We start from the raw sequence: 60,948 nt of genomic DNA on the forward strand, positions 1-60,948 counted from the left end.
ACTTCTTTTAATCAAACAATTATTTGTATTGGTCATGTAAGGGTCATATATTAACTGACCTTCTACTGTTGTTTGTGGGATGCTGTGCAAACTAATTAGCATTTTTGCAGAAGTAGACAAATGCTGGTCCAAAATTAAATTCAGCTCCGCATAAACTTCCTGTCTGAGGAAAGGTGTTAACACAGAAAGTCTAATGCTTTTATTGTAGATTGTATTATAGAAAAAATGGACTTATGTCAGGGGTGCAGCCAATGGAGGACTGGACAATTATTGTTAAATGACGATTTGTACTAAACTCCACCTGTTAATATCAGCTGCCTATATAAGTTGAAGTCAGGAAAGAAAGTTGTTGCGCACCTCCTCAATGTAAGTGTTGTTCAGCCACTAAAATCTACCGGTAAATGATAGATGTGACTATTTTCAATTTCATAAGGTACCTTTCACAGCATCCATAATGCAGATTTTTTTAGTTTAACAACAAAACATAAGTAAATAACAGTATTCTGTCTATTTTTTACCATGCTACTTTGAATATTTGGTCTGAAATAGCATGTAAGTATAGCTAGGTAATAAGTGTAATTTCTGCACCTCGTCAACCAACCACTAAGCATACAGTAGTTGATTTAGGACAAATCGCATGAGAGAGTGAGACAAAAGAAAAACTGTCAAGTATTGGAACTGGTAAGAGACTTCATACATTTTTCCTGGCAGATTTCCAATTGAGAAAATTTCATTGTGTATGCAGAGGAATCGATAAGAGGAATCAAAACTTAAATTGTATAACAACTATTTGGTTCCAGACTTGAAATAGATTTTCAATTCTCTACACTAAATTTTAATGTAATAGTTTTTATACTGGAAGGTACTGTTGAAAAGCTAGTTTTATACACTGTTGTTAGATATTACATTTTGCAATCTTGATTTTAAACATTCTATTTTTTTTAAACATTCTTTATTCAGATCTTTTATTCTAAGTTTTAAAGCAGTTCGGGAATTATTGTTTGCGCCATAAAGTGTATTTATTTGTAAGTTACAAACATACAAATAATCACAAGTGCTAAAATAAAAATTATTTCTGATATCTGTGGAAGCAATCAATATGAGTAAATAAACAAACTGTAATTTTTGGGACATCTATTGTCATTTATTCTCAGACAATAAATCATGAAAAACTTGTGGACAAATGTGGACTTTTAAATTGCATATTTTAAAGGAAAGTGTAAATATGGCTATCCACAATGTTACTGTTTTTGTTTACCCTTATTTACACTTTATTTTAAAAATAAAAAAAGCCATTCAGGTTTTCACATTTTTTTTTTACTTTAAAATACTATTTTTATATGTATTATTGTTAATGGGCAATTACATTTTGTCTTAACCTCTAGTAAATTGCATATTATGCTGTTAAGCTGCCTAATTGTTTTCTGTGCTGTTATAATGTGTTTAATGATATTATTGCTTTTATAGAAGTTAACAGCAGCAGTATATGGATGCCTTCTAATGCAGCCACAGTTTTGCTGGAACCTCTTAAAGTAGTTTGGGCTAAATGTAGTGGATACCCTTCATACCCTGCCCTGGTGAGTAGTGTAGAAACTAGCTATTTTATGTCTCTAGCTTTTTCCTCTCATGCTTTGCTATGTAAAAGGAGTAGATTAATGTTTTCTTGTATTATCCAAAACATTCATTTATGAGCCTTTATTTTGATGGTCCATTTGAGTATTAGTAGACTGTCTGCTTAATATCTGTTAATACTGCTGCTAAACAGACATTTAACTGACTATAAGAAACTTTTCAAGTACATGTCAACTTGCACTAATACCAACCCTAACCCCAACCTAACAGTCTACTTATAATCTAACGAGTATTAGTTGGCATGTAGATGCAATGTAACTTAAATTCAACAAACGGACCATCAGAATAAAGTGTGACCACATAGAATATTTGGATGAGTATGCATTAGATTGTGTGCCATTTAAAATTAAGACAAATGAGGTTTGCAAATATTGCACCATTCATTTAAGCATGTCAGTCTGTTTAGTCAGTAAGAATAGTTGCGTTCTCAGATCACTATGATTTGAGAATTTTTTTTTTTTTATTAGAAAAAAAAAGAAGCTACTCTTGTGTACTATGTGGAGATATCCAGATTAGCACATTGAAGTTATTTGTTACAAAAAAAATATTATTACTACAAAATAACTACTAAATGACTATTAAATATATATATATATATATATATATATATATATATATATATATATTTTTTTTTTTTTTTTTTTTTTTTTTTTTTTGCATGACTTCATTAATGATCACAAACAACAACAGACATTTTACAATTTTGAGGGTTGCCTTGGGAAAATAAAATTTTGATTTGTTTGAAGTAAAAAGAATTTGCATATTTTTTTTCAAATGTATTTCTACATAAATTAATTTTTTCATATCATATTATTATTTTAATAAAATGTTGTTATCTAACATATTATCTTACTTAAGATCATAGACCCTCAAATGCCACGGGTGGGGTGTCAGCACAATGGAGTCTCTATCCCAATGCCCCCATTGAATGTGCTACAGATTGGAGAACAGATGCAGTACAAGTCCGAAGAAAAACTTTACCTCGTTCTCTTCTTTGACAACAAACGCACCTGGTGAGATTTCAGTAAATTATTATTTTTAAACTGTTTCTATTTAAAAACAAGGAATGTGTTCTTTGTTTTCTAATCAGTCAGTTTTACAATGTTGATTAATAGTTGACAATTAAATCAGAAAAAGGTCTATCCTTGTATTTAAAGAGAGTTGTTGTACATCACATGTGCACTGTATACCTTTAGGTTAGTATGTCTGCACAAATAGAGATTTGTTCACACTTACCTATGCAAATTTCACCCGAATAATACAATTTGTCATCCACAGAATGTTTTAATATAGAACAAAAATGAACGTTTTCCTCTCAAAATACAGCATAACAAGTGGAGCATTTTAATTTCCAAGCTGAAGCATTCACCTGCAGATCCTTGTTACATTTTACATGCAACTGCAGATGAAGGAAACATTTTTTGTTAAATATGTACTAAACAGCTTGTGAAAGTGTTTTCAGTTACTTTTCAGTAAACGGTTTGATGTAATCCAAAATGATTGTGTGCTGTTTTTTTTTTTTTTTCAGGCAGTGGCTTCATAAATCTAAGATGGTTCCTCTTGGTGTTGACAAAACCATCGACAAAATTAAAATGATGGAGGGTCGTACCTCAGCCATTCGCAAGGCTGTTCGGACTGCCTTCAACCGTGCAATGAACCATCTTAATCATGTCCAAGATGAACCTGTTAACGATTTCAGTGATGTTGACTAAGATTGACAAATGTAGGCACATTCCATAGCTTTAGCAATGCCTAGTTCATACTGCAGGATTTTAAGCTGGATTTGCAAGTTAACAAGCTTGCTGACAGATCGGGGTCTGAAAAGCATTACCGATGTTCGGCAGTTTTACGCCACAGTCACACTAGAGTTTGAGAATACTAAACACCTTTCACATTTTGATTTTATATTAGTTTCATGCAATGCAAATTCGAATATCAGAGTTCGCCAAGCTTGAAACAAGCAAAACAAGCTTTCGTTTTCAGCCTGGTGCATTCAGCTACATATGAATGGGGTGAAAAGTGCAGTGTGACTGAGGCTTTTATGTGTGAACTACTGAATAACACATCAAAGAGGCTCGCTCGTGTCGCATACAAAAATCTAATATCTAGCAGGACAAATATTCTAAACCAGACAGCCGACTCGACACCATGTTATTTCAGATGTAATGACGATCTACAGCCAATAAGAGAGCAAGGCATGGATTGACGGGCCATTGTGTTCTCGCACTCAACAGAAATATCAGTGATTGGCTGGCATTGGTTCACTTATATCTCCCAGCAAGTACACGAACACAAAAGGATATGAAAGAAATTTAAAACAGCTTAGCCGTGCAGATATACCAGATTGATCTGATGACAGATCAGCTGAATAATGCATCTAATATGCGTGCCCTTCAATGCTTTCAGAGCTATAATTGGCTACTGTTATCTGACTGCGTGTCAGTTATGTTGGTCATCATCATAAACAGGCATCCAATAGTGTTCTGCTCTTTTTCACAGCTCTGCCTTGAACATTTTTTCACTGTGGTTTTGGATCAGACAGCGTTAATAGGTGACAGATTTGTAGTTCGATTGTGTAGTTTGTGACCCCATCTTGTGGATCATGTTGCATACTGTGAACACCACAACAACATAACAACAAAACAATGAACAGCACAGGGATATGCAGATTGTTAAGGTCATGTAGTGTGAACTGGATATAAGTGTCACTCCTGCTGTGTGAAGATATGGAGTAGCAAAAATACAATGTCTTTAGTCAGTACTGCAAATACTTTAAATTGCATAAATCTTCATTTTTACTATGCCTTCACACCATTGCCGGTGACAAAGTCAAAATTTACTCTGGCCACCCCACCAACAATACTGTGCTTTCACAGCACTGCTGGCGAGAGCGTCATTAGCTGTAGCCACATTGCAGTTGGCACTCTGATGACTAACCATTTTTACTTGATTTCTAATTGAATAAATCAATCAAAAGCTGTTTGTGTAGTGAGGATTCGTGTTCATGTTTAAGTGCTAGTCTATTTTCCAATATGTTGTCTATAGAAGACATTTATTAGCCTAATTTGTGAGCATGTTACATTACAAACTGTGAAACCCACAACAGCAATCATCAACCTCCACCTTTTTTTTTTTTGCTTCCACTGGAACTAATGTTGGATCCAAAGTTTATTTGACTGATTTCTCTAGAATCCTTTCAAGCAGTGGACTAGTACATTCCCAAAGGCTGCTGCTGAACTGCATCATAGCTCAGAACTATGATGTTGGCTTGATTTCAACTTTTGTCACTCACACCGTCCAATGTGCAACACACTGCTTTTGCTAGAACTTGCCATTAAAATAAATTACTTCTGGACACTTTGATGCTCTCACTTGCAATGTTGTGAATGCATGGTTAGATTTAATGCAATGGGTACTACTGTATATATAGTATTTATACATTTTTGTGCATTTTGGACAGCATAATTACTTTCTAGTAATGGAACAAATGGACGAACTAAATAAACTGTGTGAAACTTGAGCTTTAATGTTTGGACTGGAACAATGTGAGTGTTTTTTTGCTTTTTCAAATTATTGAAATTTATTTACAGTTGTTCTTTCTTTGTTGTTGTTTTGCGTTATTGTTATTTTTTCACAATGGTTTTAACCTATTTTGATGTATTTATAAAAGTTTGTATATAATTGTGTCTGTCTTTTCCATTATAAAAACTTTAAAACCACAAGTGCGTTATTCTAATATTGTAGTGAAACCAAAACAAAATGCTGCCAAGTCTTCTTTTGTTTATGCTGAGTAAATATCTGTTTTTTTTTTTTCTCTCTGTTTGTTCTTTGTTTTGGGGTGAAGGAATTCCACAATAGTAAGAAGTTGTACTGGTGTTAATTTTTGGTGGGGAGGGGTGTTGGGGTTTATTTTTTATTTTTTTACGGGACATCAAGGGTTGTTCTTGTTTTTTTTTTTTTTTTTTATGATTATTTTAATGAAGTAGCCCTTGTGGATATAACGGTTTATGTGACATTTATTTAGGTTGTTTTTTATTAATACAGTGAGTTTTTCATACAATGTGTCAAGTGTCTTAACTGGTAATCACCTGTTAACCGTTCTTTCTTATTTTGTTATTTATTTTTTTTCAAATAAATTCATAAACAATCAATTTAAGTCTCAAGTTTTAATGGCCATCCACCTGGCCCCTAAAAAAAAACAAAGCATAATCTGTGTACTGCTACTTTGTGGCTCAATGGTTAGCGCTGTCACCTCACAGCAAGAAGGTAGCTGGTTCGATTTCCTCCGGGACAATTTGGCATTTCTGTGTGGAGTTTGCAAGTTCTCCCTGTGTTTGCGTGAGTATCCCTCAGGTGCTCCAGTTTCCTTCTGTCTAAAGACATGGTATAGGTGGATTGAATAAATTAAGGCTGTACTCACACTGTACAGTTGCCTTGAACCGGGCCAAAGTACGCTTGTTCCTCCTCCCAACGGTCCGCACTCACACTAAAGGGCCTGGGCACGCTTACGTCATTGATGCTGCGCTGTTCAGTAGAGAAGCGTTCTCGCTCAGCACAGTGGAGATTTCTGTAGTTATATTGTTTCAGTCGTTTAATATGCAGTGACATGCAGTCAAATATTTCGCCAAACAGTCCTTAGGGATGCGGTGACTTGCAGTCAGATATTTCGCCGAATAGATCCGCCACTTTTAGCGCTTATAAACAATCATAACGCCCTTGTGCTGCAGAAATGAGGAGGTCTGCTGAAGGCGTGCAGCTGTAGTGCAGTGAGGGGTTTGTGTCTTTAATAATCTAGGGCAATTTGCGTTCGATGAAAAGTAATAATGATTAATAAATCCATATGAAAGTCCCTTAAAGTCACGTCTCGCTTTCAGTTTCGGGCTTCGGGCGCATTTTGCACTCACACTACAAACGTACCGCGCCAAAGCCCAAGTGAATCGTGCTCAGGCCCACCTTATCTAACCGGGCCAGGGCCGGCCAAGTGAACCGTGCCTGAGCCTGATTCAGCGCATTCACACTTCTCAAACGATCCGGGAAACGGGCCTGGGCACGGTTCGGATAGCATAGTGTGAGTAGGCCCTAAATTGGCAATAGTGCAGGGCTGTCCTGGAGGGCCTGCAAAGTTTAGTTCCAACCCCAATCAGGTGTGTTAAAGAAAGTTCCACCTAAAATCTGCAGTCCACTGGCCCTCCAGGACCGAGTTTGGACACCCCTGCTGTAGTGTATGTGAGAGAATATGGATGTTTCCCTGTTCTGGGTTGCAGATGGAAGTGTATCCACTGTATAAAACATGCTGGACAAGTTGGCGGTTCAATCCTCTGTGGCGACCCCTGATGAATAAAGGGACTAAGCCAAATGTAAAAGAATAAATCTGTGTATTTTCACACCTATATGTACGGAAGGATATTCTGCACATTTTTTAATGCAATTGCAAATAGGGTGCATTTTCAGTATGTGGACGCATCCAAACACAATTGCAAATCCTGCATTATCCGTTACATTTCTGCATTCGCACAGTGACTGCCACATTTCAAGTGTTCTAGTACCAATATTATTTGCTTTATTTGGTCATCGTGCATGCAACCTGCCAAAACTGAAACAGAATTGCAAATCCTTTTGCATTTAAATTTCCGATGTCTACACTGAAACCTGTCAATCAAACGACAAGGGTGGGACTAATTTATTGGGCGTGTTTGTATTCGGAGGTGACGTCATTCACAGTCGACGTAGTTAAAAGGTGAGTTCCACATGGGCTGTTTCTCAATTCCAAGAATGCTGAAAACGAACTTGTGTTCTTGTGGAGACCAATCTTGCCAAGTTATCTGAAAAGTACAAACTAAGGAGACAGCGAGAACAGAGAATGGCTGTTTCCTAATTTCAAGAACGCTGAGAAAGGACTCGTGCTCTTGTGGAGACCACTCTTGACAAGTTATCTTGAAAGAACAAACTGAGGAGTCTGTGAGAACAGAACGTCTCCTGTGAGAAGTCAGATGCGTTCTTCCTGACAGTCACATGACCACGCGTTTAACAGAAAATTATTTATACATTTCAGCATTCATACGACGATTTATAGTTTTTCCCCTTTTCACAATAAATAGTATGAAAAAATACCTTACAAATATATGTTGCACAATACAAATAAAACTAAATGCAATTTTTATGAATCCTTTATAAAGATTTTCATGGTAATTGTCACCGACTCGGTCCCAGTCATTCCCCTTGCTGGCCAGCAGAGGCCACCATCTCCGGACTTCTAAGCATTACATCATCCACTTACACTGATCCAGCACACCTGAACTGAATCTAGCTAACGACCCACGTACCCTTTATAAGCCAGCTCCAAACGCTCAGTCAGTGCGAAGTCTTGTTTAGCCCCGGCCAGCATTTCTGAGCGTTATTCCTGCCTGATTCCTCGTGTATTACTCCAGCCTGTTCCTGACTCTGCTTCGCCTTCAGCCTGCCCATGACCCACACCTTATATACGAACTCTGATATTTGCTGCCTGCCCACGACCCACGCCTTATATACACGGACTCTGATACTCGCTGCCTGCCCACGACCCACGCCTGATACACTGACTCTGATACTTGCAGCCTGCCCTCGATCTATGCCTGGTAAAACAATGTGTCTTTTCATCGCCAGTCTTTATCCATCATCGACTGTTGCTGTTGTGTGTTTGCACGTTAGTGCATATTGTGTGTGAAATGAGAGCTTGATTAATAAATACTGCATAATGGATCCCTCCGTGTCAGTCTCCTCGTTACAGTAATGTTTACTTTCACAGGTGACGCAGTGGCACAGTAGGTAGTGCTGTTGCCTCACAGCAAGAAGGTCGCTGGTTTGAGCCTCGGCTGGGTCAGTTGCCGTTTTTGTGTGGAGTATGCATGTTCTCCCTGCATTCGCGTGGGTTTACTCTGGGTGCTCCGGTTTCCCCCACAGTCCAAAGACATGCGCTACAGGTGAATTGGGTAGGCTAAATTGTCTGTAGTGTATAAGAGTGTATGTGGATGTTTCCCAGAGATGGGTTGCGGCTGGAAGGGCATCCACTGCATAAAAACGTGCTGGTTAAGTTGGCGGTTCATTACGTTGTGTCGACCATGGATTAATAAAAGGACTAAGCCGAAAAGAAAATGTCTCAGTCTCATTTAGGGAAACTCAAGACAAATAAGCTATATCTCTGAACTCTAATAAAAAACCTGTATAAAATGCTGCATGTTCCATCTCTTTCATTCAGCCGCAAAGGCTTCTGCTACTTCTCGTGCAAGTTTTGTGCTTAAGTCTGCATGGATGCATCCTCTATCAAGAACACATCCGAGAATTTTCTTGCATGCCCCGTTTTTGCAGCCTCGAGCTTTGGAACTGAACGTTGGCAATTGATGATGACATTACACAAGGATGCAAGAACGCATATTGAGAAACAGCCATGAACCATGGGATCCAGCAAATAATGAGATTAGCAAATCGCAGGCGGGGGCGTAGTTGAAAACAGGACCTTCAGGTAGCACACTTCTGGTCTTTTAGTTAGCTGCAGTCATGACAGATCACATGAAAGGGAAATAAATAAGTTTATTAAACACAAAACTTTCCAATAAATAAGGTCTATAGAAAAACTTACAGTAGAACTTTCACAGAAAGAGCCAGATATATTAATGTTACTTTTACAATACTGTGTAGACAGCTTGACAGGATACTTTTTTTTCTTATATATATAAAAACAGTATTTCACAAAAGTGAGTACACCCCTCCCAGTTCTGCAAATATTTACATATTTTCCTAGCACAACACTACAGAAATGAATCTGACACAATGAAAAGTGGTCAGTGTAACGTTTGTATAGTTAAATTTATAGTCCTCTCAAAAGAACTAAACATACAGCCAATAATAGCTGAACCCCTGACAACAAAAGTGAGTACAGCCTTAAGTGAAAATGTTCAAATTGAGCACAGTTAGTCATTTTTTGTCATGTGACTCATTTGTATTACACTGTTTCAGGTATCCACAGATAGCAGGTGAGTTAAATGTGGTTTAAAAGCTCTTCCACTCTCTCCACTGAAAGGTAAACATGGTACCTCTTGGCAAACAACTCTCAAAAGACCTGGGGCCTGTTTCAGTAAGGAGGTTCAAACAACTCGGAGTTTAAACTTGAACTCTGAGTTGATTTACCAAGAGATTAAAAACTCTGAGTTTTCGGTTTCAGAATAACTGATCTGAGCTGGGTCAATCAACTTTGAGTAGACCAACTCAGAGTTAAGCGCGCGCACCGTGACTATAAAAAGGCATTATCAATGGAGCGCAGATATTACGAGTTACTATGGCAACATCTTAAAAAAAGAGATCAGCATTTCTTTCTCCAGCTGAACTTGATCTGCTCATGCAAAGTTATAGCAAATATGAGTGTATATATTTAAAATGAAGCAACCATCAGAAGAAGAGACAGCGTGGGAAAACAGCTGCCCAAGTTAATGCGTAATTTTTAATTTTAAGTATTTAAACATTTTAAGTATAATAAAATAAGTAAAGTAATGTGTGATGTTTATACTTTTCTTCTAAACTTTTATACACTTTTATCAGTTTTAATAGATTTAACAGTGCATTTGTTATGTGTCTGCCTTTTTATTGATCAAGTGATAGAGGTTGATATAACATTAAGAAGGTAAGCAGTAATAAAATAATTTAGACAGAATAATAATCCCATTAATCTAGTAACAGTGCATGTCGAAGGTTAAGCTAATTATTTATGAAAAAAAGGACAAGCCTCGTACGTGACTTTGTTCTGTGTGTTACAAAAATGTAGGCAATAGCTGTGTTTCCATCAAAATATAGGCTATTACATAAATTTGTGCAAAACTGGAATAACGCCTAAAAATTAAAGCAGCGTTTATATCAGAAGAGTCGAAGAGAACACAATCGTCACTTCCTGATTAACTTGCGCCAAATATCAACAGTAAAAACAGAATTACTGCGGTAGAAGAAGCTGCATCAATGATTTTTATTTAATTAATGTACCTGAGCCTCAGAAGACAATTGACACACAATGAACACGTGGGGGCGTTTGAAGCCAGACACAGAGATCTTGACACGCTCCAGACGCTCGGAGGTAATTAATAATATACACTAATACTGAAAGAGTAAAGACATTTTAGAATGACTAAAACAGCATTAAAGATGTTCTGCAGTGTGCTCAGTCTGCTGGTTTGTCCTTTCACAAACATTTTCATCATCATATCTAACAAACCATTTTTTAATGTACATACTGTAACTTGTTAAGTGCACTTCGTAGTTTATGTGCATCTTATCAAATTAAAGTTTAACCTACTCAGTTATGCACATGTTACATTATGCGTATTTTCAAAAGTTATGTGAATCATGACGTTTCCATCAATCTTTTTTATGCACATCTCCAAAATGAGCTCTAAAATAGGTGTGTGAAAATGTAAGACTAATGCGAGAAATACCTCTTCATCTTTAAAAAGGGGAGGAGACCGACAGAAACTCAGAGTTTAGAGAATAAAACCTGCTCCGGACCAGGTTAGATTCACAGAGTAAGTTACCACAGTAACTGACTCTGAGTTAAAGTTACCTCTCTTTCAGAAACAGGCTTGACTTACCCTGCTTTCTCGAGTTTAACAAACCTGCCATTTTGAAACGGAAAACCCAGAGTTTCTCTCATTTCAGGGTTAAACTACTCTGAGTTTTAACTTAACCTGCTTTCTGAAACAGGCCCCTGATGAAAACTAATTGTTGCTTTGCATAAAGATGGCCTAGGCTATAAGAAGATAGCCAACACTCTGAAACTGTGCTGCCAAACAGTGACCAAGACCAATCAGCAATTTAAGAGGACAGGTTCTCAGAAAAGGCCTTGCCCTGCTCAAAAAGATGAGTGCACTTTCTCAGCATCACATCCAAGAATTGTCTTTGAAAAACAGATAGATGAGTGCATCCAGCATTGCTCCAGAATTTGAAGGGATGCAATGTCAGCCTGCCAGTGCTTAGAACGTACGAAACCTGTTCAAAAGATGATGCACAAAAAAGCTCGCAAACAACCAGGTAAATCATACATAGACAGGTGTAGCGGCAACCAGGTGAGTCGTACATGGACAAGTGTGTCTTGCCTACCATTAAACATGTTGGTGGGAGTGTCATGATCTAAGGCTGCATGACTGCTGCTGGCATTGGGGAGATACAGTTCATTGAGGGAAACATGAGTTCTAACATGTACTGTGACATACTGAAGCAGTTCTCTCAGGAAACTGGGCTGCAGAGCAGTGTTCTTGCATGGTAATAACTTCAAGCACACCTCCAGGATGACCACTGGCTTGCTAATGAGGCTGAGGGTAAAGGCGATGGACTGACCAAGCATGTCTCCAGACCTAAACCCTATAGAACACCTCTTGGGCATCCTGAAAAGGAAGGTGGAGGAGTAAAAGGTTTCAAATGTCCACCACCTCCATGATGTTGTGATGGAGAAGTGGAAGAGGATTCTAGTGGCAACATGTGAAGCTCTGGTCAACTCCATGCCCAAGAGACTTAAAAGTAGACTACTTTTCATTGTGTCCAAGAGTAATTTCTGCAGTATTGTCCTATGAAAAGACATAAATAAATAAATATTTGCAGAAATGGAAGGGGTGTACTCACTTTTGTGACATACTGTATATAAATTATTTTCTAAAACAATTATGTAACAATTTGTTAAGAAATATTAATGGGGTAGCGTGATCAACGATGACGATATTATATTGCAAGTCTGTAAGACCCAAGTCATAATGTCAAGTTATTAAATCATAATTTAGACTTAAAGCATTATTTACTTTTGTTATTACCAGGCAGAAACAGGCTTCTATAGTTGTGACATAGTTTGGTCAAAACTTTAATGACAATTGTTTGAACAGAATATTTTTTTTTCTTGGTGTTTGGAGTCTCCAGTACAGAAAGTATAAAAAGTACATACTGCAATATTCTGGAACAGCATATAGGTGTTAGAAACCTGGCCAGCAAATGACCAGATGAGTTAATCAACAAAATGGGTTTCTTTGGCCTGAAAGTATCACCTGAAGATAAAGGCAGAGTCGTTAACAGATTGATCATTTCAAATTCAATTATACACATTTATATTTCCACAAGGTAAAGTTAATTATATGAAAAAAAATAATTTAAAAAAATTTCAACTTCATAAAAATAAAATCAGCCAGGTAAAAACATAAACTCACATGACTGACTGTAGCCAAGCGGGTAACAAAAATAAAGTTAACCACAGGGCAAAAGGTATGCCTACTTTAGCGAAGGGGATTAAGAGAACTTAAAGCAAAGGCAAGAGCAAATCAAACTTAAAAACCAAGTGACAGAGGAAGGCAAGAGTGTAGAATAAATAGGCTAATCTAACAAGACACAGCTGAACAAGATTAACACAAATGAACCCCAAACAGAAACACTGTGGAAAATGGCGACATCATGTGGAGAAGAGAAAAACAAACAATAACCCAGAATAGGACGGAAGATGTTTATTTAATTTTTTATATTTTCCTTTTTTAATCTTTATTTTATTATCTTCAATCACCCTCAGGAGAGGATTGATTGTTGATTGTGGATTGTCTGTATACAATAAAATATATAAATTACTTTCAATTTCTTTAACATTTCACAATATTGCAGCTTTCTGTATTTTAAATAAAGTGAATTCAGCCTTGATGAGCAAAAAACCTAATGATGATGATCTTAAACATTTGAACAGCATTGAAAGATTTATAAATTATTACTATTTTTGTAATAAACTTGGCTTATACTGTTGTTTGTTTAAATTTTGGGACATCTCAGTTAAAATGCTTATCGATGGACACTCACATAGTGATAACACATTCATGAGATGAGAAGAAAATTAATCAGAGACTGAAGCTGTCCTTAATGAAAAAAGATGCCTTTGCAGGGCATGGTAAGGCAGGCCCTCCAGTGTTTTTTTTTTACAGATGATTCAAAGACAGTAAAGGGAGCTATAGCACAGGTCTTTCCTAAGCCACACAACCGTTTTTTTATCTTCTGCAAGCTGTGTGGCGGGGGTTGTGGAACAAAGAACACAAAGTTGAGATGAAGGACAAACAGACACTTTTAAGCATAGTAAAAGGCGTGCTTTATGCCAGGGAAAACCCCAAACTAGTTGGCAGGTATTGGTAGCTTGTTAGGCAGCTATGTTGCATTCTGATATTTTCATGTGATATTTTTATGCATGTTTCATGAATTTTCGGAAATTTTCATTTAGAGGATTTAATTTTATTTATTAATTAATTATTCTTGTAATTATATTACTCCGGTTTCCCCCAAAGTCCAAAGACATCTGTTACAGGATGAATTAGATAAGCTTAATTGTCCGGTGTGTATGAGTGTGTGTGAATGAGTGTGTGTGGATGTTTCCCAGAGATGGGTTGCAGCTGGAAGGGCATCCACTGCATTAAACATATGCTTTATAAGTTGGCGGTTCATTACGCTGTTGGGCTCTCAGCTGGAAGGGCCTGCCAACGTGGAAACCAAACAAATAACTATATGTAGAAGCTACAATGCATGTTTTGAAAAGCAATATACTTCAGAGTACGAAAGCATTTATCCAGTCTTAATTGTTCAATTTATTTATCACTCGACTAGAGATGCACTATCTATGATGCACACATGATAGATATTGCAATTGGCTATTGGCAGGCATTACATCAGACAAGGTTCTTTGCTAAAAAAAGCAATATCACATCATGTGATATTTCTCAAGTAAGATAGATATTTTTTTTTATATCCATTATTAAATTGTTAGTTCTATTCGAAGATGGCTCTTTCTCAATGTTCATATTTATCTTGCATCATGTATTTTAATACTGTCATCAGCAACTTCAAATGTATAGCAAGTAAAAAGGACACAAGAAAATTCTCTGATTGTAAAATGCAAAGACCTGTCTATTTTTAAAGTGATAGACTTGGAGAAAACCTTTATATTGGTATAATAAAATTTCAACATGAACTAATAGCATTATATATTTATTCATTTTCACTAAAACTTTCAATGAAATATAAATTTCTAAAATAATATGTAACCAAATTTTGTAATGGGTTATAACAAATGTGAAGTAATATATCATTTGTTTGGCTGTCCCTTTACTTAAAATTTATAAAGATGGTTAGTTATGATTGCTGATCCCTGTGCATCTTAATTATCACAAAGATGCATTTTTAGGGCTGAGCTGCTAACAATGTTAAATAAAAAAAAAGTGTTTTTATTACAACATTCCATAGATATTTTATTTCCTTAACATTTTTAATTATACAAATTGTATGTGATGTTCATCACCTTCAGAGCCTCAGTTTCTCTTGAGTTTTTTTTAAATTCTCTACAGGAAAATATTCCAATACTAGGTAAGACACCTGTACTATACTGATCATCAGTACTATTATGGATTGTATAAAGAGAGGCGAGGCGCTTTTTATGGGTTGTTTATTTCTAATGGTAACACATTGAACAGAAATAATCTTGTAACATTTAATTTTTTCTGTGTGCATAACATTAGAGTTGCATCAGCTGGACACGTCTTTCAACAATTTTGCAGTTATGTGAAACAACACATACTCAAGGACTCTAAACAACTGAGTGCAGGGTGACTCAGAGGGAGGTGAGTCCATGAAGCCTGAATGTTTATTTGAACCCAAGCAATCCAATTTTTCTAAGTTATTTTCTTCTTCCAAGGTTGATTTGTTTGATTTTTTGTCAGTTGCTGGTAGAGGTTTACTTGCATTACTTTTTGCATTTTTTGTGCGTCTTTTAGCTTTTACTTTTTAAATATTTAATTCTACTAGTATTTGGGCCCTGCTGAAAATGCTCAGAATTTTTTCATGAATAATTTCCTGTGTATTTAACTGTAGAAACTTAAAATTACAAGTTCACTATCTGAAGAACATTTACCCTTTACATAAGATCTACCAAGATCATAGATTAATTGTTTAAATTAAATAATAGTAAAAATATAATAATAATTATAATAACGATAATAAGAAAATATACCCAACAACCAAAAACTACTGGGTAGTTAAAGGCATGCAGTGGAGTTTTAGACATTTCTGTCACATAATTTTGTTTTAATTGACACAATTGAATTGTTTACAGTTTTTTTATAAGGGCTATGACAGTTTTTTAATACATTTAACAAGTCTGCTAAACTCTTAATGCACCAACCCACTCAAAATACACAATTTGCAAAACGTTTAATTTTATGCTCAAAATTGCACATTGTAAACTAAACCTCTAAACTACTTTTCAAAATACAATAATAAACTAACACACTACACCATGTCTAACAAATCACTGCAAACATGTTTTAAAATCAAATAATGATTCTAAACACTAACACATGTTCTCTTCCAACATAAACATTTAGTCAATCATAACACATTGACAAAAAAACATTATCATCAGCTGAAACTACATAAACTGCATTATTTTATGTGTCTGCTCTGCCCTTATATTTAAAGCATCTCTACAGTTTTGTTTTGTTGGGTTTAGTAAATGCATGCATTTTCTTTCTTTTACAGCAAAAATTCAATACAAAAAATGAAGAAAATGCTTTATAAAATTTACAGTTTATGTAAAAATACAGGCACAGAATTGCTACAGACTTTATTTGCAAAAGGATATCACTGCAAGATACACAGAAAAAGCACCGCAGTTATAATAAAAAAAAACAAAGTAATGTACTTTTCTGCCCGGTCTTCTGCATTTGGCCACATGATCTCATCCACATTATACTTGATATCTTCTATGGGCGGGCATTGTAACTGTGGCCATTTGGCCTATTATGTTTCTCCCACGGCAACATCCCCAGCCTTGTCAACATACATAATTTCATGTGGTACTTAATTGGCCTCCAACTTCATGACTCTCTGAAAGTAATTAGTCACAGTGTATGTAAATGCTGTACTGTACTGTATATCTACTGTATGTACTAATAAACTCCAGGTTTATAGAGTAGTTTACTGCAAAACACTGTAATGGCTATTACCAAAACCTCAACACATGAGTCTTTTCTAGATGGGAATCAGTTGTGATATATGTATATATACAGTTGAAGTTAGAATTATTAGCCCCCTTGAATTATTAGCGCTCCTGTTTATTTTTCATGGAGCAGATTTTTTCAACACATTTCTAAACATAATAGTTTAATAATTTATCTATAATAACTGATTTACCTTATCTTTGCCATGATGACAGTAAATAATATTTGACTAGATATTTTTCAAGACACTTTTAAACAGGTTCAAGGGACATTTAAAGGCCTAACTAGGTTAATTAGGTTAACTAGGCAGGTTAGGGTAATTTGGCAAGTCATTGTATAATGATGGTTTGTTCTGTAGATTATTGAAAAACAAATTAGCCTGAAGGGGCTAATAATTTTGTCCTTAAAATGGTGTTTAAAAAAATAAAAAACTGTTTTTATTCTAGTCAAAATAAAACAAATAAGACTTTTCCCAGAAGAAAAAATATTATAGAAAATCCTGTGAAAATTTCTTTGCTCTGTTAAACACAATTTGGGAAATATTTAAAAAATAGAAAAAAAAATTCAAAAGGGGGCTAATAATTCTGAATTCAACTATATATATATATATATATATATATATATATATATATATATATATATATATATATATATATATATTAGGGATGTAACGGTATTGTAAATACCGTCATACCGCAATATTAATTTTTTTCGATATTACCGAAGTCGCATGACTCGGTAAAACTATAGGTCTTCTGAGAAAATTTGCTCAGGCGATTGAAGCGAACGGGAGGTAGCGAAAACTACAATTGCCATCAGCCCATGCTTGACCATCATCCCTTGCGGTCTGTTGTCGCTACAGATCCAGTAATGCGGAAATGGAGTGTGCTGCTAGAAGCGGGGATGAAAAGAGCTGGAAAACTCTAAAGCAGGTTGCACACCAGAAGCGCCGCTCGGCGCCGCGACACGGCGCGTACATGACAGATTAAAGTATCGCACACCAGACGCGCACATTCGAATGATATTTAACATGAAACTAATCAGATGGCGCTCTGTGGCGCGGCTGAAAAATTAACTGCGTCCTGAGCCGTCGCCGGGCGCCGCCAACTTGCGGCGCCGGTGTGTGTATCCTGATAGAAACCTATGATTAGAATTCTAAATACATGGCGCTGCGCGGCGCGCCGCCGAGCGTCGCTTCTGGTGTGTGACCTGCTTTACACGCACAGTTCAGTCCTGCATTATCTCCGTGTAAGTTCAGACTTCGCAAGTTTGATCAAGGCTGCAGTCTCTTCTTCTCAGTTTGATATGGAAAAGCAGATTATACCGAGGACACGGGTAAATCTTCAAAGGGAACAGTGTACTTTATAACTTCATTCACATCACCCTGGCTTCGTTGTTTCACTCTCAACAATAAAATGTAAACATTATTTAAGGAACTGCCTATTTTCATTTTAATATTAGCAACTTAGACAGCAGAAATGTTGAGGCGCCGTGCTGCATAAGATGAGCGTCATCTTCACTGTGTGGATATTTATAACAAAACGGAGCCGATAACAACTGCCTCCTTTCAATTTCAGTGAAAATACGAAACACAGCCTCTCTTTTGCTGAGTATCAGTTTTAAGAATCGATAATGGCCATTTTAAAAGTATAACATACAATAAGTTTATACATTATAGGAAATAAAGGCAAGCGATCAGTCAATATACAGAATGTACATGGTTACATTAATCATTAACTTATCTTTGCGCTCAGCCAAAACACGTTACCTGAGAACAAGTAATAGATTCCAATGCCCAAAGTCAGGGAATATGTCATTAGATAAAGACAACAAGATAAATGAAATATCCCGTTTAATAAATATAGTGAGATTAGATCCAGCGGGAGATGCTTGATGAGAAGTCCGACTAGCAGAGCTCTCATCTGGGTAGATGGGCTGAGTGTGATTAAATGTTGAATGTGATGAGTTTTCAACAATACTAATTTGAAACTTTATTTTTTTACATGGTTTAATAATTTTTTGTTATTAAAATTGAAGTTCCTGTTTCAAAGCTTACAGATAGATGGCTAATTTGTATGTCATTGACACTTTTGGCACTTTTTTGGAGTATTTTCATAAGTTTTGTTTTTTCCTGTAAATGATTCAATAAATACCGTACCGTGACATTCATACCGAGGTATTACCGTACCGTGAAATTCTGATTGTCTTAGAACTTCCGTTTCAGTCGCCTATGGGAGAAATGACAAGGAATAATAAATGGCAAAAAACGGTCAAACTACTTGCTCTACAAACAAATATTTGCATGACTATACAGACCAAGTAGAATAACATAACAAGGAAATATCAGTTCGCAACATCAAACAGCGAAACGAGCAGTTTTTAATGTCTAAAAATGAATGGAAGTGAATGAGACCGGAAGTCTCGTGCCAAAAAGATTCAAATGGCAGTGCCCGCTCGTCTGCGGAGAATAAGGTCAATAGCCCACGAAGAGGGATGTTGTGCTAACTATGTTAAAAGTTTAGGATACTTGTTAAATGTATTGAAAAAACTGTCATAGCCATTGTAAAAAACTGTGAAGTATTTAATTCATTAATTTTCTTTTCGGCGTAGTCCCTATATTAACCTGGGGTCGCCACAGCGGAATGAACTGCCAACTTATACAGCATATGTTTAATGCAGTGGATGCCCTTCCAGCTGCAACCCATCTCTGGGAAACATCCATACACACTCATTCACACTCATACACTAAAGACAATGTAGCCTACCCAATTCACCTGTACTGCATGTCTTTGGAGTGTGGGGGAAACCGGAGCACCCGGAGGAAACCCACGCGAACACAGGGAGAACATGCAAACTCCACACAGAAACGCCAACTGACCCAGCCGAGGCTCGAACCAGTGACCTTCTTGCTGTGAGGCAAGTGACCCCATATTTCATATAGATTTGACACCATATTTCATACAAACCATTAAACATGTGCCATTGTTAGAAAATGTAACAAACTTTAGTTTAAAAATTGGGTTATTATGCAAAATATCTGAATTTTAAACACAAATTATACACATAACTATCCAGCTTCTCTGAATTAATACTAAATATTGTCATAATTAGTCATTTAATTTAACATTTTTTAAATGACATTTTTATACTAAACTAGGGCTGCAGATAAGGAAGTTATGTTTGCATGCAGGGGCAGTGCTAAATTAATAATAATAAATATCTTCATATATATAGTCTCTATAAAATGTAACATTAGTATCTCAGATGTCAAATTTTACCTTGAGTTTGTTTATTTCAATGATCAGATTTTTCCAAATACTGAATATCATAGGATAACATTATTTTTTTTATTACAGGATATGTAAAATTGAAACCAAAATGTCCATGGGTGGCTTAGACTCTGAATTGTTCATTTAGATTCAGATGAATTGACTTACTGTGAAAACTTGCTCCAAGATTTCTTCATTCATTCATTAATTTTCTTGTCAGCTTAGCCCCTTTATTAATCCGGGGTTGCCACAGCGGAATGAACGGCCAACTTATCCAGCAAGTTTTTACGCAGCGGATGCCCTTCCAGTCGCAACCCATCTCTGGGAAACATCCACACACACATCCACACACATACTCATACACTACGGACAATTTAGCCTACTTAATTCACCTGTACCGCATGTCTTTGGACTGTGGGGGAAACCGGAGCACCCGGAGAAAACCCACATGAATGCAGGGAGAACAATGCAGGCAAACTCCACACAGAAACACCAACTGAGCCGAGGCTCGAACCAGCGACCCAGCGACCTTCTTGCGTGGACAGCACTACCTACTGCGCCATTGCTTCGCCCCTCCAAGATTTCTTGTTAACCTCATTTGTTAGTAATGTGTTTAAATATCTGATTTAAACAGTAACATTTATAAGAGATGTGAAAAAAAAAATCTGGATTGTCAATAAAGTGCAGGGAAAGCCGCTTTATAAGTTTCAACAAATATTTGTTTTATGTAACCCGAAAGCACCGTCTCTACCCTACTATAAAGCTGAACTTCCTTTCTGCGCACTTACACAACAACACTCAGAGATTGGGAGGCTGGCTTAATAAATGCATTTATAGCTTTCATTTTCAAGCCACGATTATAAAGCAACAACATCCACGCATTTTCCCCCAACTACTTTAAAATAACCAGAATTAACAATAATAATAGGCTAATCACATGAACTTTTATTTTATATTTACAGAGTCGTGAGAAAGAATTGTGATCTTGATTTTAAGCAAAAAAAAATAATTGAGATTCACATTTTTGCCAGAATCGTGAAGCCATACTGTGTACTTGGACTACATTTAGACCACATCACCTTCAGAAAAGGAGACAAAATCATTGCTTTTTTGCTATGTAGTAATGAATGTGTTTTGTTTTAATTGGTTGTTAGTGGGTTACTGGTGTGTTCTGGAATACAAAAGACAACCTATTCAACCTATAGTGGAACGCAGCTTGAAAAGTCATTAGATTAGAAGCTAAGATGTATGGCATCTGGTTTGACAAAAGACAGATCTAGAAGCATGCACAGACTGCAGAAAAAGGTCACTTTTCAGCCAGGCATGATTAATAAGGCATCCAGCCAAGCATGACCACTATTATCAATATCCTGACAGATGTCCCCTTACCTGAGAAAGTTATAAATAAGAGTGGACTAACTAATCAGTTAATTGTGCTAGACCTCAGTAAAGGTTAGTTCACTCAGTCTATTTAAACGTTGTATTTTATGACTGTTAATATTATTGTCTCTTGAAGAGTAGGCAAAGTAACGTACATGGCAATGTATATGTGTTTTGTAACCCTTATCTATGTTATTGATGCGTTTTCTATTGTGTTATTTTTACAGTATTTGCTATTTTCTTATTAGGACTAGATATCAGAAGATTTTAATTAGCTCAAAAGAGTGTATAGAAATAACAACCAATTTTAGATAGTCAAATAAGTCAGACTCAAAGATAAACCTAAATAACTGAGGTAAATATATTGTTTGAGCAAGTTAGATGAGGAAAACAAAATAAAACAAATAAATAAATGTCAAAACAGTTCAGTTTGATGAATACTAGAATAAAACAATAAAATATATAATGAAATCACCACACTTCAGATGATAAACTCACTTCAGACAAATTCAGTTTCACAAATCATATACAATGAGGAAGAAAAATAAAATAAAAGTAGTAATTCAGAGTCCAAGTTCAATGTTCAACACTCAAAAGTTCCTTTTAGTTCCATTTTTAATGGATGTGAAAATTAATTCGATGTGAAAAATCCAAAAAAATCAGTTCAGATAGAGAAAAATTCAAAATTGAATAAAAGTGCAAGAATGTTTTGTCCTACCAGTTCAAAGTGCAATGAATTAATTTACTCCCAGGCATGATCTTTCAAAGAGGGTGGCTCGCCATGTGCAGACCACCGAGAAAGCATCCACGGCAGTGACAGATCGGGATTTTGTAGCAGAAACACGAAAGGGGAACACACGCACACACACACACGAAAAAAAAAAACCCAGCCAAGGAAAGATAAAGATGAACAGGGAGAATAAAGAAGAATGTGTCTTGATTAAATATAAGTTTTCTGTTGTCTCGGGCGATTTAATGTAACGTTACTCCGCTCGCACTTCTCTCGTTTCTATCACTTGTTGTCAGCTTCCTATCCTTAAAATCTGAAACTTTAGGGCTTTTCTCAGTCAATCACCGAAACAATATGATTTCAGATCATTTGAATTATCTAAACTGCTGTTTTAAAGTGTTTAATGTTGTTCAATCTGCTCGAGCTGATTAATCAAAGTGACTCTCCGTCACCGGCAGCTCTCACACACATGCAAGGGGGCGGAGCTAACCTCAGACCTCTACCAAGTCAAGCTTACTTTATTTTCTATTTATTATTAATATTTAAACACTATGTTTATGAAATAAATTAACTTTATTCAATATTTCTCCTCTCAATCATTAAATAAAATGTTATAATTTAAAATCAACTATTTATAATTTGTTTTAGTGACCTAGTAGTCCTGGTGGCAGTATGACCTGAAATACCATCTGATCTTCTGGATTTTGCACTCAGTCTGGCCACTAGTCTGGGGATGATAACACGAGGAGAGATTAACAGTGAAACCAAGCAAATTGAAGAATTCCTTCCATACATTAGATATGAATTAAGAACCCCAGTCCGACACAATCTCTTCAGGGATACCATAGTGAAGATAGACATGATGGAATAGTAACTCTGCGATTTCAAATGCACTGGGTAAACCCCTGAGGGAAACTAGTTTGCATGCTTTAGAGAAATGATCCACTGTTACTAAGATACAAAATATACCTTCAGAGCTTGGGAGGTCTGTCACAAAGTCAACACAGAAGTGGGACCAGAGTCTTCGAGGGATTGGTAGTGGAAGGTGTTTTCCTGAGGGCAAATGATGAGGAGTTTTAGACATAGCACAGACTGAGCATGATTGGCGAACCTAATGATATCCCGGGTCATACTGTGCCACCAGTATCGAGCTTGGATGAGTGAGAGGGTCCTTCTGCTGCCTGGGTGTCTAGAGCCCGGAAGTTGATGTCATGCCCAGAAGATTTTCTCTCATAGATGTTGGTACCAGTGCTTAATTTGTGAATTCGGTGGTCCCGGAATAGATCGGGGTAACGGATCCACCATGTTACCCGGGGATGTAGAGGTGTCACGGACGTATGTGAAAAGCTGTCGGGGTGTCGTGGAAGAAAGTGAAAGTGAACAGCGGATGGAGGAGTGCGTTTGAGAAAGGGGATTGGTAAAATAAGGTGCCGGATTAGATTTCAGAGGTTTAGGATCCGGATCTGGGGCCTAAAACATTTACAGCTTTGTGCGTACGCAGAAAAAAAATTCAGATGTATGAAACAGCACGTACGCTGAATCCCACGCATATTTTTTGTACATCAGATTGAACGTAAAATGCACGAGCATGCACGAGCACAAAATCCCTCCCTGCCTCCTCCCCCCTATGAATATGCTAATAACTCTACATTGGCAAAACCAAATGAAAAAGTAATGTCAAACGCAAGCAAGAAGAGAAACTTTGAACAGAATGTGAATTGGAGGTGCTCCTTTCGAAGGTAGACCAGAGAAAAAATGTATGATTTGCAAGTTAGCCTCCGGAATTAATAAAAAAAGGAAAAAAATAGAGGGGGAAGTTTAGCTGATGCAGTTAACACAGCTGGGTCCAAAACATCGCACCGAATGGATTAAAAAAAGAAATAGTGAGATCTATAGGTGTAAACTGTTGTAGTGCCATTAACAGCCTGAGTGGTGCAGCTCGTAAAATGCATGGTATCACGTTTTGAGATGTTCGAACTCATTCTTTTTTTTTCCCACTACATATCAGATTTTGCCCACTATTTATCACGAGTAAGACAAGTAGGAATCATTAATAAGCCTGTGCATCATAATTTATTTGCACATTTATTGAATGGAAATGTTTCTGATTCCTGTATGCAAATTCATCTTTACATGGTGCCTTTATAGCAATGTGTGTGCAGTAGATTGCTCCGATTACATTGGGAAAACAGGCGACCGCTGCAAATTGCGCTTTAATGTTTGGCTGGTCAACTGCATGGTATGGAAACCTTATATACCTGGTAAACATGCAGATGAACCCGTCATACAGCTGCCATTGCACCGCAGCTCAAAGACTTTGTAGAGTTCAATTTAACACAACTGCCTCTAGGATTCGCCAATGGAAATAAAACAGACACGCACAAAAATGTGCGTACGCCAGCCAAGAAGTTGGCGTGGAGCTGCGCACATTCTTACGTTCATTTCATCGTTAGTAAATCCAAACATGAGCGTGAAACCTAGCGTACGCAAAGTTTTTGTGCATACGCAGCGTTGATACATGAGGCCCCTGGTGTGTTCCAGCACAAATTGAAAGGGTGGTCCAGAATGTAATTTTAAGGCTTGGTTGTGTTTATAAGATGCAAAGCAATCTGTACTTATGTTTCACTTGAAGGAAATCGCGTTATTTTTCCATATATCTCACTTTGATTATACATAGCTACTCAGCTAACATGAAAATGACTGTCAAGCACAAGATGTGTGATGCTACCTGTGTGAGCCTTAATTTATTTTTCTGCTGTTACCACGAGTCAGGTGAGCTATCCTGTATTTTTTTTTAACTCTATGCATTACACGACGTCTTTCACATATATCCGGAATATGCAGGTGTAAGTAATATGAATCATCCACATATCTTTTGCGACTACATTATCTGAGATGTGAAACGCATGGAAAATCTACCTGAAGACAATCAATGCACTCGCGCACACACATAAGAGTAAGAGACAAGAACGTGCTGGTGGAGTGTGTATGTTTACAGCAGTTTGACTGATAAATATGAATTTGTAGCTAAATCGTTTGACCACAAAGCAGCATTTTCCATTGTTTACATCGTTGCTACAGCATACCGTTAACGCTAGACACTGTACATGTCATGATCAATTTTAACAAATAAAAACACTTACAGGTTGTAGTTCACAGCTTCTGCTTTAAGGAGATTTTAGCCAAATCCATCACTGAACTGGGAGAGATTCTGGAAGCTGTTTTGTCAAATCATGCTTGGTATGTATTTTATAATTCTCTGGAACATAATTAATTTTGAAATGTAAGCACTTCTGTCTTTGTGTCATGTCCTTTGGAAGCCCAAATACAGAAACAGAAGAAACTCTGTGGAAACAGCAGTGTTTGGACGCATTTTTAGCTTCATCTCTGCTATAACGTTACAGCGCCTCTTGCCACGGCCCCTAGCTGCGCAGTTTGTGTGCACATTAAACGAACCTTTGTAATCTCAAAGGGGGCAGAAGTATTTTTTGTAGTCCCCAAAATTTGTTCATTGTAGGCTTTGCTAAGCTAACTCTGTGAAAATCAAGATCTCCCTTTGCATTGAACTTAGAACTTTTTACATTCAGAGATGTTGTTTATGTTCACACAGCTACATTAAGCATCTAAAGTTTAAAGTATGATATCATAGTGGACCACCCCTTTAAGCCCTGGTTGGTACGTAGATTTTACCTTCTGGGCAGCCCGGTGGAGCAGGTTGCTGGAGAGTGGCCTTCTGTATCTCCCTGTCCAATGTTTGATGGCAAGTTGTTCTCTATTCCGATATCATAGTTCTGCTTCGCCAACGAAAACTTCTTAGAAAAGATTGCGCAAAGGTAAAGGCATGGAGGCTCACAGAACAGTGATAGATCTGTGATAGTACAGCCCCTACTCTCTTGGTGGAAGCGCCCACCTTCACCATAAATGAGCATTCGGGTTGGGGTGTTGCAGGAGAAGGGCTGTACTAAAAGCTTCCTTGAGCTTTTCGAAGGCTTTGTGGGCAAAAGGGTCCAATGCTAGGGCTTTGGGCTTGCCATGAAGGAGGGAGGTTAATGGTGAAGTGATGAAACTCTAATCCAGTATAAATTTCCTATAGAAATTTGCGAAGCTGAGGAATCATTGGAGCTTTTTGTGAGAGGTTCTTTCCACTCACAGATTGCTTGTAGTTTGCCATGGTCCATCTGGAAATCCTCCTGGATGATGATATAGCCCAGGAATGTCACTGAAGGGTGGAGGAATTTGCACTTTTTCTATCTTCAAATACAGGTGGTACTTTCTTAAGTATTGCAGGACCTGGGAGACGTGGAGACGATGATCGGTGAGGTTCATGGACTATATGAGGATGCCATCTATCTAAACAATGAACAATTGTTGAAGGAATTGTCTAAAACCTTATTTCTGAAGCTCTGGAACACTGCCTGTGAGATGGACAGGCCATACAGCATCACCCGATATCCATAGTGCTCAGTGGGAGTGATAAATGCAGTCTTCAACTCATCTCCATCACAAATTTTGTAGTTCTTCTAGTGCTGCTGGGCTGAGGGGAAGTTGATTTGGCTAGGGAGCAATGTGAGAGTCGAGCTCAATAGTCAATACATGGGTGTAACCCCCATCCTTCTTGTCCACAAAGAAGAAGCTGGAAGCTGCCGGTGAGGTGGATGATCGAATATATCCTTGCTGTAACATTTCGGAAACATATTTCTTTATCACTTTGATGTCCAGGATGGACGGGGTTAGATCCACTCCTTAGAGAGTTTACCTCCAGGCAGTAGGTTGATGGCACAGTCTCATGGCCAATGGGGTGGATGTTTGTTGGCTGCCTGCTTGCTAAATACATCCTGGAACCCCAAATAATCAGGTGGGATATCTACATGGGAAGTAGCAGTCAGGTTCTCAATACTGGATGCAGTGACAGAAAAAGACAGATACTGAGTGCTACAGTGTTTCACAGGTAATATACAGTTATCCATAAAATTCTGACTCCAGCGGAAAATTTCACTATCCTCCCACCTGATTTCTGGAGAGTGGACTGCCAGCCATGGACGTCCCAGGATAACGGCGGTGGATTCCTCCATTACAAGAAAGCTCAGTTCTTCCTGATGAAGACGACCAATTTAGAGTATTATAGTAGGAGAAAAATACCCGACCCTTCCTCATCCTAGTGGTTTTCCTTGGAAAGTTACAGTGTTTTGGTGTTTGTGGTGTTGACGCTGGAGCATGAGCTGATCAAGACATGACTGTGAAATGAAGTTTCCAGAGAATCCTGAATCTATTAATGTTAACAGAATATGGCATTTCTGGGGTAACCACTACAACAGTAATGAATTTTAAATGCAGAACTTCATTCGAAATGTTAATGGTACTCACCACTGGACAAGGAGGTTTAACCTGGCCGGCTTTGATAAAATTATCTTTTATTTGGCCAGTATAAACATTCCCCATGGGTCTTCTGACAAGCTCTTTCAGTCTTGGACAGATGTGTTGAATCTTTTTGCAAACATTTAAAATCCAGATCCTTAGGTTCATTTGCTCTGTTAGATGCAGGGAATGTTTCAATAATTTGATGGCTATTTGACGAAATCTTGTAAAGTCTGATGTTTAACTCAGACAAGATGTTTTTGGTGTTTTTCAGAAGACTGATGGCTTCAGCTGCACTGGAGACAGAGACCAAACATTTGTCCTCATAAATATTTCTATAGACAAACTGTTTGGTTTCTACACCTTACTCCTCCCCAATCTGCTGCCTATCTCAATCCAAAAATTGCCACAACTGGCTATAGGCTGTTTGAAAAACATGCACTGCCAATCAGTACTCTAATTTGAGAGATCATTGTCTTTAAACCACAAGAACCTCAGAAAATTTTGGTGATCTTACCTAACCTTAAAGCATTAAAACATTTGCTCTACATCAGCTGTGACTGCGACTTGTTCCTTTAAGAAATGCATCAAGACTCCAAGTAACTTGTTGTTTAGGTATGTTCCACAAAGAAGTGTGTCATTCAAAGAAATGTCTTCACACTGAGCATTGGAATCGAACACCACCCTCTCGGTAAATACCAGCATTCTTCATCAGGCCGAAGTGGGGGAGTGAGTTCTGCATGCTAATTGATGAACATGTTTTGCATGAACTACACAAAATGTTTAGCCATTTCAGGCTTTTATTCTAGTGTGTATTGCAGAATATTAATGCGCTTTAATGCTTGGTCTCAGTTATTTTGTTATGGCTCGTGCGGTTAATTGAATGGCAAGGGAGCTACCTAGTGGTTTGATTCATCTAAGTACATTTCCCTGATGCTGTGCATACGGCATGTTGCCGGGTCCATTGTACTGTTTTGTGGCCTTTTGCACACTTAAAATGTTTCTTTCCAAGAAGGAGGAGAATCGAAGCATTTACATCAAAGGGAGATCACATCTTGAGATGAGAGAAGTACCGCACTACTTCAGGTGTTGAAATTTCATCTCAATCCTCAGGCAACATATTACATTCCAAGAGCCTTAGAAGTGACACCTCTGTATTTCCATCAAGTGACCTGACAATGAAGTTGTCTGCTTTTCTACCCATTGTCTTCAATGTATTTGCACATGTGCGTAGAGTATAAGGGCAAGGAACTGCTTTGGTTCCAAACAACATGAAAAAAGGAGACTTCGCTAAAGACCAGATACTGTGGTCATCGAGAACCACTTACATTTTCTCTGGTTTATCAGGACAATCAAATAGATAAACATCCACCAAGCAGATTTTCGAATGTGATTTTGGTCTGGGAGCTTCACTGCAGATTTCTGGTTACATCTGATGACATGTCTGTTACAGACTCCTCGCCTTGCTCTTGCTCGGTAACTGGGTTTTCTCTACCCAGGGAGCAGGTCCAGGGTGCATTGCTGAGACATGACAATAGCTGTTACACTCTCTACATTTAACAGCTACCTTACATTCTTTTGCTATGTCTTTATTGGAACCACAGCATCTGACGCAGATAGACAGACCTTTGAGGTATGTTTTTCTTTCATCTAGAGACTTTGCTCTACATCCAAAGCATTTTGACAATAGGTGTAGCTTTTTGTGAATTGGACATTGCATATTAGGTTCCAGCATCTTCTGTTCAGGAAATAGCTTGTTTTTGGAATTTAAAACTGTGGCTAACACTTCGGATTTCCTTACTGACACAGGTATTTTGTTAAAATCTGGACATAGCAAAACTAGGATTATTTCTTATCCTTGCTTGCTCACAAACAAATTGCACACAAAAAAGCCAAATGATGGGAAATAGTATTGGTGATCCTGTTTGAATTTGGCTCTATAAGTGATCCACTTTTCTTGCAAGTTAAATGGAAGTTTTTTAAGGATGAGATTGACTCCCCTTGCTGTGTCAAGAATTGCTTATCCCTGTAAATATTCACCTGACTTGCCGATTTTAATTCTAAATGTATATCTTCTAGCCCTCTGAGTCTCTGACTGTCTTTGTTATAATCCTAGGAAACCTTTCTAGTTTTCTCAACAATGCATTTTTGATTACTTCAGGATTTTCATAGTTTCAAATGTGCAAAGTAAAACCAAGAAGTAAAGCAAAAATCCAAACAAAAGTTAGTATAAAATACACAAGAGTAGAGCACACGCACAAAACGAATTACAATTCAATATAAAATGGTGCAGTTAGGCACGAGTAAGTAAATGAACTGTACGACACACGTAAAAGAAAGCAGACGCAAGTGAGCAAACAAACTGGAAAAGTCATTGATTTTCTTTTTGGCTTAGTACCTTTATTAATTTAGGGTCGACACAGCGGAATAAACCACCAACTTATCCAGTATAAGTTTTACGCAGGGGATTCCACCTATACCACATGTCTTTGGACTTGTGGGGAAAACCAAGCACTCGGAGGAAAACCACGCAAAATGGGGATAACATGCAAAATCCACACAATGCCAACTGACCCAGCAGAGGCTCGAATTAGCAAACTTCTTGCTGTTTGGTGATCATGCTACTCACTGTGCCACCATGACACCCAAAGCAAAAGTCTATATAAAAATAACAGCTGTGGGTTGTTTATACTAGCTTCATAAATATTAAATACTAAAACTGTGAGCATATTGTGTTAGCATTGCAGCTAATATATTTCAACAGCCCAGTATTGTTAGCTTGCTTTTAAACTCATCTTTGACCTGTTCTCTGTTCCATATAACTGTTTACAGTCTTATATCAAAACTATAAAACTGTTGAGCAAATTAATTACTGGCTCTTTAATTTTAAATCTCGTGGAAGAAAGTAGTAATATAGTAGTTAGAGAAACAGACTTCTGTTCTGACAGGGCCAATGACAATTCCTTGGTAACGTTGGCAAATCCAGTACCAGGATTATTACCATGATGTCAACAAGCACATATAACTCAACTTGTTGATAGCAAAAAGTGCTTGTGGACAGGAAAATCCTATTCCATCATCAGCCTACTGGCTGGCATTTGGAAAACAGATTGGATGGAGATTTTTGACAGGATGCCACCATGGCAATGCAGCTTTAGCAATTAACCTTGATGTCACTGTAATTACTAAGTCACTTTAGTCAAATTAATTAATTTCCCAAAAGGATGTTGAAACCAAATTATCTCATCTCCTCCTAAAGCATGCCAATATGGTGGCTAGTAATTAAAGGGAAAAAAGAGAAAACAGATTCCATATTTCTTCAGCAGAATGTTTTCTGAAAAGTACAACAAATATTTACTGTGCTTGCTGCTGAGACACCTGGAAATGTGTAAAGGATCCATAACAGTACATTAGAAACCATACTATTATGTAATCTATTGCTTTAGTAATGACAAATTATGGGTTAAGACTTGTACTTAATTAACCTTAGGGGTTGTTCACCCAAAACTTAAAAAAATTACTGACCATTTACTAAGTAACGTTAAGACTGAATTTAAATGTGAACTGAAATGCAAATAATCTTTACTTCAAAATCTATAAAGCCTACAAGTATATTTAGGCTTTTTTCCTTCTGCACTTTTTTATATGATTGTAATTATCCTTGTATGAATGCAGAGCAGCAAGACCCATGGGATTCCATCAGCTACTTACAATCAGTCCTCAGTGGAAGTAAAAAAAAGAAGAGCAGAAAAAATTTGAAGCCAAGGATGAGATGCCAGAAAAAGGGCAAATGGAAATGATGTTTTATTTTATTTTATATAGACAATGATAGTACAGACAATGTTTGATTAAGATGAAGAAATGTTTTAAAATCCCTATTTTGTAAAACAAACGTTACAAAGTAAAGATTTAAAGTGTGTGTGTATTCTTTTCACTACCTTCAAGAGTCTTCAACCCTACAACTACAGTGAAGAAGGAACGAACAATTGACCTTTTTAATTTACAATACGCAAATGGTGCTCACTTAAAACAGTTGGTTTAATAATAATTCAACAAATAATGATGGACCCAACAAGTAATGATGGGTAAAGATGGGTCATTTTGGCACCGACCTTCTGTTGGGGTATTTAAACCTAACCCATTGGGTCAAAAGTAACTCATTTGTTAGGTTATTTTGCCAAGTTGGCTTAACCACCATATATTGATAATCTATTGTTATTATTATTATTTGTAGTAGTAGTAGTCATTATTATATTTATATGTAAATAAAAAATACAGACTCTAATTCATTGGCAATGCTTTATTTTAACACAAGCAAACAATTTCAATAAATTAAGTCTTGTGTTGCAATTTATTTATTTGAGTTCAGTTAAAGTATATTATCTTCATCTCTAAACAAATAAAAATGAATAAATAGAAATTATACAAATAAATAATCAAATGATACAATTCAGCAAATGTAATGATGAGTAGGTAACTTGTAATAATACTCGGTGTGATGATGTGTGGAGGGAACATAAATCCTGATACATTTTGCTAAAATAAAATTACCTTGATTCATTTGGAAAACACACAGCAACCTTATCCAATTATAAACTGTCTAAGTAGGCGACCGACATTGTGCTGAGGGAACACCTCCTGGCACAGAGTATATGGTATGTTGCAAACACTGTCAAACAGCAGCAGCAGACCAGGGATACTCAAGGTCCAATACATAAAACAAATTAAAGCATGTATCCACTGCTTGTAAAAGGCTATCTTGCTCCAGTGCCATGCCTGCCACAATTACAAAAGTCTGAGAGCAGTTAACTATGTCCCCAAGCAGCAGGACAAGAGGGTACTGTCTCTGTTGCTCCTCCTTCAATACATTTTCTTTTCTGGGGAACTATCCCTTTAAATGCTGTCAATTCAGTAAGGATTTGGTCAAGAACATAAATAATTATGTTATTTTTTTATTCTATAATGAAATCACTATGAATTTGATTAATGTTGCATGAAAACAGTTGTTGAATATTTTTGTGTTTTACAGTGTGTGCTTTTTGCAACAATGAAAGTCAACTGAAAAAAATATATATTTTTGCATTGTTTTAAAATAAAGAATATAATATAGTTCTATAATATATAAGATAATATGTATGATAAGTTTCTAACAGACACTTGTTGCAGGCTTTAATATTATTACTTTGACTTGTCATGTTACACAGACTCAGAAAAAACATTCAACCTAAATAACCCAAAGTCTAAGCTAAAGGATTTGATGAATGGCTAGTACCTAAAAGATGGATTTTATTTTGGAACTTTTTTGTACAGGGTTTTGTAGTATGACAGAAACCAAAGAGAGCACACAAATTGTTTCAAGTAAGTATTTTTCGTTTCTCCTTTTTAACAGGAACATGGGTAAACATGCAGGTGAAGCAACACAATGGATATCAAACAGAACAGACAGGACAAGTATCAAGAAGAAGACACTGGAGTCAAAAGCTGGATTCAAGGAAAGAGTCGGGTAAGTAGTCCACATGAGGTATGTGCTTTGAGAAATTTGATAAAGCACAGGTGTTCAGTATATCACTGGGATTGAATCTAGTGTAGCTGAAACAAAACCCTTCCTTCATAGGCGACAAACTTTGTTTTAGTGGTCTTTCTCTTCCATCTAGTGCTGTATGATCTTGATGGGTTTCATGAAATTCTAACAGTAAAAAAGGATTGAGGAAATAATCTCACGATGCACATACATTCTTATGGTCTAGTACCTTTCCATTCAAGGTAACATCACAAGTCCAGAATTTCAGAACAGATTTTTTGGGGAACGGATCTCAAAAGGCCACCCGCTCAGCCGAGAGAGAGAGAGAGAGAGAGAGAGAGAGAGAGAGAGAGAGAGAGAGAGAGAGAGAGAAAGGCTGATTAGTTTCGTCAGCCCACCACTGCTATGCGGACAACGTCTGACTTCCGGGTGCTGATGCTCAAAGCACAGTCACAGATGAAAACACACAACAATCGGGTTCAGCCAATCTGTACATTCAACGAAGAACAGTCCAGGGCTGGGCTGGGCTGGATAGTAAGATGCAGGTTAGTTATGAGCTAGCTACACTTAGGGTTACGCACAAATTAACAATAAACTGATGACAAAGGGTAAGAAAGGGAGAGAGATATTCACCTTATTCTCCGCAGATGAGCGGGCGCAGCCATTTGAATCTTTTTGGCTCGAGACTTCCGGTCTAATTCACTTCCATTCATTTTTAGACATTAAAAACTGCTCGTTTCGCTGTTTGATGTTGCAAACTGATATTTCCTTCTTATATTATTCTACTTGGTCTGTATAGTCATGCAAACATTTGTTTGTAGAACAAGTAGTTTGACCGTTTTTTTGCCGTTTAGAAGAAGGTCAATAGGAATGCCAATAAGGGGTAAAGCAAGAACAGGTGACCAGTGATCAGCACTTGCGCTGATTGCAAGGGCTAACAGCTAAGAGCAGGACAGAGGGGAAAGACTTGACAAGGATCAAACTAGGTTCATGACAGATACAGATTAGTTTATCTTTAAAACATAATATGGGTATAAACAGCAATATGTGAAGAAAAGGCAAGCAAAATTTGAAGAAACTGGATGTTTTGGAAGCTTTTTCACTGTGACCTTTGTTTATCATAGCAAATAAATAGTAAAGTAAAAATAATTCAAGGTTTCAAGTGTTTTACCTGGCAATAAAGTGATTCGACTGGTTAAACTAGCTCTGTGTTTATTTCTAGTCTGTGACTGTGACCTCCTTCCTGAAGCTGATCCGTAGGTCCGCTTTTTGATATTGTGGAGTCGATTCTCCAGAAATCCTGTTGCTGGATGGCGATATCGCCCAGTTGAATACCATATCTCCTAAAGAATCAACATAAATATGATAAAGGGATAGTACACAAAAATGCTTTGTGGTTCTGGTAAATGTGGATGACCATACTCACATATGCACTTCCTTCTGAATCTCTAAGACATGGGAATTTTGTAACCAAGGCCAGAGCTAGCTCTTTTTTTCTGTCTGAAGATGGACTAATTGGTAAAATACATGTACAGATAATAAATTACTTTGGAGTGACATGCATTGTTAGTATGTAATTAGACTTAAAACATTTGAACAATAGAATAAAACATCACTTACTATTCCCCAAACTTATCCATTATATGAGACACCAAAATGCAAACCATTTTTCTTCTGTCTTAAAGACATAAGGTGTGATTTTGTTCCAAATATGAAACAATAGAAAATCCTTGTGTGCTAAAATCTCACATATCCTTATTTAGAAAAAAGTAAAACAAAACAATAGTTTAGAATTACACATCCTGGCATAACTTTATAATGTTATTTTGCTTTGATGTAATTTAAGGAATAGTTCACCCAAAAATGAAAATTCTGTCATTATTTACTCATCCTCCACTTGTTCCATCTGTTTAGTATATATTTACTTACTCCCAGGGCCGTTTATATATTAAGGCGCACCATGTTGGTGTTTTGTAAAATCTAATTTTTACAAGGGGGGTCTTTAGCCTAACGCTCAACCATCAACCTGGAGAACCAGGACCATGCCACCTAACCCAGCCGGGGCTCAAACCAGCACCCTTCTTGTTTATAGAAGGAAAACATGTAACCACTGACATCCATACTATTGGTTCCTCCTTCTATGGAGGTCAGTGGTTACAGGTTTTCTGATTCCTTCAAAATATATTTTGTGTTTGAAAGAAAAATAAAACCCATAAAGATTCCCATCCACTTAAAAGTAAGTAGTAAGTAAATTTACATTTTTGGGTGAACTACCCCTTTAAGAAAGCTGTTGACTAGAAATGTATTTTCTGTAAAGCTACAAAAAAATAAAACTTAACTAATAAACATTAACTGTGAATTAAGTGAATAAAAACCTTTAATAAAGAGATGAATAACACCACTCTTTTAACACAGATAAAAAATTACATAAAATTTTGGTCAAATAAACAGGTCAGAGAATTTCAGCAAGAAAAAAATAACAGATTTAATCATTAAAGGCATTTTATGGTCAGGAAAGAGGAAATACATTCAAACAAGGTTGAATCATCCACAAAAGTCAGGGTCACAGTAGGTAGCTCAGTCACAGGTGGTACCTCAGTTTCACTGGCACTGTTTTAAGAGGGCTCTTCTGTCTGTATGCAAAAATATAATAATTTTGGTTTTTAGACCTAGTTACATAATATAAATTAGCTAACATTATATAATTAAAAACTGACAAATACAGCTTCTGCGATTATCAAAGAAAAGAAAACACAGATTTTTAAAAAATTCCTAAAAATATCTGTACCGCAAGGTAGTGTAGTGAAAGTAATCCTCTATATTGGATAACCTCACTTCATGCAAGGGCTGAAAATCATGCAGTGAGTTCACAGAGATGGCTTCAGGAGCTTCATCAGAGGAAACTGCGTATGAGAAGTAATGGTGCTCAAAACCCACAATGTGCGACTTCTTCACAACAAGTTTCACATCAACATTGAGCCCACCAGCTATAATTGCCTTTAAGAGTCCAAACTAAGGTACTCCGTCCTCTGTGTATCCGATTGTAATGGTCATGCCTGGTCTTTACTGTGTGCCATTAACTACTACCCAATCAGAAACATAAACTTTAGCAAATTGGAGTTCTTTAAGACCTTTCACAAATTCTCCTTCAACTGCAGAAAGAAATAAGCCATGTCCTAGTCCAATCTCTGTGTTTTTGGAGAAAATGCCTTCTGTCAGTAAATGGAAGCACAACATCATCTGATTTCTAAATGCCATAGTTTTGCAAATATTTTTGAAATTGCAAACTACATGGCTCAGCCGTTTAAAAAAATCATGTCGAGCCTCAAAGCGCATTGTCCAAAATTGTTTTAATGGACCAATCTTCTGAATGGCTCTCGGGTAATGAAGGAGAAAGTGATGTTTGGGTTTCAGGTTTCTATCTGGGTAAAGCTGCATGAATGCAGTGTGGCGTTCAGCTATTAGATGTTTCAAGTATACGGTGGACTCTGCTGTGATGGAGGGGAGAAAATGAACTCCATTCATGACAGGAGAAGAAGTAACAGTTCCCAATGTTTGTTTTCTTTTGGAATTTTGTCTCCAATAATGATGAGCAAAAACCTTGAAAAGCACCACATTTGAGCATCAGTCTGTCTCTTAAGTTCATGTTGTCCCAGCACAGTAGGCTTGTTGCAGCTTTCTGGGAATCCATAATCAAAACTTGTCAATAAGTTGAGCGTTTCTAAACTCACAAGAGCTTCAGCAAACAAGGAGGTCAAGACCAACCTTGACTTTGTATGGTCCAATTCCCTCAAGAATGTCATGCATAATGTCTGGGGCTACATTGTCCACAACACTGAAATACTTTAAATCATCAAATCCACATTTTCGTTTGAGTCTTGTTTCTGATTGGTTGTTGGATGACAAGTACTCAGTATGAATCTGAGCATTGCGCAGCATCTTTGTGTCTTCAACAGTCTGCCTCCACATATCTTCTTAGTTTACTTTACACCAGTGAAAGCATTGGTTAGCTTTGAAACTTTCTAAGAAGCCTAAGTTCAGTCCTAAGTTTTCACCAGTAACTTGTGCCACATTGACCTCAACACTGCCACAATATTCTGGAGTGTCAATAAGGAGTCCCCCAACTTCCAAGTTCATAATATCATCAATTATTCGCTGAAGAACAGAATTGATGCCATATGTTTTAACATCATCTGATTTATACACAGCTAACAGAAAGCATGAAGACAGGGAAGATAACAGCATAGGAGGAAAACACTTGATCTGAAAGTATGTTTTCACAACAACAGAAAAAAATTGGATGAACTGTTAATGCTATGCATGGTATTAAGATGGCGGAAATATTCTTTGAAGTTTGGAGTGGATTTTTTGCATTTGAAGCTTGTGACAGGCATTGTTTAGTTACTTACAGTACGCAGCTGCTTGAAATAATGAATAAACTTTAATCTCAGGCCAATTCTTGGTATAAGTGCTGTAATCGTGTAGTCATCAAGGAGCAGAAAGCTTTGCTAATCAATTTCTTCCTCTGCACAAGAAAAAATAAGAAATATAAATGAATGGCAAATAATTTTATTTTACTTTTGCGTTGTTAATGATTTAACTTGGTAAATCCATAGGTTCTCTCCCACTGTGTGTGTGTCACGTCTGGAGTAAAGTGGGGAATAATCAAAGGTGCGGATCCAAATGCAACCAAACAAACATTTATTTAAACAAACTAAAACAAAGCAAAGCAACGAGAGAAACTCAGACATCATAGGTATGTTACATAGCCCCTCCCCAAGGAGCGGTTTCCAGACGCTCATTGAAAAAGAAAGTTCAATATTCCAGGAGGGAGGTGGAGTAGAGGCGGATAAGGGGAAAGGACAGGGCCAAGTCCATGCAGCGGAGGTGGGTCTGGAGCGGGGAGCTGCGGAGGGTCTGGAGCATGGAGCTGTGGAGGGCCTGGGACGTGGAGCTGCGGAGGGCCTGGAGCATGGAGCTGTGGAGGACCTGGAGCATGGAGCTGCAGAGGGCTTGGAGTGTAAGTGGAGTGAAGGCTCATGTTCAGCATGCACTGGCATTTCATTAAACCCTGGCAGGATAGAAAGCTTAGGATTAGGAGACACTGGCAGTACTTTAAACCCCAGTGGGTCAGGAGGCTTGGGACCAGGAGACACTGTCAGTTCATAGAACTCCAGTGGGTCAGGAGGCTTTGGCTCAAGAGGCATTGAGAAGTCACATGGCACTAGGAGGTCACATGGCTCTGGCAATTCACCTGGCTCTGGACGCTCTGGAGAGCATACAGGGAACTCAGGTGGTGGCTCTGAACATAAGTGGACCCCAGACGGCTGCTCTGGCCATACGTGGTACTCAGGTGGCGGCTCTGGCTATAAGTGGAACTCAGGTGGTGGCAATGGCCATACGTGGGAATCAGGTGGCAGCTCTGGTCATTCGAGGGACTCAGGCAGCGGCCATTCAGGAAGCTCATGCGGCGGCCATTCAGAAAGCCCAGGCGGTGGCAGCGGCAGCTCTGGCAGCAGTGGCTTTAGCTCTGGCAGCTATGGCTCTGGCAGTAGTGGTTCTGGCAGCGGTGTCAGCTCTGGCAGTTCTGGTGAAAGCAGGACTGGCGGTGGAGGATCTGGCAGTGACTGAGGATCTGGCATTTTGGCAGTGACTAAGGATCTGGCAGCTCTGGCAGTGACTGAGGATCTGGCGCCCGCCCTTCAGGAAGCTCAGGCAGCGGCCATTCAGGAAGCTCAGGCGGGGTTGATTTGGTTTGCTGGATCCATTGTTGGTCATTAGTTCTGTCACGTCTGGCGTAAAGCGGGGAATGATCAAAGGTGCGGATCCAAATGCAGCCAAACAAACATTTATTTAAACAAACTAAAACAAAGCAAAGCAAAGCAACGAGAGAAATGCATACATCATAGGAGTGACCAAAAGCTAATGACAACAAAGTGCTTACAGAACAGGGTATAAATACACAAGGAAACGAGAAAAAGAGGGTGAATACAATTAACTCAAAGGCTAACAAGATTAGGGGTAAAATAAGGTAAACAGGAAGAGACATGAAAACACAGAACTGAAACTTACAAAAACAGAAACCAGGATGTTACAGTGTAAAAGAGAAAGAGCATGTTTGTTCTGCATAACTAATTTTTGTGTTTCAAATAAGAAAAGAAATCAATCAAGTGATGGGGAGTAAATTTTTCTGACAAATGTTATTTTTGGTATAGAGTTAATTTAAAAATAAGTCTCATTTAGATTAAAAACAAATCCCATTTGTCCATTTCTGGGACTTTTTTAATAGCAAGTTTAGCTTGCAACTTGCAACCTATGGTGAAAAATCTACTTTTCAAGCTGTTTGCACAGACAGGTGTGTAAGTATAGTGTATAGACCATCATTTTGGGGTGATGCACACACACAGTCCTTTTTTTTCAATTTCACAACATAAAAATGGTGGTCCAATTGGATTGGTTTTCAGAGCGACCGCAACTTGACGTAGAAGTGCATTCCCCCCGTCAAAGCGATGTCACTAAAGGAAGACTCTTGCTCTATTTTAGATGTAAGGCTCATTGGGCTCAACACAAGATTAATTTTCTCCACATTATCGCTTTAATCTGAATTATTGTTTGTACCTTTTGGTAGGTTGGCAAACATGTGTACTTTTCATTGCGTCTACCTTAAACTTCAGCCAGTCGCATCACAGAAGCTCCTTCTGTGAAGCGCATTGCCTCATGTGCACGTCTCTCCGTTGGAAATAAAATAACAAACTTGCCTGCAGGTCACACACCAAAAGCACCTCTTTGCGCGGTGGCGTGCATTTCGTAGTTCTGGGCGTGGGTTTCTGTTGGGGTGCACGCGGGCGGCCGCCGACTTGGGGCGTTGTTGTGTTTGCCTTGGTGGAGGCATGTGTTTGGAATTCTGGAATGCATGGCGCTGCGTGGCACGATAACTTGGGACACTGCATGTTTCTGCCATGCCACTGAGTGTCTGGTGTGCTGTGTCAGGGCTTCAAGTGGCGCATCCGGTGCCTCAGTCAAAGTTAATTCAGTATGCGTGGTTATTAATCTCGGTGTACAAGCTTAGCACTTAAAACTAGCACACAGTCGGCTGTAAACTAGACAATGACACAAATGATTTTTTACTCTCTGCTTGGTCTGTGTCCGAGTCGTACATGTACGGCTGAATGCTGATCCTCTCATGTAGCTTAACTTCTCTCTAAGCTGTTTTTAGCAGAAAACAGAAATAAAATATGGAAATAAAATATGAAAACTTTCATACTGTTTTCTGTAGCTGCATTATAGCCAAAATGTTGCGCTGGTCAACAGTTGAAACTTAAATTTTAACCCAACTAGGTGAGTTATTATAAATTTGATCCGATAAAGCTTCAGTTTAAGCCAACATAATGACCCACAATTTTTAACCCTACTATTGGATATTAACCCAACATTTTTTTGAGTGTGTATTTAACTGCAACAACCAGTAACAAGGAGGGAACAATGAACTCTGATGGTAGGCCTGTACGTATATATTTCAAAATCATTTGTTTTCCTCATTTTATACTACCATATATCTTCCTTTATTGAACTGCAGATTTAAAAGATGTACATTAGACAATAACGTATTATAATTTCACAGGTTGTAAACCTTTTATTTGTCTGATTTTACTGATCTACCATTTTTTTCCCAGAGACAGGTTGCGGCTGGAAGAGCATCCGCTGCGTAAAAACGTGCTGGATAAGTTGGCGGTTCATTCCGCTGTGGCGGAAAAATGAATGAATGAATTCTACCATTTTAAATAAAATGAAATAATCTGATTAAAATCATAATAGAACTAAAAAAAATGAATTAAGACATGTAGTATTCCTATTTTAGTCACATTATTTAAGTGCAGTACAGTCATGTAAGGACCTTAATCAAACTATTACCATTTTGTAGTACTTTTTGCTACATTTTGTTACAATTGTCAGATATTCGATGACAAAAAAAAAAACAAATGACCATGACTTCAAGCTAGAGAGCACCAGTACCTCTGAGTTTGGCATGAGAGCATGGATAAAAAGTTACTGAATGAAACGGCAGAGGTGACTGTTGCTTGGGTTTGCATGCAAAGTGTGAGGAATTAATTGCAGTTCAACTTGTTGCAAAATTAAAAATAAAACACCCAAAATCACATATGGTGTTGCATAAAACTATTGTTGAATGGTGACATAATGATATTAACCGAACTATGTATTATAACATAAAACAGGAAAATAAAAGGAACATTTAAGGCAAGTTTATTTATATACAACATTTCCACACAGAGTGTCGTGGTGGCACAAGCTAAAATTGTCCGTCGTGTATGAGTGTGTATGGCTGTTTCCCAATGATGGGTTACAGCTGCATTTGCTGCATAAAACATATGCCGGATAAGTTTTGACTATGACGAATAGAGAATGAATTTCGCACACAATGTTAATTTAAAGTACTTTTATAACTGGAGGAGGCTTTCATGGAGGAGCGAATCCAAATTCAGATTTATTCAACAGAATGGTCAGGCAGGCAACAGTCAACACAGGAGCATCGGGTTCATACAGTTAATCCAGAAGTTGTCATTGATGAATGGGCAAATGGTTAAAACCAGAGAAAGTTAATATAAACAAGAAACAAGGCAAGGAATAAATTACATAAAACACGAAAAAGATCAAATAACATGGCTAGACATAGAAATGAAACGCTTTGTAAAGTTACAGGTTTGTTTAACTAACAAAACAAACAAATAACACTCAGCAATGTGTGTGAGCAAGTGTGATGTAGAAATAGTCTGTGTAAGGAGTGCTTGAGCAGCTTCTGCCGAAAGTGTTTGCAATCAGACGAGATTAAGAACTGGTGAGGGTGTGCTGTGATTTGTAGTCTGTTTGGTGGCAGAGTTGTTGTTCTTCAGCAATCTGCACTAGCAAGATCGCTGGTTACTGTAACAGAGCCCCCCTCAAAGAGTGGCTTCCAGACACTTCCGTTGCAATCAGAATCAGAATTTTATTGTGATTGTACAAAATACAACAAAATTTACGTTTGCCCTTCCCTTCAGTGCAGTCCTAATTGTCTAAAGCAACAAAAATGTTAAAAAGTGAGTAAATAGTTGGTCAGAAAGTCATACAATTCAATGTCCACTCATATAAAGTGACAAGTGCATTTTTAGCAGCTTTTAAGTTAAAAAGTGAGTAAAATGTTGGCCAGAAACACACACAATTTAATGTCCGTTCATTTTGGCAACTGCCTATTATTGCAAATTTATTGCGTTATTGCAACTATTTTTAAGTCTGTTTGTTTTGACTTTTATGGTCATGTACCTCCTCCCCGAAGGTAACAGTTGAAATAGATGGTGTGCAGAATGGGAGGAGTCCTTTAGGATACTCCGTGCTTTTCTGTAGCACCAGGCTTTGAGCAACTGCTCTAATAAGGAAAGACTGCAGCCAATGATTATATGTGATGTGTTAATATCCCTTATGAGAGCAGCTTTTCCTGGGAAGTACAGCTGACATACCACACTGGGATGCAGTATGACAGCACACTTTAAACGATGCATCTGTAAAAGGACTCTAGGAGATCTTTGGCCAAGTTGTTTTTTAGCACCTTAAGGAAAAGAAGTCGCTGCTGTGCCTTTTGACTAGTGCTATGGTGTTGATTTTCCATGATATATTGTGATCCAGATGCAGGCCCAGATACCTGAAGTCACTGACATTCTCCACATAGTCCCCTTTTATATGGGCAGAGTATCTGAGGCCTCATCAACGCTGCGTACGCACAAAAACTTTGCGTATGCCAGGTTTTACGCTCAAAATCGCTCAAGTTTGGATTTACTAACGATGAACTAAACGTGGGAATGTGCGCAGCTCCACGCCAGCTTCTTGGCAAACATTTTTTGTGCGTGTCTGTTTTTTTTCCATTGGCGACTCCTACAGGCAGTTGTGTTAAATTGCTCTCTACAAAGTGTCTGAGCCTTGCAATGGCAGCTGTATGAGACGGGTTCATCTAGCAGGTATATAAGGTTTCCATACCATACAGTTGACCAGCCAAACATTTAAGCACAATTTGCAGCGGTTGCCTGTTTTCCTAATGTAATCTGAGCTATCTAATGCACACACATTGCTATAAAAACACTATCTGAAGATGAATTTGCATGCGTGAATCAGAAACATTTCCATTCAATAAATGTGCAAATAAAGTATGATGCACAAACTTATTAATGATTCCTACTTGTCTTCCTCGTGATAAATAGTTGGCAAAATCTGATATGTAGCGGGGGAAAAAAGAAGAAACAGTTCATCAGACGCTGGATTCGAACCGAGTTCATGCTCGAACTTGTCAAAACATATTAACATGCGTCTTACGAGCTGCACCACTAAGACTGTTAAGGGTACTGCAACATTTTACACCTATAAATCACACTATTTCTTTTTTAATTCACTCAGTGCGATGTTCAGACTCAACTGTGTTAACCGCATCTGCTAAACTCTTCCACTCTATTTTTTGTTTTTTTGTTAATTCGGAGAACAAACTTGCAAATAGCACCGCATTTTCTCCGGTCTACCTCCGAAAGCAGCACCTCCAATTCACATTTGGTTCAAAGTTTTTCTTCTAGCTAGCTTTTGCTATTGCTTTTTCGTTGGGTTTTGCAAAAGTAGAGTCATTAGCATATTCATACGAGGGAGGAGGCAGGGAGGGGTTTTGTGCTCATGCATGTTGCGCTCAGTTTCACGTTTATTCTGATGTACAAAAGAATATGCGTGAGACTCGGCGTACGCAGCGTTTCATACATCTGAATTTTTTTCTGCGTACGCATATTTACAGCTTTGTGCGTACGCAATGTTTTAGTATGATTTCCACACAAGTCTTCGTACATGAGGCCCCTGGTCTGTTTCTCTTGAAATACACTATGATTTCCTTTATTTTTAAGGTATTGAGGGCCAAGTTAATATCACTGCACCATAAAAGTAGTTTATTCACTTTATGTCCCTGTATGCGGTCTCATCTCTTTCCGTGATGAGCCCGACCACTGCATGTCATCTGCAAACTTCAAGATAGAATTACTTGAATAGAAGGGAGTGCAGCACACATTCCTGTGGGGAACCTGTGCCAAGACTGAGTGCTGAGGAGACATTGTGCCCTACCTTTACTCTCTGTGAGCAGTTACTAAGGAAATCTTGAATCCAGAGGCAGATGGAGAGAGGGAAGCCAAGATGGTTTAATTTAGAAACCAGTCTTTTAAAATTATTGTATTAAATGCAGAGCTAGGGTAGTATGAAGAGCTATAGCTATGGCGTTCTCTGTTCATCAAATTTTCCTGTATGAAAATTGATGGAAATCATATGTGGGAGGAATCTTTGAAGGATGTGACTTCTAACCAGCTTCTCAAAACACTATTGGCTGGTAGTCATTTATACTACTGATGGTTGTCTTTTTTGGGACCAGGATGATTGTTGAGGCCTTAAGACAATGGCCTGACTAAGGTACAGATTAAATATTTTTGTAAAAACCCCAGTAAGTTCATTTGTACAGTCTTTCTGTCACCGACTCAGTCCCAGTCATTCCCCTCGCTGACCAGCAGAGGTCACCATCTCCGGACTTCTAACCATTACGTCATCCATTTCACCCTGATCCCAGCACACCTGTTCTCCATTCCACTAATGACCCACGTACCACATATAAGCAGCTCTCACACACACTTCAGTGCGAAGTCTTGTTTAGCCCCGGCCAGCATTTCTGAGCGTTCTATCCTGCCTGATCTCCCGTTTACCACTTCAGCCTGTTTCACGACTCTGCTCTGTCTTCTGCCTGCCCTCCACCTAAGCCTGTTTCCTCGGACTCTGATTCTCGCTGCCTGCCCCTGACCAAAGCCTGTTACACGGACTCTGAATCACGCTGCCTGCCTTTGACACAAGCCTGGTAATCACTCTGCATCTGTTATCTGCTAATCTTCGTTGATGTGTATGTTGTATGTCCGCACAGCCGTGCGAGTTGTTGATGTTTAAGTGTGACTTAATAAATACTGCAAAATGGATCCCTCCGTGTCAGTCTCCCCGTTACAGAAGACTTCGCCCAACACCGATCCCGCAGCCATCCAGGTTTTGTCTCACGAAGTCACAGCACAAGCTCAGGTATGGTCTACTCACCAACAACAACTAACACATCTAACTCAGTTAACAGACGAACTGGTGAAATCCCTACAAAACCTGCAAGCTGCTGCCACTGCGCAACCCACCGCCAACTACTCTCCAAGTCCACTTGTTGTTGCACAACCCCCGATGACTTCCGGAGTTCGATTGGCATTCCCTGACAAGTTCTTAGGTAACCCAGCAAAATGTAAAGGCTTCCTACTGCAATGTAAACTGTTTATCGCCCAACAGCCCCATCTGTTTAAGGACGAGAATGGGAAAATTGCTTTTGTGTGCTCACTGCTCACTGGGAAAGCGCTAGACTGGGCTACTGCAGTTTGGCCAGACAGTACCCCGATATTTCCCTCGTTTAATGACTTTCTCAAACGTTTCTGCACTGTGTTTGATCATCCGGAGGGTGGTCGTAACGCTGGCGAGGAGCTACTGTGCATCCAACAGGGAGATCGCTCCGCAGCTGAGTTCGCACTGCAGTTCTGCACCTTGGCAGCGCAAACTGGCTGGGCTGATGATCCGCTTACCACGCTCTACAGAAAGGCTTTAAGACCAGAATTGCAGAAAGAGATGGCATGTCGTGACGAGGGAAAAACACTGGATCAACTAATCGAACTTTCCATAAGGTTAGACACTCTCCTCCGCACTCGCAATCCACTGTGCTCAATTGCTTCCAGTCCTGTATCCCCTGAAACCTCAGCTGAACCCATGCAATTGGGTAGAACCCGCCTGAACCCAGAGGAGCGAGAACGACGGAGAAGAAATCACCTGTGCATTTATTGCGGACTTCCAGGTCATACGAAGGTTTTATGTCCCAACAAGCCTCTCCCTAAAACCCTCTCGGTGAGTGCAACCACTATGTTCACTACCACTAATAATGTTGTGAATTTGCCCGTCACTCTGAGAAGCAATGGAGATGAGATTGAGACTATGGCCATGATCGATTCAGGAGCCGCTGGCAACTTTATTGATTACACGTTTGCCACCACTCACTCTATTCCTTTAACCTCCTGTGATTCTTCCATAGCCATCACTGCTGTAGACGGGCGCCCTTTGGGAGAAGGACGCATAAAATTCCAGACTCAGCCAATCTCTCTTCAAACAGGCTCTCTCCATGAAGAGGAGATTTCCCTTCTTGCCATCAACTCCCCCAAACACTCGATAATTCTTGGGCTACCATGGCTACAACAGCATGACCCTCAAGTCTCCTGGACAACTGGTGAGATCACAAAATGGAGCAATCAATGCCTTACCCAATGTCTGCATTCTGTTTCCCTTGTCCAGATCAACACAATTACCAATACCGAAGACTCTGAACTCTGTCATGTTCCTGATGCTTATCATGATTTAATTGAGGCATTTAATAAACAGAAGGCTACCAAGCTCCCTCCACATCGTGAAAATGACTGTGCCATCGAGCTGCTACCCGGCACCACGCCCCCTCGTGGTCGCATTTTCCCCCTCTCTCAACCTGAAACTGAAGCTATGAAGAGTTACATCTCTGAGGAGCTAGAAAAGGGCTTTATCCGACCATCTACTTCACCCGCTTCAGCAGGCTTTTTCTTCATCAAGACGAAGGATGGCAGCTTACGCCCATGCATTGATTACCGAGGCTTAAATGAGATCACGGTCAAATACCGCTACCCATTGCCATTGGTTCCAGCCGCCCTTGAGCATCTCCGCCCAGTATTTCACTAAGTTGGACCTCCGTAGTGCATATAACCTCATCCGCATACGACAGGGAGACGAGTGGAAAACCGGGTTCTCTACTATCGACGGCCACTATGAATACCTCGTTATGCCCTTCGGCCTAGCAAACAGTCCTTCCGTGTTCCAGGCATTTGTAAATGAGGTATTTAGAGACATGCTCAACCAGTGGGTCATCGTGTATATTGACGACATCCTGGTCTACTCAAATTTGCTATCTGAGCATATCCAGCACGTCAGGGCAGTGCTCAAACGCCTCATTCAAAACCAGCTATATGCAAAGATCTCCAAGTGCGAATTCCATCAGACCTGCATCTCATTCTTGGGCTACATCATTAGTCCAGAAGGCGTGGCCATGGACCAGCAAAAGGTCGACTCCGTGACGCAATGGCTACAACCCGAAACCATCAGACAACTACAACGATTTCTGGGCTTTGCTAACTTCTACAGGCGCTTCATAAGAAACTTCAGTTCAGTCGCTGCTCCACTTACCGCCATGGTAAAAGCTAACAACGCTCGCCTCAAATGGAACCCAGATGCTGTCCGAGCATTTACTCAGCTCAAAACTCGCTTCTCCAGTGCACCCATTCTGCGTCATCCTGATCCCGAGCAACCCTTTGTAGTTGAAATTGACGCATCCAACACTGGAATTGGAGCCATCCTGTCCCAAAGATCCCTAGTCACGAAGAAGCTCCATCCCTGTGCCTTCTATTCTCGCAAGCTCAACTCCGCTGAACGGAACTACGATGTGGGAAACCGAGAACTCCTCGCCATGAAAGCCGCGCTAGAGGAATGGAGACACTGGCTTGAAGGCGCCAAACATCCTTTCACCGTCATCACCGATCACAAAAACCTGGAATATATTCGCTCCTGTAAACGTCTGAACCCTAGACAGGCAAGATGGGCTCTGTTTTTTACCCGATTCGACTTCCAAGTCACCTATATCCCTGGCTCAAAAAACATCAAAGCAGATGCTCTGTCCCGCCTCTCAGACGATGAAACCTCTGAATACCATGATGAACCCATAATCAAAGATCCTCTAATTGTCGCTCCTATCCAGTGGGATATAGAACATGAGATCCTTCAAGCCGCCGAAACCAATCCATCGCCACAGCCCTGTCCAGAGAATAAAATCTTTGTTCCCCCGTCACTTCGAGAAAAGCTCATCTCCGAGGTACATGACCACCCCAGTTCCGGTCATCCAGGCAGCACAGCCACCGTACAACTGATTCAATCCCGCTATTGGTGGTCATCCATACACAAAGATGTCATTAACTTCATCAATAAATGCTCACCCTGTCAGATGTCTAAACACTCCCGTCACCGTCCAGCTGGATTACTCCAACCCCTGGAGGTGCCACATCGTCCCTGGTCACACATCGCCATAGATTTCGTTACCGATTTACCCATATCTCAGGGCAAAACCACCATCCTCACAGTAGTGGATCGATTTTCAAAATCCTGCCGTCTTATTCCCATCTCCAAACTGCCTACAGCCATGGAAACAGCCGAGTTACTCTGCGAGTGTGTGTTCCGGTACTATGGTCTCCCCGAAGACATCGTGTCGGATAGAGGTCCCCAGTTTACATCCCGACTCTCGTCAGCATTCTTTAAAAACCTCCAAATCAATGTTAGCCTAACATCCGGCTATCATCCCCAATCCAACGGGCAGACAGAGCGCTTGAACCAGGAAATCGGCAGATTCCTCCGCACATACTGTCATTCGAACCAGAAGGAATGGGCTAAATTTCTGATGTGGGCAGAATATGCTCAAACTCCCTCAGAAAGGCATCTACTGGATTAACCCCATTTCAATGCGTACTGGGCTTCCAACCTCCTCTCTTTTCCTGGTCCGGCGAGACCTCTGAACTCCCTGCGGTGGATACCTGGTTTAAAAACTGCGAAGAGGTCTGGAACGCAGCTCACACTCACCTCTCTCACGCCGTACGGCGTTTCAAGGAACAAGCCGATCGACACCGACGTTCTGGTCCCATGTATTCCCCAGGACAATGGGTATGGCTTTCCACCCGTGACTTACGCCTCAAGCTGCCCTGCAAGAAGCTCAGTCCCAGGTACGTGGGTCCTTTCCAGATTGAAAGACAAATATCTCCTGTTTCGTTCAGACTGACACTCCCTAATCATTTTCGTATTTCTCCCACTTTCCATGTCTCTCTGCTCAAGCCTGCTGCTGGTCCAGCCGAGGCGGATAGGGAGGTGGCAGCCGGTGAACAGGGTCCCCCGCCTCTCATGATCGATGGTGAGGAAGCCTACCAGATCCACGAAATCCTGAGATCCAGACGCCGGGGTGGACAACTCCAATATCTCGTTGATTGGGAGGGGTACGGCCCGGAGGAGAGATCCTGGATTAACCGTAAGGACATCCTAGACACCACACTACTGGAAGAGTTCCACTCACAACATCCGGAGATGCCGGCCCCTCGCCCCCGTGGAAGACCCCGGCGTCGAGAATTGCCTCACTTCAGGAGCCGTTCGTTTGGGGGGGGGGGCTCTGTCACCGACTCGGTCCCAGTCATTCCCCTCGCTGACCAGCAGAGGTCACCATCTCCGGACTTCTAACCATTACGTCATCCATTTCACCCTGATCCCAGCACACCTGTTCTCCATTGCACTAATGACCCACGTACCACATATAAGCAGCTCTCACACACACTTCAGTGCGAAGTCTTGTTTAGCCCCGGCCAGCATTTCTGAGCGTTCTATCCTGCTTGATCTCCCGTTTACCACTTCAGCCTGTTTCACGACTCTGCTCTGTCTTCTGCCTGCCCTCGACCTAAGCCTGTTTCCTCGGACTCTGATTCTCGCTGCCTGCCCCTGACCAAAGCCTGTTACACGGACTCTGAATCACGCTGCCTGCCTTTGACACAAGCCTGGTAATCACTCTGCATCTGTTATCTGCTAATCTTCGTTGATGTGTATGTTGTATGTCCGCACAGCCGTGCGAGTTGTTGATGTTTAAGTGTGACTTAATAAATACTGCAAAATGGATCCCTCCGTGTCAGTCTCCCCGTTACACTTTCAGTACCCTCCCTGTAATATTGTCTGGAGCATGAAGCTACGGAGGGCCTGGAGCGTGGAGATGCCGAGGACCTGGAGCATGAATCTGCCGAGGACCTGGAGTGGTGGAGTATCTGGAGCATGGAGTGGCGGAGGACTTGGAGCATGGAGTTGCAGAGGGCCTGGAGCGTTGAGATGCAATAGGTCTGCAATCTGGCAGCTCTGGCAGTGACAGAGAATCTGGCAACTCCGGCAGTGACAGAGTGCTGGTGGCCAAACAATTATAGGATTTCTCCATCTCGACTATGGTGAGGGGGACTAGCTGAGCCTTATGTTGTGTTCACACCAGACAAGGAAAACGTGAATAAATTGCACGACATATGAACATTTTGGGTTTACTCGCTTCATTCGTGTGTACAGGTCGTGTGCATCAAACGCATCAAAGACGAGGATTCACATCATGGGCAGGTCTGCCTTGTAACATTAGCTTCATTGCTAAATGGCTAACATGGATTTTATAGAGAGAATAGCTGCGTTTATGTGCTTTAGGAAGGCTGAAAAAAGTCATTGATTCTGATTTTTGATTAGTGCACGCATCATATCACATCACTGGCAGTCAGTCATCCCTCCACAGTTTCATCTCTCCCCTACAGTCTCACATGAAGCATACATTTACACACACCCATTTTCTTTGTGTTTTCATTTGTTTCACTGTTTGTTCTCTTCAGTGCGAGACCCGCGAACCCGAGTGAAGGAATGGCACACATTTATGACATCAGAAGCCTCGCCATGACAGTTTGCGCGCTGAAAGTCCGACCATACCATTTGTGTTTATTTGGGTGCAACCAGCGTTGTTGTTTGTTCTGTTTTTTAGAAGAGATGTTAATGGTTGTAGGTGTTTAATGTTTTATATATTTAATTGTCTGTTAAGCAGACGTGAGTGTTTCATGTTTAAAGAGATGCTGCTAAGGCAAGTTTAAAGGAAATATTTTAGATAAATACCTGAATGGCTTATGCCAATCATGGGCGGAATTGGCGTATAAAGGACACCAGACTCCAGCTCGGGGTCAGTTAACTTGGCGAGTCAGAGTGCTATAGCAGAGCCATGAGCAACTTTCAGTAAGTGGATACTTGTATACAGTGGTTACATTTGACTTGTTTTTTTTTTCTCCTTGATTATTTTTGCGTTGTATATATTCGTCTTAATATTTTATTTGTTGATTTGAAACTTTGTATTTTTGTAAATTTTTTTGAGTTTTCACACTGTATATATATATATATATATATATATATATATATATATATATATATATATATATATATATATTGCACATCCTTGTAAATACCACCTTTTTACACCTCCGGGTCAGGCCATTGTTTTTTTTATTTTTTTTTTATTTTTCCAGATTGTTTTTTATGTTTTTTTGAATGGTTTATTTGTGGCATTCAGGCCTCCTACGCTTTGTAGTGGGCCCATTCTGGGTTCACTCTGTCACACAGACTATTGGGACAAGATGGCACCAACTCCTACATTGGCCGCATTGACTTCCATGATAAAGGGCTGCGTGGGATCTGGGTGCCTGAGGATAGGTGCCAAGGTAAATTGTCACTTGAGGCTTGTTGGGCGTCAATGATCCAGGTTAATTTATGCCATCCGCCTTTAAGGAGGGAGGTCAAAGGGGCCGAGAGGAGACTGTAGTTCTTAATAAAATGTTGGTAGAAGTTGCCGAATCTAAGGAACATTTGCAGCTCCTTTACAGCATCCACTTTACTGGTTTTTCATGCTGACCCCTTTAGAGGTGATCACATACCCGAGGAAGGAGATAGTGGTTTTATGGAACTCACACTTTTCTGCCTTGAGGAATAGCTGGTTATCTCAGAGGCATTGGAGGACTTTTTGCACATGGGAGTGAAGTTCAGTGAGAGTTTGAGAATAAATCAGAATGTCATCAGAATATCATCAGAGACAATGTAGACAATTGCAAAGTAGTGAAGAAAGTCCTGGAAGATTTCATACATGAAGTTTTGGAATATTGAGGGACTGTTGGCAAGACAATAGGGCATAACTAGATATTCATAGTGGCCAGTAGGGGTAATAAATGCTGTCCTCCATTGGTCCTATTCCCGGATACGGATGAGATTGTAAGCGCTTTGGAGGTCTAGATTACTGAAGATTCATGCTTCTCATCGCTCTTCTTGGGCAGCTGGTACAAGTGGTAACGGGTAGATGAATTGGAAGGTGGCAATGTTGATGGTTCGATAGTCAATACACGGCCTTAAACCTCCATCCTTTTTCCCACAAAGAAGAAACTCGAGTCAGCCGGAGAAGTAGAAGGTCTGATGAGTCCCTGTCGGAGAGGTTTTTGAACGTACTTCTCCATGGCCTCATGTTCAGGTTGGAAAAGAGGAGAAATTCTTTCATGAGATAGTTTATCATTTGGCAGCAGGTCGATACTACAGTCCCAGGAACAATGTGGGGGTAATTGAGTGGCTTGTTCCTTGCTGAAGATATTAAGGAAGGGAGTGTAGATGGTAGGAATGGTGACAGAGGTGAAGCTGTTAGAGCTTTCCATGGTAGTAGTGTGGACAGGAAGATAATTCAAGGTAGACTTGTGACCAAGAGAGGGAGCCAAATGACCGTGGTCCTTGTAGGTTGTGCTCCAGCAGAGAATCTCTCCTGCGCTCCATTCAATCCTAGGTTGATGCTGAGCGAGCCAGGGTCGGCTGAGGATGACATCGACGTTGGCTTTGGGAAGAATTAACAGTACTAATTTCTCTTGTTGGAGTAAGTGAAACATTACTCACCATTAGACGAGGTGACCGGACAGGGCAGGCTGAGATGAGGTAAGTCGTTTCTCCACAGTATTAGCACAACCGATTCCAAATCCATTGTTGGCCTTTGGAGGCTTCCAGATCTTTGTCCTGTGGTGGTGAGAGAGCTTAGGGGGTGGTAACATGATCAGGAATAGAAGTAGTAGCACAGGCAGAGAGATGTTGAGAAATGCTGATGGCTTTCTTAATAAAAGTCTTTATACTGGCACTGTCATCACAGATAACCATCAGTTTACGGATGTTCGCTTTTAGACTTTTATGGTAGGCTGTGAGGAGGGCTACTTGATTCCAACCTCTAGAGGTGGTGAGTGCTCGAAAACATAGAGTGTAATCATGTATAGAGCTGTTACCTTGATGAAGGGTAATGAGTTCATTGTGCACTGTGAGAGGCGTGAGTGAGACAGCAAACACCTCTTTAAAGTGATTGATGAAGGTCTGATAGGTAGCTGTCACTGGACTGTGTGCATTCTATATAGTGGCCACCCATTAGAGGGCTCGTCCTGTGAGGAACGAGATCATTTTAGAGATTTCGTTGGGAAATTGATGAGTGTTCGCTTCAATATAGAGCGAACATTGTAAAAGAAACCCATTACAGGTACTTGGATCTCTGGAGTAGCTCATTGGCTGAGTGAAGGCCGTGCTCATAATTATTGCGGGTTTGAGCCAGCAATCAGTGGGGTGGCAGGTAAGATTTGCCTGAGAGAGTTTACCATGCTGGTGAATGAATCCGAAACGACTGCAGTCAAAGCTCCAGTCACAGAGGCGTAAGTATTAGCCACGGTTGATTTGCAGAGCTAGAATCCTGGCATGACCACACAAGAAAGGTAAAACTTCAAGGGCGTTTATTCTAAAGTAACAGCAAATAACAACAGAAGTAGAAACAGGTGAATGGCATTGTAGTGGGTAAGGGAACAGCAGGGTTCTTGCACCATTTTAAAAGTCAAATTTAATGCTTTTTAAGACCTTTTTAAGACCTCAACAAATATAATTTAAGACCCAAAAATTTCATAATTTCTTTTGAATAGGCAACTTAATTTTTTGCCTCAAACAATGAAATCAAAATTTTTAAGTTTACTATTTGGTATCAATTATGTGCAATGTGTAAACTCGGTGAGTAAAAAACAAAAAGTAAAAATACTTTTCTTTGAGACCTTTTTATTTTATTTTTTTGTTCGTTTGTGATGTAGAACAGAGCCAACGTAACAGATAAATTGTATTACACTAAACACAATGCCTTGTATGAAGGAACCATATAGAATAGAAAATTAAAAATAAGCTTAATAATGAAAGTCCTTAAAACAGGCTTTCATAAGCCAAAATGTTGACAAATAATCTACATAACTGTTAGAAAACACAAATGTTCTCACGTGACTTAACGACAGAAACCCTTTGTTTTGTAACATCCCAAATTCTCCCCAAGACATGTGGCGTAGCTCTGCTGCTCTCTTCTCAATTTTATGGTCTAGGTCCACCAACTCCCTTCTCTTTTCCTTGCATCTTTTTCTCATGGAATTAGATTTAGTGATAAGTTCTGCCATCTTGTTCCCTGCTGTATTCTCAGCCTTCTCTGCAAGGCCATCTGCATCCTTTTCTAGAGTTTCACACACACTTGAGATTTTTCTCAGAGTTGTTTTTCTTTTCTCGCGTAGCTCTTCAAGCTCATCTTCAACCCCTTTTCTTTTATTCATCTGTTTTGTCTTTTCCTTTTTCTTCCTCTCAAGAAGATCCTGTACCGGGTGCGTGAAGATGCACACTCATTTAGCAGGTCTTTAGTTAGAGACACTTTGACCACTTCACCACACATCCTCACATAGTTGCAGATTAGTCTCTGTGAGACCATAGTGTCTTCGTTCATGTTGCACATCTCCACCTCCTTGTTTATGGAGAACCCACGCTCGACAGTAGCTTGTCCATGGCACAGAAGCAGCAGCTTTTCCACAAAGCTCCAAAGTTCTGCATATCCATTCATGGCACTATGCAGGATGCTGTCAACTCACGATTTTCCATCCAATGCACTGAAAGTCATGAATTCCTCTCCTCTGGCCTCACTGAAGAAGAACTTATGAAATTGTTGGGCAATCTTACCACCTGCATTTAGATAAAGACAAGCACATCTTTAATATTTTCTAGTTAAAATTATAATTTGTTGTCACAAGAGATTTATTTTCAATATACTCTGGAAAACGTATCTCATATTTTCAACTACATTTCAATTATGTCTAAGAACATACAGTTGAAGTCAGAATTATTAGCCCCCCTGTTTATTTTTTCCACAATCTCTGTTTAACGGAGAAAAGCTTATTTTCAACACATTTTTTTATCATAATAGTTTTAATAACTCATTTCTTATAACTGATTAATTTTATCTTTGCCCTATCACAGTAAATAATATTTGACTAGATATTTTTCAAGACACTTCTATACAGCTTAAAGTGACATTTAGGGCGTACTCACATTATGCTATCCGAACTGTGCCCAGGCCCGTTACCCAGATTGTTTGAGAAGTGTGAGTGCTATGTTTCGGGCTCAGGCACAGTTCATTTGGCCGGCCCAGGCCCGGTTGGAAGAGGTGTGCCTGAGCCCGGTTCACTTGGGCTTTGTGTGTAAGTGCAAAACGCGCCAAAGCCTGAAACTGAAACCGAGATGTGACTTTTGAGGGACTGTTTCATATGTGTTTATTAATTATTCTTACTGTTGAATGAACGCAAACTGTCATAGATTATTAAAGACGCAAACCCCTCACTGCACCACAGCAGCACCTTCAGCAAACCTCCTTATTCCTGCAGCACAAGGACTTTATGATTGTTTATGAGCATCAAAAGTGGCTGATCTGTTCGGCGAAATATCTGACTGCGTGTCACCGCATCCCAAACGACTTAAATTATACAACTTCAAAAATCTCCACTGTGCTGAGCAAGACCGCTTCTGACCAGTGCATCATCAATGACGCAAGTGTGCCCAGGCCCGAATGTATTGTGAGTGCGGGCCGTCTGGGTGGACAAGCGGGCTTTGGCCCGGTTCAAGGCAACTGTAGATAGTGTGAGTACACCTTTAAAGGCTTAACTAGGTTAATTAGGTAACCTAAGCAGGTTAGGGTAATTATGCAAGTTATTGTATAATTATATTTTTTTCTGTAGACTATTGAAAAAATAAAGCTAAAGGGGCTAATAATATTGTCCTTAAAATGTTTTTTTATTATTAAAAACTGCTTTTATTCTAGCTGAAATAAAACAAATAAGACTTTGTCCAGAAGAGAAAATATTATCAGACATACTGTGAAAATTTCCTTGCTCTGTTAAACATAATTTGGGAAATATTTAAAAATTAAAAATTCAGAGGGGGAGGGGAGGCGGGTTAATAGTTCTAACTTCAACTGTATATTAGGCCTACATACATTTATTATAACTCATACGAGGCTGTATTTCCAAAAATAAATAAATAAATGAACTGCAAAATAATAGACTAGTTTAACTTGAGATCTAAAATAAGACTCCCTTTGATTTACACTAGACTAACTGTTCACATTTCTGATATGTCTACAGATGTTACCCGCTGTGACTCCTCCTGACAGCTTCTTATCCTGCACAAATTTCATGATGAGGGCCTTAATTTTTTGCAGGCACATGTCTGGTTGTTTGTGCATATTTTGGCGGTCCAAGCAAATCATATGTCAGACAGAGGGGTACTTCAGGGGGCAATAGAAGGTTCTGACATATTTTTGACAGAGCACTCTGGCTGTCTTGCATGAACAGTAACACCTCACGCTCACTTTCACCACTCTGACTGCCTGTCATTCCCTGACAAAAGCACAAAAGTCACATCCCCTGAAACATTAAATAAACTCTCCCAATGTGTAACTTACACTACACAACATTTGACAGATCCAGATAATAGGTCTGGCTGATGTTAAAACAATTAATCTGATCTTTTAATTTCTCAACATAAATACTTCACTAGTCAAGTGCCTTTGCAGTGCATATAGCACATAATAAGGTAATCTAAGATAAATATTATCTTGAGGGCAGCTGTGGCTCCCATGCCTATGTCCACTTGTTTTGGACTGACCCAAAGCTTTTGGTCTGTCACATCAAGCTTGACCAGTTTTACTGGGGAAACATCAACCTGGAGGTCTCGCTTTATGAAGCGCCTGAGAAGGCTCTGAAAATAGAATAGCACAAGCATAAAAATTATAATCAAAATTGGAAAAAGTATTACAGTATTTACAATACTTTCTACAAACATCATTATGTTGAAAACTTAGTACTTTGTTTTATTGCTTATACCCTCTGTAAATGAAGTTGCTTGAATGATTAAACCATTAATATACTTTTAGTAGTCATTAGGCCTACCCTGATTAGATCCTCCAAATCTCTGCCAAGGAAGGGAATCATCGGGGCATCTGTCTGGTACTTGGTGAGAAATGGCTGAAAACTTCTTGAGACACTCATGAAGAAGTGTAACTTTGCCAAGATGAAGTGATCCATCCGGGCTTCTGCGATGGTGTCATATGACGATGACCTTGGATTGGGGAGCTTCTTGGCTTTGACTTGATCCACATTTCAATGGCTAGCTCCACTGCTGGAAGGTTTTCTAGCCATCAATGTCCGCAAAATGGCAGAGGAAACATATCACACTTTTTCATTGACACAAAGTCCTCTCTCCTTGCAGGTGCACAATGAAACAGGTAGTGCAGGGCTGTCAGGACTTTCTCAACTTGCCACACTGCGAAGCCATTCTTGAATGAGTTGTGCATCGTGTGAAGGCCACAACTCCCAATTATTTGTAGTTGGGCTCCACCACACTGCTCTCTGTGTTCCTTTTGTAAGAGTTCAACAAACTTCCAGTTTACAGCAGGCCCATCCATTGATAGTGAGAGCATGTTGTTCAGTACCTTAGTACCTTCCTGCACATTTGTAAAAAAAAAAAAAATAAATAAATAAATAAATTCTATGTGCCAAGTAATCCACAACAATAAAATGCAAATATACAGAAATGTAATTATAAACATAATTAACGATAATCATTATATAATTGGTAACGTTATATGGGTATATGTTCAGTGAGCTCAATTCAGATTTGTTTTATTACAAATGACAGACATTAGTTATGATACAGGATGCCTTGGTACATTAAAAATGTGAGCTTTGACATTAAAATACCTGCAGATTAAACTATTATGTAGATTGTAACAGTACTCGTTAATATGTGCTCTTTTTAAGTCAGTATATGGTCACAGGGGTCTTTCCTTGTGCGTGGCCTATAAATGTAATGGTAAATTTTACTAATTAAATTAATTATTTTCCATGGGTTTACTAACTGGTAAAATCATGTACTTTGTGGTAAAATACAACATATATAATGTGTATTTACAAACATAGCTTGTTTCTGCACATCTACTTACAGCTCATTACGTTAACCCTTAAGTGAATGTTTACTGTTGCTATGGCAGTAAGTGACAGCTTACACTAGCAGCTACATTTGCCCAAAAGCGCATAACATTACAATTCGGCATGTTTAATTTATAAACCACATATACCAACAGTTATACCCCTTAAACACTGAGCTATGTCTTGTTACCTGTTAGATTGTCGAAATGACCATAGACCTGTGACTAACTGGAGCATATAACCAGTCCTCTGCCCTGAGTGGGAACACGGAGCACCGGGGCAGTGCTGGTGTTTACACCGCTAGCATATGAGCTTTAAACTGCACTTAATTTTACACTGCACTTAGTATGAATAATAGTATGCGATTTCAAACAATCATAACATTACTTACATTGAAATGAACCATCATGTCCTCGGCTCTGGAGAGACCCATGAACACCAAACCATAGAAGCGGGAGATGACGTAGTGTGTGCTAGTCTCATCTTCAGTAGTCCAGAATCGCAAATGAAGGTCCATTTGTTTGTTCTTTGTCGTTTTATTTAAACTTTCGTCAAACATGACGACATATGGCTTCTCAATAACGCTGCACGATAGCTCCTCCTTGACGAAAGAAGCGATGCCATATTTAGTGACATATGCAGTTTTAGTTTCACCATAGGTGAATGACTTTGCAAGCTGGGAATCAGGAAACATGGCAGCAAAGAGGTCACGTATGTCCTCATTAGATTTGAAAGAATTGTGCCACATCACAGTGTGGAGAACCCACAGTACCTCTGCCTTTTGGGTGTCTGGCGGTGAAATTAAACTGGTCATAATCAACTGTGAGGCGGCATCTGAACTTGTAACGTTATCATTAGGTTGAGCAGTAAACAATGCAGGGATTAACCTGGACCCGCTATGACTAGCTGCTGCTGCAACGTACCGCTGGTGTTTTCTTCCTTTCATGTGGGACTCGACGGCTTTGAGTCCCATAGTCCCTAATGAAAAGGTCTTTTTACAGAATTTGCACATTGCCTCATTGTTATTTTTAGCTGGTGCCAACCACATCCTAAATGCATCCTCTTCCATCCACTTGGCGTTAAATTAGCATTTTCCCATATTTGCATTACAAACAACATCAACAACCATGTAACTTTAATGGCAGCACGCAGGCGCAAACCGACGTCAGCATCTGTAGCCGACCAACCATCATTTCACTCCTGTTTTACACATAATAAATTGATCAACTATTAGATGTTTTACGGTGGACCACTGTGCTTCCCTATTGACATTAAGCACACCGGCTAAAAATTTAATACCTACAGCCACTTTAAGGTAAAATTTAAGACAATTTAAGACCTTAAATTTCCGGATTTTAATTTAAGACTTTTTAAGAACCCGCAGGGACTCTGAACAGTTCAGTAGATAAGCTTAGTGCTTTAGTCAAATGCCAATATAAGAATAGTAATTTGGCTTAAATCGATGCTACTGCATTCGCAGGAGAAGGAAAAGAGAAACATCCACAGAGGAGCACAGGAGAGTCCAACAGAGAAGACGACGGGGACCATGCATCTTTGATTCCAGCTGTTGACTGAGTGAATGAGGTGAGTATTTCTGTTGAGTGGTGATTGCGGGTGCAGGTGATCAGTAATCAGGTGAGGGTTCCCAGTTGTGCTATGTGGTGGATGGTGAGGGGAAGCAGAGGAAGCAGAGAGCTGAGGGTGTGACAACACCAGGAGCTTCCTCAAATACTGGGGAGCTAAAGCCTGAATTATACTTCTGTGTCAGGTGACCGGCGTAACCCACGGCGCATGTAACGCGCGTGGCTGTGCATTTATACTTCTGTGCGCTGTCTCTGTTGGTCTGCATTAACACTTCCGAAACGCTAGTGGGCAGTGAGGTGTTAATGTTCCTCTGTGTCGAGTTTCTTCGCTGTTGTTTTGCTTTTCCTGAACACTTCCAGGATGTACAAGTGGCTCAAACTCGCTCATTTTGAGGCAGGAACCGGCGGACGTGCAACAACTTTAACTTTGAGGTAAACACAAAAGAAAACTTTTCATCCGGAGCTCCTTCACGGGACTCCACACTTGTAAACAATCGCTCGCGCCATTCGCGCGGCTCTCGGTCCCGCCCAGACTCGTCAGCGCTACCAAGCCGACCAATCACAGAGCTTACGCTACACGTCGTTGCAACGTGTAGTTACAATTTTTGAGAGGTGCACGTCAGTGACGGCGACGGCCACAGCGAAGGGCTATGCGTCAGCGCCGTAGCATACGCCGGCATTTGAAGCAGAAGTATAAATCAGCCTTAAGCCGTTAAGGGCTTTGTAGGTAGTCAATAAAAGTAATGGGTCTTTGTATCTCTCCAAATGGGTTTTGAATGTAAAAGAAAACAATGAAACATAATTAAAGTTGGCACTTGAAAATTAAATTACAACATTATATTTCCTTTTGTGATTACAATTTTTTTTTTAATAATTGGAAATTGAAGAAGTCATCTTTAGAGGATATGTGTCAAGATCATACATCAAAGATAGTAAAAACAACAGAAAAGACTTTATAGAGGAAATTCAGTTACTGGAGAAAAATGTTGGTATTGATAATGAGAGGACATTGAGCAATTTATTAAAATAAATCTGCTACCTACGTCATCAGGTTTGGTCAATAATATAAAATCTGACCGAAATGAGAAAGATTGCAAGAGACTTTTATAAACAGTTATTCTGTGCTGAGAACTGTAATGCCTTAAGTCAGGGGTCTCAAACTCGCGGCCCGCGGGCCATTTGCGGCCCTCAGTGCAATATTTTGTGGCCCGCGCCGACCGCTGTACACTGACAGAATCAGCGGAGCGGGGAGAGAGAGCTCGCGCCGGCCAGAACCAAGGTAAGCTGTTCCCGCCCCTGCCTGCCACTTAGCTACCTATCTGCAGCCTGCCACCTACCTAGCTACAGCCTGCATCTTATATATATTATAGGTAGATACAGACTGGTAC

At 39.4% G+C, this 60,948-nt stretch overlaps 1 protein-coding gene, 1 long non-coding RNA gene and 2 pseudogenes across 7 annotated transcripts in view; 1 reads left to right on the forward strand and 3 right to left on the reverse strand.

The window, feature by feature from the left end:
• Positions 1-5,783, forward strand: part of brd1a (bromodomain containing 1a) — a 17,317-nt gene extending 11,534 nt beyond the window's left edge. For all 5 annotated transcript variants that reach the window (XR_015483252.2, XM_087248304.2, XM_087248306.2 and 2 more), the window contains 3 exons: positions 1,468-1,577; positions 2,491-2,645; positions 3,161-5,783. Coding sequence is in view for 4 of the 5 variants with exons in the window: in XM_087248304.2 (XP_087104430.2) it covers positions 1,468-1,577; positions 2,491-2,645; positions 3,161-3,344 (449 nt within the window). In the remaining variant the exon portion in view is untranslated. The remainder of the gene's footprint in view (positions 1-1,467; positions 1,578-2,490; positions 2,646-3,160) is intronic.
• Positions 5,784-9,417: 3,634 nt separating this feature from the next.
• LOC147844745 (uncharacterized) lies at positions 9,418-12,969 on the reverse strand. The gene is made up of 4 exons (XR_015942444.1): positions 12,840-12,969; positions 12,581-12,680; positions 11,355-12,212; positions 9,418-9,727 (listed from the first exon to the last, which is right to left on the reverse strand). It is a non-coding gene; the product is annotated as an uncharacterized LOC147844745 (long non-coding RNA).
• Positions 12,970-36,879: 23,910 nt separating this feature from the next.
• LOC147844746 (uncharacterized) lies at positions 36,880-56,384 on the reverse strand (annotated as a pseudogene).
• Positions 54,572-60,334, reverse strand: LOC147844747 (uncharacterized; annotated as a pseudogene). The gene is made up of 3 exons (XR_015942445.1): positions 58,369-60,334; positions 56,940-57,493; positions 54,572-56,748 (listed from the first exon to the last, which is right to left on the reverse strand). The product of XR_015942445.1 is annotated as an uncharacterized LOC147844747, transcript variant X1 (transcript).
• Between the last annotated feature and the right edge of the window lie 614 nt (positions 60,335-60,948).

The sequence above is a fragment of the Danio rerio genome, chromosome 4 (genome assembly GCF_052040795.2).
Source record: "Danio rerio strain M-AB ecotype USA chromosome 4, GRCz13ab, whole genome shotgun sequence".
NCBI classification, from domain to species: domain Eukaryota; kingdom Metazoa; phylum Chordata; class Actinopteri; order Cypriniformes; family Danionidae; genus Danio; species Danio rerio.